This window comes from Aulonocara sp. 'chitande type north' Nkhata Bay, linkage group LG22 (genome assembly GCF_057382095.1).
Source record: "Aulonocara sp. 'chitande type north' Nkhata Bay isolate Kocher_YH1m ecotype deep benthic linkage group LG22, A_spYH_male_GT1.1, whole genome shotgun sequence".
NCBI classification, from domain to species: Eukaryota; Metazoa; Chordata; class Actinopteri; order Cichliformes; family Cichlidae; genus Aulonocara; species Aulonocara sp. 'chitande type north' Nkhata Bay.
Genome location: NC_141364.1, coordinates 19324502 through 19396590, shown reverse-complemented (window position 1 = coordinate 19396590; position 72089 = coordinate 19324502). Strand labels below are relative to the sequence as shown.

The 72089-nt window shown below is 40.4% G+C and overlaps 1 protein-coding gene across 1 annotated transcript; it reads right to left on the bottom strand.

Annotated features, from left to right (window-relative positions):
* Positions 1-31962: 31962 nt before the first annotated feature.
* triqk (triple QxxK/R motif containing) lies at positions 31963-58863 on the bottom strand. Its single transcript, XM_086280374.1, has 4 exons — positions 58697-58863; positions 53176-53250; positions 43497-43582; positions 31963-33769 (listed from the first exon to the last, which is right to left on the bottom strand). Exons 2-4 carry the CDS (start codon positions 53234-53236, stop codon positions 33662-33664), a joined length of 255 nt encoding a protein of 84 aa, XP_086136500.1. The 5' UTR covers positions 53237-53250; positions 58697-58863; the 3' UTR covers positions 31963-33661.
* Positions 58864-72089: the final 13226 nt, after the last annotated feature.

Sequence of the window (72089 nt, the reverse complement as noted above, 5' to 3'; positions counted from 1 at the left end):
GTGTAATACCAGAAAAGAATGGCATGACTGCTATCTTAAGTTTTGTCAGAGCGTCTCTACCTAGCAAATTTACTGGACACGACGGGTCATATATGCATTTAATAAAGCACCTGCAGCCACTTGCTGTATGTACTAGTTCTAAAGGGGCAGTTAATTGTTGTACAGTTGTGTGGCCTGAAGCTGACTTTACAACTAATTTGTCCTTTGAAAACTGTAAGTTTAAGTGGCTGCCTCAAAACTGTTTTGCATTATTTCTCTGTGGCCTACTCCTACAATCTCGTGTGAAGTGACCTTCCTCTCCACGGTTCTAGCAGGCGTTGTCTCCATGTTATCTGCTGTTTCTGCGTGGCTGTCTGCAGCCTTGGTGTTTGTGACTTTGCTCGCCTCTCTGTTCCTGATAGCCACCTGCGAATTAGTGTTTTAGTCTGTTGTCAACACGTCAGCCTTATTTCTAAGTTACAGAATGCTTCTTCTCCTTTTTTTTTTTTTTTTTGGTTTGGGAGAATAGATGCAACTCTACATTTTCACTTAAGGCATTTTTAGATAATTTCTAGTTCTTCAAACAATTCATGGATCTCACACATTTCAAACTTTCAAGTTAGGGTTGTTTCCCATTTATACAAATATATATATATTTAACTTTGCATTGCTCACAGCTCATAGCTCACAGCTCTAAACCTAGGCATTTTTCAATCATATGCCTAATCACTATGTGTCACTGTGATTCTCAAGTATTGTCACAAGTTCGTTTAAATTCGTTTCCAAAACCAACAAAATAATCAAACAAAAACAAAAAACATAAACGTGTCAGGACACAAAAGAAAAATGCTGCCACCCGAACAAGGCAGAAGTCTGCATATGTTGGCTTGTAATAGCATGCAGCTTGTAACATGGTAGACTAATGTGCCTGTGTTAATTCAGCTCCATATTATTGTGTGAAGTTGCACTGGGTTGGGAGTGGTTTAAGGGAGCTGTAAGACCAGTAATAGCTTTAGTGAGGGAACCATCAGGAGCTGTGTTATTGGGGATATAGGTACAGCACTCCTGACCAAAAAGGCTGCAGACTCCGCCTTTTTCTGCGAGAAGAAAATCCGTTGCGACCCTGTTTTGGAAAGCCATTAGGGAAGTGGCAGATAACTGTGCATGCACAGCTTCAAAACCATCTCGAGTGTAATTAGCCAACAGTTGCACATTAAAGTGAATGTAGTTAATTCTGTCTACATTCGCATTTATTTCAACCATCCAAAGTATCGAGGCCCATCCTGCTTTAACCTGGTCTCGCAGTTTATATTCATCGGGGACCCCACGGGGTATACCTACAGCATCAATATAGGTTGGATTATGAGCTGAACCTGGGATTAGAGAACGTTTAGAGCGGCGTTCAGAGGAGGATGGGAGGCCAACTTCGTGTACTTCTATAGAGAGATCCACTGGAGTGACTAAAACAGGTAAAATAAGAGTTATGAGAGCGCAAAGACCTGACGCATCCCGAGGGAAACCATCATATAACTTGTTTTTGCCACACCACCACCACAAATCAGCCCTAGCCGTAGGTCGGAATTTTCTCGCCGACGTGTAATGCTTGTAATTTCCGATGTGCAGATCTGCTTAAAGAAAAGATTCACAAACAAAAATCAGTAAATATAAAACAAAATAAAATGAAAAATAACAAAAACAAATTTGGGGACAGTTTGACCTAGAGCCCACTAACTGGCCATTAGGGGCTCTCTCTCTCTCTCTCTCTCTCTCTCTCTCTCTCTCTCTCTCTCTCTCTCTCTCTCTCTCTCTCTCTCTCTCTCTTGGAATAACATTGCCCAAAGGGTGAATAAAGCAAATTGTGGCAATAATAGTGATTTAATGATTGGAGAAACCTGAACATGATACTTGTCTGTTGAGCTGAATCGTTTATTACTCTTATGATTTTCCGGTGGGACTATGAAGATTTTTTGGTACAGATTGCAGGTTGTTGCTCTTTAACTCCTAGAACACGCCCTTGGCGAGGTGGGGGGAACTGGACCACCTTTCTGTGCCCCATCATCCTCTATTAGACGACATCCAAGCTAAGTAAACATGTCTTGGCCCTTTCCCCCTGAAATGACAGGCAGGCAAAGATGTTGCGTCTTTGTTTGCTTCCTGGCCCTGGGTCTCATTCCCATTGGCATAATCCTGTTCGTGACGCCAATTGAAGGATATAAAAAAAAACAACAGCAATAGAATAATATTAAACACAAAGTGAACCCGTCTTCCTTCATTAAATAGGTTCTTTTAGATGTTAAGGAGGAATTGACTTAACCAGGCTGGCGGAGAATGAAGACAACCGGACACCTGCTGCAGATGGGGAATCAGTGAACTTTTATTGAGACAGAGACAACCTCTCAAAAACAGCTCACATCAAGAGATTCCTAATATTTGCTGTGAGGATGGGTATATATTCTCTAAAACTTACAGGAGGGGGTTGTGAGGAAAGTGCTGCATTAGCAGAAAAACAACTCCATAAAAGGAAAGCGGCCTTGGGTGTTCTAGTCTCTTCGCTTGCAGATATCTGGCACCTGCAGAATGAGGCGATCGCTTCTTATCGCTCTCAAGGCCAAAGTCGTGAGCACATTTTTATTACACAGTTGCACAGTAACTTTAAAGCTGAACAATATTTAAAGCTGAATAATGTTTGATCAGATTATATTTTCTTCAACTCCTTAAGCTGAAAGAAAGATGCTTTAATCACAGGAGTCACACATGTGTCCACTGTACCATCTGGGAACTCTTCTTGTTTAGCACTCGTAATGACACAAACACTAAATCCTCCTTCTCTGGTGCTGTTTTGTAGCAGTGTGTACACCTGAGACTGTCACCTGTCTGTCTGTCCTGCACTCTCTCTCTGTTTCTTTCTCTCTGATTGTGGAATAAAAGTATGAACATGTATTTATAAGTCACACTTGTGTTTGAATCCTGCAGCTTATCACACATTTGATTTCTATGTGTGACACCTGCAAGTGTCCAGAGTGAGGACAGACTGAGGGACCCACTGCATTACATCATCTGTGAGGCTTTGCACCCCTGATGATCCACCAGGACAATCTCAGCAGTATGTGAGGAAGAGGAGGAGGAAGAGCCAGCAGCAGCTGACAGATGGAGAGAATAGACAGACTGTTCCCTGTTTGTGAAGGACTGCTAGAAAAGTTTAAAATAACTAATTGTCTGTCCTGAATCAGTCTTATTAGGTAATGTTCAAATAATTTTATCATTCCAGTGTTTCCAGTGTGGGAGAAAGTACTCAGGGCATTCAGGTTACACACTATGAAAGGCAGCAACAAGTTTGATGTTCAGAAACCTAAAGTCTGTATCAGCAGCAGAATGGAACTAAAAATAAATGTTTGTTTCAGTTCTATGAAGCTTTGAGTATTTTGGATCAGTAGCACTGCTGTGTTTGTTGCATCATATTGCTGTAATTGTTTATATGCTTTATATATTCTGAGGTAAGTTGATCTATAGTGTTACATCATATTCTATAAGGATGTTATGTGTTTGTATACTTTCTGCCCAGTTTGACCCATTTAGCAGACGTCAGCCTGTTTAAAGCTCTGATATCTATTCTGTATGACTTAAAGCAGTTATGACATGGTCTGATTTTCTCACCCAATAAAGGAATATTTAATACATCAGTCTACTCTTCATTTTATCAGAAACATATATATACTATTATATATTGTACATATATTTATTAGTTTCAGATGTAGCCATTCTTGTATTTTGCTTGTTTACATTATTGTATTTTGCACAACTCTGTTGCTTGTGAAGCTCGCACACAAGAATTTCACTCACATGTGCTGTACCAATGTACCTGCACATGTGATGTGACAATAAAAGTGATTTGATTTGAAACAGCTCACAGCTTGTACATTTTCTTTTTACACATGTATGTAAGCATTTGAGCCAAATTTAGTAATGCCAACATACTGAAGGAACAACATTTGTCTCTTATATATGATACACCTATATATGCACTGTCAATATACATTTTGAACCAGCTGCAGATGTCAGAGTAACAACTGACTGACCGCCACATAAAGTGCGTTACAGTAGTCCACAGGGGAAGAAATAAAAGCATGGATCACGGTTTCAAAGTGCTGCCTAGAAAGAAACGATTTCACTCTTGCCAGTCGCCTTAAATGATAAAAATGGACTGGTCCAACTTAAAACCAAGGGCAGTAACAACAGGTTTAAAATAAACCTCCAGGGGTTCCAAATGAAAAGAAGAGGACTCACAGGGGCCACTGGGTCCAAACACCAACAAATCTGTTTTCTTTTCATTCAAATTTAAAAAGTTTAGAGCCAACCAAGCTTTAATGTCATCTAGGCATGTCAAGAGAGGTTTTATTCAGATGCCATCCTTCGGCTTCAGTGGCAAATAAATTTGGCAGTCATTCCTATATACTTGTCTTTGAGTGAAGATTTAAGGTGGTAAGACATGTAAATAACTGCAACTTGAATCTGTACTGAAGCTCAGTATTTGACAAAGAGTTCATGTTCACTGCTGTAATACCTAATAATGACTAATATAATAACCATAATATTGGCCATATTATATTTACATTACCAAAGTGATATGACTTTAGTCTCATGAACAACATTAGCTAATTGTTATTTACTAGCTAATCTTAAATGACTGTTCAGTACAGAAATGAAGCCCAAAAATCATGTTTTACTGTCCTGTGGTCTCAGCCTCAGATACTTATCAAATCACACAAAGCTCTTGTAGAAACAAACAAACAAATGAAAAAAAAAATGTTCTCCTTCATTTCTGTCAAAAAAAGTTGTATGACACGTTTCCAGCTGTTAGTATCATAGTTGCTAGGCAACCTGGGAAGCGCAACGGAGACTAGAGCCCATGTGTTTGCAACAAACTTGCCGTTTATTTTACAAATCGAGCTCAACACTGCCCCTAGCGTCCTGGAGCACTTCCGTTGTGATTTGGAGTTTGCATGTGTTTTGAATTTTGTACGTGTTTTGTATTTTGCACGTGTTTTGTATTTTGTACGTGTTTTGTATTTTGCATGTGTTTTGAATTTTGTACGTGTTTTGGATTTTGCACGTGTTTTGGAGTTTGCACGTGTTTTGAATTTTGTACGTGTTTTGGATTTTGCACGTGTTTTGGATTTTGCATGTGTTTTGGATTTTGCATGTGTTTTGGATTTTGTATGTGTTTTGGAGTTTGCATGTGTTTTGAATTTTGTACATGTTTTGGATTTTGCATGTGTTTTGGATTTTGTATGTGTTTTGGAGTTTGCATGTGTTTTGGATTTTGTACGTGTTTTGGATTTTGCATGTGTTTTGGATTTTGTACGTGTTTTGAATTTTGTACGTGTTTTGTATTTTGCACGTGTTTTGGAGTTTGCACGTGTTTTGTATTTTGCACGTGTTTTGTATTTTGTACGTGTTTTGGATTTTGTATGTGTTTTGGAGCTTGTACGTGTCTTGGATTTTGTACGTGTTTTGGATTTTGCATGTGTTTTGGAGTTTGCATGTGTTTTGGATTTTGTATGTGTTGAGGAGTTTGTGCGTGCTATTAGGAATTTGTAAGTGTTTTGGAGTTTATACATGCTTTGTCTCTAGGGGCCACCGTACTATTAACCCTTTAAAAACGAACTATTTTAGTTAGCACTGTAACCACGTAAACTAGCGCAATTATTGTTTTTGCATACGAAACCGGAGGAGTTGTACTTACATCTTATGCCATCAGCTTGTCCTCGGTCACGGTTTCCTTCCACATATAGCTTTGCAAAAACTGCATAAAAAGCACTTGCAGCAACAAAAAAAATAATATTCCAGAAACACGCTTTGCCGATCCGATCAGCTGTTCGTAACACTTCCTATGTTGGAATAGACATCAGCGCGAACTATCGCATGTCCGCCATGACCTGCCCGAAACCGGAAGTGACATAATTTTCGCGGAAATGTAGGTTTTTTGTTTTTTTTTTTTACCATCAAGGCCTTATAAGCCTATACTGGTGTTTTTAAAAATTATGTTTTACTTTATGACTTTCTGTGTCATTTCTGGGATGCTTAGAAGTCATATTGCACTGCTGGAAATAGTTTATTTTGATGCAAATGCTGTTTTCTTTGCAGATTTGCATTATACGATTGTTTTTCATTTTTTCTGCAGTATATAAAAATTACTGTATTTCAAAAATAAAACTATGAAGACACTCAAAATAAATTTCCTGTGGTGGGAAACTATTTTGTGCAACTTTTTGTACTTACAGTTTTGAGGGATAAGCCTTTTAAATTTCTCTAACTAGAAATATATGTTAAAAAAACAAAAACGATTTTCTATTTTTTTGTAGGTTATTGCACGTTTTTGCAATTTATGTAATTACTATGCACTTAATGCATACATATTATTAAAATTTGGGCTATAATGGTTGTATTGATGTATAGCAACTTGAAATGCTCCCAAAAATGGCACTACAGCATGTAAAAATATAATATAAGCTCTGACGGACTTGGTTCTAGGTCTTAAAGGGTTAAAAAGCTTTGCAAGTCATTCATTTAATACTTGAGCACTTTTAAACACAGCAGAGAAAAGTTGAACTTAAAGAATGAACTAAAGACATGCAAATGCCTTTTATGGTGTTAACAACTGTTTGTGAATCCCTGTGAAATAATAGCTATTGTTTTGTGATAATCTTATTGATGTTATTTTAATTGATTTCGATATTTCAGCGAAATATCAGAATATTAAAATTGCGTTATCACTGAGTCTCTTTCTCTCATCAATGCCTCGAGACTCGAGACTCTGGTCCTACTTACATTCCTGTATTCTGTAAACCTCACATAGGTTGTGTTTGCGTCTTGCAATAAATATTTGTATGTTTGTGTCACGTTGTTCTTTGTGTGTTTCCCTTTTCTGCTGTAAGGATAGAGGAGACTTTAATTTTTGAGTCTTGAGGTGCTTCCAGTTTCAATTATAATTGCTTCATACGCCACAACTTGGCCACATTTTAGATGTGGTCACAATAATTAACAACAAGTCCTGAGTTCCCTCCTGGTACTCCAGCTTCCTCCCACAGTCCAAAGACATGCAGTTAGTGGGGTTAGTTTAACTGGTGATTCTAAATCACCCATAGATGTGGATGTGATTGTGAGTTTTCTGCCATCCCATGCCCTGCAACCCTGAACTGGATTCTCAGAAAAAAATGGATGGATGGAGCAAGTATTTATAAAACCAACAGTAATCACTACAAAAATACACAACTGATAATTAGTGCATACCTAATGTGCATAAGTCATTATACTACATATAAATGTGCATCTATATATTTTAGAGAGAATTTACCTAGTTGAACCATTAGCAGCTCCTAAATAATGATGTAATACTTTATTCAGAAATGGTTAAAGTCTCATTTATTAAGTATGAAAACTTATTAATTGAGAACAAAGCATTTACAACTCTGTTTATAAGTCAAATACTAATGTATACTAATGTAGGCGCAGTGCTTTATAAATGATGTATGACGTATTCCCTAATACCTCAGTAATGCCTGAAAGCATATAGTTATTATAAAATATAACCAAAATGAATATCTAAAATATTACTGGGTAAAATAAAATGACATAAAATGTAACTTAGAGATTCGATTTTACAAATTCTCGACATTAACATTACTTACACATGCCTCTTCATACTACTCTCTTTATTACGTGCAGCACATATTGTTAGCCAATATTATATGGTGACTGATACTTGTTTTAATCTGAAACCACTTGAATTCAGTTGTGTGCCATTCCCACTTTTCACAACTAAAGAGGGAACGGGAGATAAAAAATTTTTTAAAAAAGTGATTGTGCCAGAGTAGCAGAGAGTGGAAAAGAGAGAAAAACAGAGTGAATGTCTTCATTTAATTCCTTTGAGTTAAATGAAGTGAAAGAATGATAAAGGCAAAGTGAGAGAGGGGGAGTCAGAGTCGGACGGAGGGAGCAGAAGATGGATGATAAGCAGCGTGCGGCGCATGTGAAAGATAATGAATAGAAAGAAAATTTCCAGAAATAGAAGAAGAGGAAGAAGTAGAGAAAATGGAACGAAGAGTGAGAAAGAGAGAGAGGGGTGCTGCAGAGAGGCAGCCACAGGCCTGCTGTGTGGTGCATGGTGGAGACTCATCATTCAGCTAATTATGATCAGGCTTTTCCCTGCAGGCACAGCAGTGCTGGAAATGGAAAGTCTTTGTTCTCGCACACCCCAATGGAAGCGATGGGGCATGGCGCCATGCAGATGAGATGTGTGTACACACACGTATACACGTATACAGACACACACATACAAACACAAGCAAGCATGCAGCCTCATTAACACTACATGCACGCACTGTGCTTACTCCCACACACACATTCTTGTGTACATACACACACACACACACAATCACTATTCACACCACGCTTCTCTCTTAATGCATGTTGCCAGCCATTTATACATTCCCCCCTCACACAAACACACACCTCATGATCATGCAGTGCCTCACAAAAAAGCACACACACAAACACACACAGCGTACACGTAAACAAACAGTATCCGAATCACAGAGAACGCATTGGAACATTATGATGATACCATCAATTAAGTTTGCACCTACTGAGCCAAGTTATCCATCTCTATTATAGAATACGAGCCTCCTTTAGAAAGACCAGTGGGGTATTCAATTAGAAAAGTGAAGAAAACAATGGAGTTACATCCAACAAGGATTAAAGAGACTCTAAAAAAGTAAATTTGAGCTTTTCATTAATTACTGGGGCTTTTGTGCCAAGTAAGAGCAATTAGGACAAACGCAAGCACACAATATTGCCGAGCAGATTTGTGGGGTCAGATATCAAACCAAATTATCCATAATGACAACAACTACCTGTCAGAACCACGCTGTGACGTTCATGGCTACTGAGCAGCACTTTTTAATTAAAATTCATGGGTATTTCAAACACTTCATTACAAGAAGGGAAATGATTGCTTTATTAATAAAGAAAGCAAAATTGAAACCCTGCCAAGAAATTGGCATTGGACCTAATGCATAAGCACCCTGCTTAATCCAAATATTTTATGAGGATTTCAAAGGCCTAATCAAATCTGCAGCAACTTCCATTCATAGAATTTTCTTCAGAGCATGGATATTATTTTAAATATGATGCAAATCTAAACACAGGTATGAAATGTGATCAAATATTTGTCATTTGAGGAAGGCATATATTTCACATTGGCAGTTAAACGCATGCTCAGGTGTTCATAGTGAACACGACTGCACACCCTCGTAGAACAAGCAGATGAAAACCGTGCTGACTGTTGCACAAAACAATTATCTGACTTGACACATGTAGAAAATATAAAGACTGTGCACAGAAGATTTAAGTTTCAGTCTAGACAGAGAAACAGGTGTGTGTGTGTGTGTGTGTGTGTGTGTGTGTGTGTGTGTGTGTGTGTATAAATACACACATATACATATACACATACATATACAGTATATTCTAAAAAGGTTTTGGCACTCCTGTATTTCAAAATAAATCCCTGGGTTATGTCATGACAACAAGCAGATAATTTACAATAGATAGACTTGAGCTTCTTTGATTGTTTTAGCTTCATGATTGGTATTTAAAAGTACTATTTGAGGTTCACTTTTAATCTGACAATTACAGTAAAACTACAACATCTGATTCCTTCCTTCCTACTTTGCTAAATTGACTTCCAAACTTAAGTTCACTTGGAAATTCTTTGGTTCTGGTATATTTTGTCTAAGAATGAGCCAGAAGATCTCATGAAGCACAGCTGCTTTCTTGCTCCTGAATAATTGGTCCATTGAGTCCTCTCCTTATCTGAAATATTTCGGAGACTGACTTTTCTCTCTATGAGTGTGTGAAACAAAGAGCAGGCAATAATTATGGTTCATGTTCCTTGTGGAGTTACTCTCAGGTGATTCGCCCACTTTGTAAGCAGCACTTTGTCTCCTCTTTGCAGCCATCAGGTGCTTCAGCGCTGTCCAGCAAAAACACTACAGAGCCTACGCTTATACTGAAATCCTTTCAAGTAGCAACTACAGAAGTAACTGCGGGAATATTCTGCATTAAAGAAAATTATTGGGTAGTGTAGCTGATACTCATTTCTAAAGAAAAAGATGTCAGGGGGAAAAAAAGGATAGACTCACTCACCAGATGCATGCTGAAGAAGCAAAGTGCTTAACAAATTATCCAAAAGGAAAATGATGGATCTGGAAATACTTGGAATAATATAGGCCAAGCCAGAGGGAAAGAGCTACAGAAGCGTAGTGATTAACTACATTTTGAAGTGTGGAAAGCAATAACTAGGTCTACACTATTTAGAGAGTCTGATAAACAGCATATCACCAAAATAACCATACAATGAGGAAGAGGACAAAGGTCATGTGTCAGACAGAAATATCTCTGCAGTGATCTCACAGGAACATGGATCCTTTAAAATGATTTATGATTGAAATGATTTGTTTTGTGCGCAATGGTGTGAATACTTTGCGTGGATGTTGAGTTCCTTCAGAAAACTGAATGACATTTATCCAACATTAAATAAATAAAAAATAAATAAAAACATCTGTTTGCCTCTTTCAAATCATTTGCGACTAGACAAAGTGTGGAACATACTCAGATAATGATTTCATGCTTTTTCCAAGAGGAAACGTGCCGATATCTTACAGTTTCAGTGTCTCTAAACCCCCCCAAAATGCATGTATTGTTGTGATTTCATGCCGGGTATTGTTACTGGACATATTTTTTCATGAAGTCTAGCATTACAGCCCCCTGGCAGCCAGGGAAGATCTCTTGGCATGGCTCTTCAGCACTCTCCGACTCCCCTCTCTTGTTTACTGCACAAACACATCTGCCTTTCACGCATAAGTGGCTCCTCAGAGCTGTGCAGCGGTAAATGATATCCCCCTGCTCCCAGATAGAGGTGTGTATCTCAGAATAATGTCCCCAAAGCTGAGAAGACTTGGGAAAAAAAAAACAATAAAACGAAATAAAAAACCCAGGTTGTTTTAATGAGCTGCTTATTATTGTTTGGGTGCCTTGTGTGTGCGTGTTTGTGCCTAGTTAATACAGGCACATGCATGTACAGTATATAGCTCTTTTTTTAAGTATATTTGAGGAATTAGTACTTTTCATTAATTGGTTGTTTTTGGTGTTTTTGTTGTGTTGGTGAGTGTCCGCAGTGAATAGAAAAGGATAAATGGATTGAGTTTATTCCAAACAAGCCCTGTACTTTCTTTTTGTGTAGATTTTAGATTGGGAAAAATGGTGTCACCTTCTGTTGTATGGAATGTAAATAAAAAAAAATATCTCCAAACTAACAAATCAAAACAAAACAAAACAAAACAACACAAAGCAAAACAAACAAGAACTAAAATAATGTCAAGATGAATATTATCGAGAATGGTTAATAGGACTGTAAGCAACCAGGTTTATCTTCTCTTTGACAAACTAGGAGAGCTTCACATTTTCACTTTAGTAATTGTGCTAATGTGTTTTATTTTCTGTGAATGAGATTTCATGAGCGCTTTTTGATGTTTGATGTGGGCTGATGTTGTAGGGTTTATGTTTTTGTTTTACTGCTTAAATGCTATTATTTCTTGCCTAAGTGTAGATGTCTCTGCATCTTTGGTTTTCCATTATTGTCTATAAATGCCATCAACCTGCGAGGGACCACAGATGAAAAGTGCTCATGTTGATTAATGTGCTTTGGCCCTTTTAAAGGAAATAAACATTCAGTTTGGTCTCCATCTAGCTTTTGCTGTACACATCAGCCGGACTCTGTAAAACTGTCACTGGATAAGGTTGCCTTTACAAAATCATTATTAAATCAAAATATGGAAATATGCCAATTCTTATGTCTTCACACTTGTTACGCCCCACTTAATGAACGGAGTGTCGACTGGAGTGAGGGGTAACACAAAGTGAAAGGGAACACATGAACTACTGGAGAAAGATGTCAGTATACAAGATTTATTGCCTAAAACTACTACAATACAAAAACACAGGGAAGCTCTTTTCTTCAGGGTCTCCAAGGCCAAAACAATAAACAAAACACCCCCTTTTAGCTAGAAATCAAAACCAAGTACTCACTAACCAAAAACAAAATACAATGGCTGAGCTCCCTGTCTAACCAAACCAGGAGAAAACAGTTGAAACAAAAATGGCAGAGAACCCCTACCTGCTTCCACAATGACAAACTAATTATCACAATAAGGGCACACCTTCGCTCACAATAAAAGAAAGAAAAACCAAAGTTCACAGAGGGTAAGTTCTCACACACATACACACAAAGGCCCGCTGCCCAAAACTCTACAGCTCACAGCTCTGGCAACATGGGGAAAATGGCAGGGGGTGTGGCAGTTTAGGATGGCAGCCTATATGCCGTGGCTGACGAGCTGGAACACACCTCAGCTGCGGCTCATGAGGCAGACCTGCAACACAAGAAAAGGAGAAAAACAACTCTTCTACAGAGGGAGAGCCACTAGAGGTCAGCGACCGTAACACCCCCCCACATAAAATATCACATACAGTAAACAGACACCTTTAACAACTGCCACCAGGTCCGTTACTGGGGTTAAGGGGTTAATACTGGGTCCTGGACAGTGCGTCAGCCACCACGTTGTCCACACCTCTCTGATGTCGGATGTCTATGTTATACTCCTGAGCAAGCACCGCCCATCTCATCAGTCTTTGGTTATGATTGTACATGTGCTTTAGGAATACCAGAGGGTTATGGTCAGTATAAACCATGACAGGGGTGGTGGTTGACCCCACGTACACGTCGAAATGCTGCAGAGCAAGCAACATGGCGAGGGTTTCCTTCTCAATGGTGGAATAGTTGAGTTGATGAGGCTTGAACTTAGCTGAGAAGTAGGAAACCGGGTGACTGATGCCATCAACTCCATCCTGCAACAGTACTGCTCCAGCGCCCATAGCGCTTGCATCCACTTCTAGCTTGAAGGCCTTGCTGAAGTCGGGAGCAGCCAGTACAGGGGCACTGCAAAGGAGAGACTTGGCACAGTCAAATGCATGTTGGCACTCAGCAGTCCATACGAAGGGTTCCTTTGGACTGCACAGACGAGTTAGGGGAGCCACCACTGTTGAAAAGTTCCGGCAGAAACATCTGTAGTAGCCCACCAGACCCAAGAAGCGTCTGAGCTCCCGTCTGGTGGTGGGCACCGGGTAGCTCAGTACGGCCTCCACCTTTGCATTCACGGGGCGCACCTGGCCATGTCCCACTTGTTTTCCGAGGTATGTCACTACCGCCTTGGCAAATTCACACTTTGCCAGGTTCAGAGTTAGGGAAGCCTGGGTTAAACGAGCAAAAACATCCCTCAGAGTACTCACGTGATCAGTCCAGCAAGAAGAATATACCACAATGTCATCCAAATACACATTACAACTGTGAATGTCTGCTAACACAAGGTTCATAAGTCGTTGGAAAGTGGCTGGTGCATTCCGCATGCCAAACGCCATCACTGTGTACTGCAAGAAATAGTCTGGAGTAACAAATGCTGAAATATCAGAGGCTCTGCTAGTTAGAGGAACCTGCCAGTACCCTTTTAACAGATCTAGCTTTGTTATGTAGGTGGCGGCTCCAATACTGTCTATGCAGTCTTCCATGCGAGGCAATGGGTATGAGTCAGGGACTGTGACTGCATTTACTCTCCTAAAATCAGTACAAAAACGAGGAGAACCATCTGACTTTGGTGTCAGCAGACATGGAGAGCTCCAAGAGCTATGGCTAGGTATCGCCAAACCATTTCCAAGCAGGTACTGTACCTCGTTTTTCATTAATTCCCTCTTGAGTGGGGGGCACCGGTATGCGTGTTGCTTAATAGGGCACGCATCACCCACGTCAATGTCGTGCTTTAACACTGGGGTTTTAGACGGTACATCCCCAAACAGACTAGGGTGCGCTTGGATCAGATCTTTCACATCGTCTCTCTCGTCATGAGGAAGATAGGAGAGGTACGTGTCTAAGGCACCAAGAACCTCTGAGTTTGCAAGCCTGCCGCTCTGCTGACCTTCACTACCCTTCACCAAACCATCATCATGGTTTATGGGCACAGAAATGAGTGAGATGGAGCCCTCGCGGTCGTCTTCCCTAGAGTGAAACAGTTTCAGCATGTTTATATGGCAGAGCCGTGTTTTACGCCTCCTATCCGGAGTGCGAACGATGTAGTCTGTGTCATTGACTTTGCTCTCTACCACATATGGTCCCGCAAATTGGGCTGACAGAGACGGACCAGATGTGGGCACCAACACGAGTACCTGATCACCAGGTTTAAAAGAACGCTGCACTGCCTTCCGGTCATACTGCCGCTTCATTTTCCCTTGGGCTGCTGACAGAGACTTCTTAGCTATTGCACAAGCATGGTACAAACGTTCCCGACACTGCGTGACAAACTCAAGCACATTTGATTGCGGCTGCACATCAGACAAAAACTGTTCTTTCAGAGCTTTTAGAGGCCCTCTCACACTGTGCCCAAAAACTAATTCAGCAGGGCTGAAACCAAGGGACTCCTGTTTTGCTTCACGAGCTGCAAACAGCAGGAATGGCAGTCCCTCATCCCAGTTCTTGTCAGTCACCAGACAATATTTTCGCATCATCAACTTGATGGTCTGGTGCCATCTTTCTAGTGCACCTTGTGACTGGGGATGGTAAGGGCTGGAAGGGATGTGTCTGATACCAAGTGATTGTAATGTCTGCTTGAACAGTTTTGACTGGAAATTGCTGCCTTGGTCGGTCTGAACAATTCTAGGCAGACCGAATGTTGAAAAGAATTTAAGTAGAGCCTTAATCACAGTGGGAGCGGTGATTTTTCGAAGTGGTATGGCTTCAGGAAAACGGGTTGTGGCACACATGATTGTCAAGAGGAACTGATTACCCGTTTTTGTTCTGGGTAGAGGACCCACACAGTCCACTAAAACACGCTCAAAAGGCTCCCCAACTACCGGGATGGGTTTAAGAGGAGCAGGTGGCACTGTCTGATTAGGTTTACCCACAATTTGGCAAACCTGGCATGTTTTGCAGAACTTGGCAACGTCTTTCTTCAGACCTGGCCAGAAAAAGTGCTGAAGAACGCGGTCATAGGTTTTAGTAATACCTAAATGACCTGACCATGGGTGTTCATGCGCAAGCTGCAATATGCCACCCCGGTAATCCCTAGGAATGACTATTTGGCGTACCACCCCCCAACCCTCATCACCTCCTTCCTGCTGTAATGCAGGTCTTGAGACCCATTTTCTTAGCAGTAACCCATCCTCAAGATAAAACCTGTGTGCCTTTTTATTGTTTGCTAACTCGCTTACCTCTTTAAAACAGTTAGCGAGTGACTCATCCTTTTCCTGAGCCTGGCTCAAACACTCACGTGAGACCGGCAAAGGAAGAACCTCAGACAGAGTAGCCAGACCCTGTTCATCGAGCGCTGGTTTAGAAGGGCTAGCAGCTGGCTCTCTGTCCCCAGTTAGAACCGATCCAAGAACAGTCTCACTTAGGTTCACTTCCTCCAGCTTCCGAGCTTGCGACCTGGTAAGAACACTGACAGAAAACACATCAGGGTGGGATTTCAACAGCTCGTCCTCTTCCGGGATACAGCTGGGTTTATCCACCACCTCAGGAACAGGGAGTACTTTGTCCCCAGCAATATCATTTCCCATTATAAACTCAACACCCTGAATAGGAAATGAGTTTCTTACTGCAACCTTGAACAAACCAGAGGCTAACCTCGACTGCACATGAACACAATGTAATGGTGCAGGTATGTAGGCCATCCCAATACCTTGCACTATTGTACTAGCGTTACAGGATGACTCATCACTGACTGGCAAAACGTCGGCCAATAGAAATGACTGCGAGCCCCCCGTGTCCCTCAGCATTCTCACGGGCTTTTGATCCCCAGGAAACCCTGTTAAGGAGACAAAACCATCGAAAATGAAGGGTTTAAAACACTTATCAGGTTCACTCATGGTCACATGGGGGGGGGAGCTCAGCGACTTGACTAGGCCAACCCCTTTGGCTTGTTTTAATTGCTGGGGCACTTGTTTACGTTTAAGAGCCAAACACTCAGAAACTATATGCCCCACTTTGTGACAGTAGAAACATTGTCTATCAGACTTTGAACCCAAGGAACCCCTATGTTGTTGAGGCTTTGTGTCCTTTTCCAGTCGTTCACGATAGTGTGATTCGGATTTACCCACAAACACGTTTTTGTGCGTTAAAGCAAATTCTTCTGCCAGGACAGCTGCCTCCTGCAAAGTGGCCACTTTTTGTTCATTCAGGTACAGCACTGTACGATCAGGAACACAGTTTTTGAATTCCTCCAACAACACCAGTTCACGCAATGCGTTGAACTCTGACACTTTGCTTGCTTGACACCACCTATCAAATAGTGTCCCTTTTTCCCTTGCGAACTCAAGGAATGTTTGAGCAGCGGATTTCCTCAGGGTCCTGAAACGCTGCCTGTAGGCTTCAGGCACCAACTCATAGGCTCTGAGTATAGCGCTTTTGACATTGTCATACACAAGACTGTCCTCGATAGTGAGAGCTGCGCATACTTCCTGTGCTTTACCAATTAATTTGCACTGAAGCAAAAGGGACCAAACCTCCTTGGGCCAATGTAAAGCCATAGCAATGCGCTCAAACGCATTAAAATAGGCCTCCACCTCAGTCTCCCTGAATGGTGGAACTAGGGCAATGTTTTTGCCCACATCAAATGCCGGAGGTGCAGGAGCAGGGAGAGAATTATCTGAAGGATTGCTATTGTTGTCTTCATCCTTCACTGTAGGTGGAGCAGAAGGCTCAGGAGACAATTTGTTAGCTTGCAACTCCAGTTGACGCAACCTAATAGATGTCTCAGCTTCTAGCTCCCGACACTTCAACTTGAACTCAAGCTCATCCTTACGTTCCCTTTCTTTGGCCTCAAGTTCAAGACGAACTAAACGTACCTTTACGCGTGCACTAACACTGGGATTACTAGATTCGACAGAGAAGGGCTCAAACCGTGGAAGAGAGGTTGGTGGCTTTCCCTCACCTGGTCTGACCACCGTAGGTGTCCCCGCCCCCTCCTCAGCACAAACCTGAGGATGACCAGAGGTTTCGAGGAGTGACGCGGCATCCCCCGAGTCCACCTCTAAGGGGAACACGCCTTGCCCAATCAACCCACTGACAACAAGAGTCTTTAACTCGCTCTTCTTCATGGACTTGGCCACAAGGATTTCATAATGCGCGGCAACAGCACACAAATCCTCCTTCCGACATGCATCAAGCTGGTCCAATGCAGGCCTAGCTATAAAATCACCCAGGCTAAACTGTGCCATAACCCAAATAATCCCGGACGAGCCCCCACTTATGTTACGCCCCACTTAATGAACGGAGTGTCGACTGGAGTGAGGGGTAACACAAAGTGAAAGGGAACACATGAACTACTGGAGAAAGATGTCAGTATACAAGATTTATTGCCTAAAACTACTACAATACAAAAACACAGGGAAGCTCTTTTCTTCAGGGTCTCCAAGGCCAAAACAATAAACAAAACACCCCCTTTTAGCTAGAAATCAAAACCAAGTACTCACTAACCAAAAACAAAATACAATGGCTGAGCTCCCTGTCTAACCAAACCAGGAGAAAACAGTTGAAACAAAAATGGCAGAGAACCCCTACCTGCTTCCACAATGACAAACTAATTATCACAATAAGGGCACACCTTCGCTCACAATAAAAGAAAGAAAAACCAAAGTTCACAGAGGGTAAGTTCTCACACACATACACACAAAGGCCCGCTGCCCAAAACTCTACAGCTCACAGCTCTGGCAACATGGGGAAAATGGCAGGGGGTGTGGCAGTTTAGGATGGCAGCCTATATGCCGTGGCTGACGAGCTGGAACACACCTCAGCTGCGGCTCATGAGGCAGACCTGCAACACAAGAAAAGGAGAAAAACAACTCTTCTACAGAGGGAGAGCCACTAGAGGTCAGCGACCGTAACAACACTCAAAGCCTTATTTTTAAAATACGTTTTTGCAAAATACAGTAAATGGAGCAGTATGTACTTAGCCAAAATGGCCATTAAAATAGAGTCAGAGACAAGAACTTGAATTAAATTATGTAATTTCTTCTTCTTCTTTTTTTTTTTTTTTTTAAATCTTATGGAAAATAATTGATCCGTCTGGCAGCTATCCATTTCCTTTGACTGAGTATCTCATTTAGCTCTCCTTTCATATTTGTAATCACCATATATGCCCATGGTAAAGTCTTAGTGCCAAGCTTTTGCACACTTTGCACTTCCTATTTGACAGACTTGCTTCCACTCAGATGAGTCTCCTTGATTGTTGACTTACTTGCTTACAGTATGCATTAACATATCTTCCATGTCTAAATGTCAAATACAGTTTCATACCTACTTCTTTAGCTCATTGTTTCTTTAACAATGTCTTACACTCATCAACAAACAATAACAACTGCTTAAGGACTAATCACAAGAGTAAACTTGTGTATACTGAATAAACTATTCAAACAAATGCTGCAAACATGTTGTGCAGCAACCTTATAAGTCTGAAAAGAACAAAAACAACTAGAAATGAGCCTCGCTCTGAGATTATCAGTCACTTCAGTATGTCAGAGAACTGGCATGCTGGGAAAAGCTGTCACTGCGGTGAACTAGTGGGTTTGAGGTTACGATGGCCTGATCAGACCGCACTCTTATTCCTGGTGGAGACAGCCAGAAACAAGCAGAGAGTTGTGGCGTGCCAAAATGTAAGTCAACAACCTTACTAACCAGATAGTCAGTTAAGTAACCGACCTCAGCCAGTCAGCCAGTCAGTGCAGCCGAGCGTTTCCTTCATGCTGCCAGCTGTCTGTTTTTTTCCCAGTAGCTACAATGTGGGATTGTTTACAGCTCTTTTTATAGTCCAGTGAATAAGCCCTTATTTTCTCCCAATCTACCCCTGCTGGGAGAGCCAGCCCAGACAGTGGGAAGTAGCCCTGGGAAGTCATAATTATATTTGGCAATGTGTGCAGAACCACACGCGCTCACACGCGCTCACAAATACACACACACTAAGAAGACAGAAAAGTGTTTAAACGTCATCGCTCACGCTTATATAAAAATCCCTGTAAAAAAACAAAAAAAAACAAGGCGGTGTGTGCTTGTCTACAGATACACATCAACACATATGGGACACAGCAAACGCAGCGCCATTCCTGCCCTCACAGAAAAGCCAGCATGCGCATCCATAAAAGACCTGAGACACCTCCGCAGAGTTAGAGCGGCGCTTGAACTCACCTCCCTCTCTGCCTGAAACATATGTTTAACAAGTACTCTGGCTCATTTGGCTGACTCTCTCAGACATGAGGGGACAGTGAACGATCATTTAGTGTATGATGACTGCATATGTATTGCCTGATTTGGCTTGTTTCCTATGTATAAACCAATATGCTTCACATAGCACAAGAAAAGCAATTACAGAGAGTTAGTTTGTCAATGTTAAATTTAAGTGAAATACATATTTGATTACATTTGTTGTATGTGAAACAGTGATTATGAATTACATACCAAAGTACAATGAATTTGGCTTTCATTCAGTTAAAGTCATCTTACCCGCAGAACAACCCTAAGTTTTTTGTCCCAGCTGCTATTGAAACCCACACTCACCAGCCACTTTTAGTCATTTGCTGAAGTTCAACCTGAGCATCAGAATGGATGAAGATTGGTGATTTAAGTGATTCTGAACATGCAGTATAGGTTTCTGAGTATTTCAGAAAATGCTGACCCAATCATCCCTGGAGTTGACAGAGAATGGTCCAAAAACGGAGAAAATATCCAGCGAGAGACAGTTTGCTGGGTGAAAATGCCTTGCTGATGCCAAGGGTCAAAGGTGGCCCTACCACAAGCTGATAGGATGGCAACAGAAACCATTTATTGCAATCAAGGTATGCAGAAGGGCATTTCTGTGCATGCAACATATCAATCTTTAAAGCAAATGGACTACAGCAGCAGAAGACCACACGCACTGTCACTTCTATCAGCTACGAATAAGAAACTGTGGCTACAGTTCTCATTAGTCTTAATTTCTGCTGAGACATTTGGATGTCAGGGTCAGAATTTGGTGCAAACAACATGAAAGAATGGACCCATCCTGCCTTGTATCAATGGTTCAAGCTCCTGGTGGTCTAATGATGTGAGGGATATTTTCTTCAGACACTTTGGGTCACTTAGTACCAGCAAGGCATTGTTTTAACATCAGTCTGTCAGAATATTGTTGCTCACCACGTCCATCCCTTTTTGACCACAGTGTAACAATTTCTAATGGCTCCTTCAAGCAGGAAAGCAAGCCATGCCACAAAGTTAAAATCACAAACTGGTTTCTTGAACTTAACAATGAGTTCTCTGCACACTATAAACTTCACAGTCACCAGATAGATCTTCTTTGGGCAGTGGAGCATGATTGGAGGAATATGTCCGTGACCTTGTTGAATCTGTGGCACGAAGAATTAAAAAAGCTCTGAAAGTAAAATGGGTCCAACCCACCATCAGCAAGGTGTACCTAATAAAGCTGCTGATTGCATTTTAAAATAGGCAATATTTAGTGTCTGCATGAAAAACTATAGATTGGATTTGTTCCTTTTTCATGGAAGGGAAATTGGTAACTGGCATCCAGGAAAACAGAGCGTCATGTTTTAATTTATAAAAAATGATTATTCCAGCCCACACTATGATTTTGCCTTAGTTAACCCAAACAAGTGCAACTCTAAATAAATAGCATGTTAAGACTTGCACCCGTGCCTCCCGGTCCACAGTCAGCTGTAAATTCCTGTCCACTTCTATCGTATCTCTAGCCCACATGTTGCAGCTGTTGTGCAGTGTAACACTACTTCAGCACAGGGAAGAAAGTTTTACTCGGAGTAATTTCAAGATGCTCTTTCCATACTACGCCTAAAAGTTGATCATTTTTGGGTGGTAACAATGTATAAGTAAGTACAGTTATTACAACCAATAATGTGGCTATTGACGGCTGGGCCTGTGTGTTCCCACTGAATCCATGTTACTGCGGCTGCAGATTAAACTGATTTGTAAGAAGAAGTACTTTGGGTGTCAGATTCTTAAATGAGGGTCACGGCAAAATGGGAACAGTGGGTGAAATCATTTTGCCTGTTCCTCCAGCAGCAGTTCCAGGGGTCCTTTTAAGTGCTTTTTGTGTCTGTGCAACATGTGTGAATACGCCATAATCCATTACTCTCACAACTGCAATTCAGCCTTTCAGAGTAGCAACGTTAAATGAGATGAATAGGCCATCACTTGCGCCTCAGAACATTTGTAACAGAGTGCCGTACACAGCCCCTGCTGAAAATTGTACTCAACTGCACATGGGAAGAACTACTTTATATTCTCTCTTTATATCTTTCTTTCCTTCATTTGCACTTGTATTTTTTAACAAAGGCGCTATGGTTAATGTTAAACCATGGTAGGTAAAATAGTAGAGGCAACAAATGCAGAGAATCCTTTCATATTCAGCTGATGTTTTCACGACACAATACCTATGGGTGGAGGATGAATTGGATCATAGCTCTGCCAAGAAACTATTGGAGCACCGCAGGAAACCCTTTTATCTGTGAGTGATTCTCAGATTTTGTTATCATAGCAACATCTTCCTCTAAAGTCTGAGTTAACATGAACAAGCCAGCTTAATTTATTTGTTTCTTGCACTTTCTACATTTCTGTAGCAGGTCATGGCAAAGGGAAAAAAAGCAAGTATAAGTGGCCATCATTACCACAGTGTGCTTTATGGATTAAAATGGAAACTGTTATGAATTGTATAACCAGCACTGTCTTATATAGAGAGTATTAGACTGAGATATAAATAACAATGAAAATGTTCAGATTTCAGTAATGATTGGTTGAATTCCCTGAGCCAGCCAGCCAACTATTTGCCTGATTCTCCTTCATCACTTGCCATGTTTGTCAGTTTGCATTATTCAGCCAAAAAAGGGTAAAGCTAATTGATATCCAGTGTTGATCAGATTTGTATTGCCTGGGTACATGAAAAAGTATTTTCCTGATTTATTTATTTTTGCACATTTGTCTCATTTTCATGTTTGAGATCATCAAATGAATTTTAATATTAGAGAATACAGAATGCATTTTTTCAATTGATTATTTCATATTAAAATCAATCTGACTCAGTGGAAAAAGTAATTTTCCTCCTTAATATCATGAAACTCAGAATTTTTGGAAAGTTGGCTTTAGTTTCACGAGCCACACCCAGGCCTGATTACTATCGGATCTGTTGAATCAAGAAATCACCTAAATAGAACCCCTCTGACAAAGTAAAGTGAAGACACCAACAGCTGTGAAACAAAGTCACTGACATTTGTCAGTCTGGAAAGGGTTACAAAGCCATTTCTAAGACTTTTAGACTCCAGTGAACCACATTATGAGCCATTATCCACAAATGGAGAATACTTGGAGCAGTGGTGAATCTTCCCATGAGTGTCCAGCCTACCAAAATTACTAGAAGAGTGACGACTGATCCAGGGCCAAGATTCCTTCACAGCCATGTGAAAGACTAATTACCAGTCATCACATACACTAGATTGCAGTTCTTGCTACCAAGGGTGGCACAACCAGTTATTAGGTTCAGGGATATACTTTTTCACTCAGTACGTTTAGATAACTTTTTCCTTTAATAAATGTGTTTAGTCGGGTTATCTTTTTCTAATACTAGAATTTGTTTGATGATCTGAAAAATGATCTGAAATATGCAAAGACATAAGAAATTGTTTTAACAGCATTGTGTCTGTAAGGGAAAAACAAAAATTGCTTTTTTATGTGCAGCTTGTCTTTTTTTTAAAAATTATTTTAAATGCACTAGTGCCTTTAATTATTTAAAAATCACAGTTCAGAATAACTGTAAATATCTTACATTGTGTTTAAGTAAGCCTGCAAAACCTGCAAATCAGCAGTGCATGCTCAGTACACAATTCCTCAGTTTTTTCAGGTATTTGTAGGTGTTTGGAGCTTCCTGTGTCATTATCATGACACTGCAACAACAAAATATCTTTAATAGAGATTTTATTGCCACTAAAACAAATAAAAGTTGTATCAAATCTGCTTATTAAAACTGTTAAACAAAGAGATTGTAGTTATAAACTGACAAACTGACAAAAAGAGTCAAAATGAAAGCCAAATAAAATATGAGGTGTATGAGTGAGTGAGGAGGGACATGGTGCGTGGGAGATGGGAGAGCTGTATGCACTCACCCCAGGCTTGTGGGTGAGTCAGGGGGCAAGTATGCCGAGGATGCTCCCTGATTCACCCTGGTACTGTCTTGTGTCGAGGTCTGGGATCCGTCTGGCTCACCCCCCATGTTACACTATCTGCTGTTGAAGGAGGAGAGGTTGGGTCAGGGTTAGCTGTGTGTGGTTGGAGGTATGGCATATCTTTGTGTATGTTAGGGCAGTTTTAGTATCAGACATAAAAAGGGTGGGGGTAGGTTAAAGTGAATTTTTTTTTAAAGGCAGTAAACTCTAGTTTATGCTTTCTGTGCACATTAAGGTTAAAGGGACAGGAAAGGGATAGCAACAGACATCCAGAAAGAAAAGCACCACGAGTGTCTTGATTATTAAGTCACATTAGGCAGAAACATATAAGTGCACACACAGAGGAGTAGCTACATGTACTACAACTATTTGAAACTAACCTTTGGGTGGTTGAAGGGAAACATGAATTCTCAGCTCCAGCCTGCAAACCCACAATGAAAACTTTTATCACATTAATTTGAAAAAGAATGCCAATCCACGGTTATTTCGCTGCAGTCTGTGGATAAGTAATTTACTTTGTACTTTTAAGTGAAAACAAGAGATTAGTGGAGAAAATGCATATATATTCATGACTGCAAAATGTTCTTTGATTTAAAGAAGCATGTCATGAGAGGGTTAAGCACTATCAGGTTCTCTTTTGAAATAAACGGCCTGCACACAAGAGACAAGAAACTGTGTACATCTTTTCATTTCTTTAAAATTTGAAGAGTTATTCCCTTTTGTGATTGCCCTTCTTCTTGATCTTATTCAGTATCACCTAATGCAATAATAAGAATAACCAACAATTATAGTCAAACAGAAATCTCTTTTTCTATTAGGGAGCTGTCAAAACCACATTTTTCTCTTATTGAAATTCGGTGTTTATCGTTTGCCATCTGGAATTGATTTTCTTGTTTAGGGATTTGGCATGAACAAAAAAAAAAGACTTTTTATATTTATTATTTTGTTCAAGGTAGTTTAGTGTCTTCTCCCAGAGGATTTTCATATATACGAGAAATCACTGGCTGTCACAAAACTATGGGTTATGTCTGCCAAATATAATTTGCAGTGAACTGTATAGACTTTCCCTGAGGCTTTAAGGAACAAGTAATTATTGGAAAGAACTAATATTTACAGCACATTATGTTTTTTGGCTTCTTACTGCACAGCAAAATCTCCAGTGTTAAATTAACACTAGAGAGTGTCTATATGGGTCCACACCTCTGAGTGTTAAATACAACACTGGTGAGTGTTAAATTAACACTTTTGACAGTGTTATATGTTTAAAAGTAACCTAGTCAATTTAGAAGATTAACAATGGCTAACACCGAGCAGTGCTGATTTTCTAACACTGGAAAATAACTCAAAATGTTAGAAATATTCCAGTGTTAGAAAATCAGCACTGCTCAGTGTTAGCCATTGTTAATCTTCTAAATTGACTAGGTTACTTTTAAACATATAACACTGTCAAAAGTGTTAATTTAACACTCAACAGTGTTGTATTTAACACTCAGAGGAGTGGACCCATATAGACACTCTCTAGTGTTAATTTAACACTGGAGATTTTGCTGTGTGGCAACATTCTTCTTTTGTCAGCTTGTTACGGAATCCAGTTGCCTTATTCTTGATACAAATATGACACAAAGTTTCGGGGAGCAGATTGAACTGAGTAAGAAGGTAGTTTGTGAAATTGTACTTGATGAAAGGGAAACACCTAAACATAGAGAAAAACTGAAGCGATACACTACTGTGCAAAAGACTCAACTCACCCTTCACTCAGTCCAGTCCTTCTACCTGACCACTTTCAGATTCATTATTTGGTTCATTAAATAATTTAAACAAAAAGGGGCCTAATTAAAGGGATGAACCTGCGTTGTGTCGACACATAACAGAGGACTTATAGAAGAACCAGTTTTGAATTGGATCTTGAGGTGCCTTATTAATAACAACCTGCTACAAAACATATAATTTTCCCCTTTTATTTAGTTTAATGTGCTAAAAATGCTGAAGATAACACAGTTTGACAGGAACAAGATTGGTGATTCCCAAGCAACTATTAGCTGAAATTCTGGCATATCTCAGCATGATGCACAGTGTTTCCCTAAAAGCTCAGAGGAAACTGGAAAAGTGGTGGACAAGTGTGAGGCCTGAAATACCAAATCAACAGCAGATGAACCTAATCTGAAAGGTGCGTCCTTAAGGGGTCGGGGAAAAATCCAGCAAGGACCTGAGAGATCCTGTAGGATCAACTAAAGGGCCAGAGATGCACTGCAGCCAGTGGTGTTGGGGATCTTGTCAAAATTCATGAAATTATTAACACAGAAAAGTGTCATCAGATTTCACACAATGCAATACCTTCTAGAAAGCATTAGAATGGCAACAGTGTCACTTTTCATCATGGCATACACACTGCCGATGCAATGAGAGGATACAAGGATAGAAAAACAAACAAAGTTACACTCTCAGTCCTGGATTGGCTTCCTCAGAGCCAGTGAAGCAATGACGGATGATCTTGAGAGAGATGGGCAGCCAACAACATCCGAAAAACAATCCTTGAATTTCCTTCAACAAGTCTCGTGAACTATTGCTGAAGACTACTGAAAGAAATGATAATAAAGGTGGCCTAAGAGAGTTCAGCCATTGATGAAGAATAAACGTGGTGAATTTCAAGCTCATTTGTATTTTTGCATCATGTACTCTACTTTCATGTTTGCACATATTGCAATAAAATGCTGTACCTATTTCCCATTTTGCCAGTAAAATATGAAGAAATGAGGGGTTGCTCAAGGCTTTGGCCAGTACTCTACAGGGTGCAATCTTGAAACAAGAAGACTGACAGAGTGGAGACAAACACACAATCAACTCAACAGCCTGCCATAGTGTTGTGTTAAAAATGAGAGGGCCACAGGTGTGCACTCTCTAATCTCATCATTAAAAACAGGTCTGGTACAGATAGGTGTCATCCACATAGACCCTCACAGGTCCCTCTGATGTGTATTAAACTTATGACAGAATGCCTCTGTCGTGTAAAAATTGTCCTTCAGCAAAGTATTGATATTAGTAGTGTCTGTGTAAATGCCACTTTAGCCCCAAGGCCTGTTAGTTCGCAGCCTCTCATTCCCTCTCATTCACCCACAGTGTGTGTGTTTTACAAGAGGATATTTAGAAGTCAAATGCAAATATCAGATAAAGTTTTTCCCACTTTGTAGCATAGACTCCTGTGTACACTGCCATGTCACTCAACCTGCCACTAAGTGTGCAGACAGCCCAGACAGCTACCTGTCAGGTGATGCTGATTCTGTGATAACTTTAAGCTTTTTATACACAAGGACTTCAAGACAAATCTTCATGATAAAAGCAGTTTTGTATGATGTAACCAAACTATGGGCCTGAGTTTATCATCAATAGGCCTTTCCTCTGCAGGGCATGCCATTTTTAAAAAAAGTCAATTTAAAACGTGTCCATGGAACCTTTTTTGTTTTCATTGTAGATTGAATCCTTTTGCATGTTTTGTCTGATCCCATGTAAGTTTTGGGAATCTTTAAAGAGGGTGAAGATGATCAGCAAACACTCGCTGGTTAGCAAGCTGTATCTTGGGGAACATATTTTGCAATCTGAACATCATACTTTATTGTAACATCCACTGTCATTTCTATCATGTCTATACCTGCTTAGTGTGATGGTGTGCTAACATGATCTAATCAGCATTACACATGAAATACATGACGATAAAGCACAAAGTTTTACCTGATGACGGCTTAAAGAGGTAAAGTAAAGAAAATCATTTCTAATGTTTCTATTAAATTGCCAGGGAAGCCATTAATTTTAGTAGGTGTTGAGTCATTTTAGTTAAATCCACAAATGTTCAGGTCAGTGGGAGAAGGTGAAGACCACTAAAGTCATTAGAAGATATTCCAAAAGGAAAGGAAAATTCTTTGGAAATCTTGTGATCCTCCAGTTGTGCACATGTTTTAATTAGGATTAACTAACTGCTTTAATCCCCAAAGCCACGATCTACTATGATAAAAACATGATGTAACTCCAACATCTACAGTATATAATCAGTCTAACTTATTTAAAAGAAAATAGAAGTGAATAAATATTCAGCTCATGGAGAGAACAAAGACCCCAGTTCTTTTTTATACACTGTTTTATACACAGCATTTGGTTTTCATGACATATTTAACCCTGGCCTTTGCGCAGCTACTCTTAGTGAAAGAATTTTCTAGTATAAAACATCTAGCTGAGCTGAGATGCAGCGATAAAAAAAAAAAAAATGAAACAACATAAAAGTTTTTGCTGAATGGTGGTCTTTGTTCCTCTAAGTTTTCTATGACTGAATGATATCTCCCCTAACCTCCTATGACCCCCTGGCTCAAGGGGACAAGAAATAGAGAGACTGGTCACTGGTGGGCAAATAGAGAAAGCAGTGTATGTATTTGTGGGACAAAGTGAGAAAAGAGGGGAAAAGCGGGAAAGAAGGAATACGAGTGTGAGTGCCTTCTTGCCTTTTGCCCCAGGGTTAGGAGACCTGTGACTCTGTGTCTTCTAAATCAAAGACAAGGCATAGCCATAACCTTCTTAAGAGAATGAGGATCCTTTCACTACCTTGCAATCGCTCTATCTTCTCAGTGCTCAATGCTTACAAGTGTAAATATTCCCTAAGTAACTCACAAAACTACAGATGTAACATGAAAAGGATGTATTGAGCAGGTGGACTTTCCAAAGCACTGAGAAAACAGAAAAGACCATTACATAAAGACAGCAAGACAATTGGTACACACAGCTAATGGGCATATGGTCCCTGATCCTGTGATTTGACCTTTTACCCTTGTGTAATATGATATCTGTTTAGATTTGCTTGGGAGGCTAACAGAAAGATTGATAGCCACTTTTTTATTGGCGCATCGATCATGTTCACTTGTTTCACCTGCCAAAACATAGTGATGATGCTTCTGCCTATTAAAATACTAATCGTGCTGGTTATGCTGCTAAACTGTGGTCGTCTTAGTTCTGTGAATTTTTCTAGTGCATTTAGGTGATCTAGACTTCATCTTTGTCTATCAGTCTATCAGTAAAACAAATAAATTGCTGAATGTTTTGTAAACTAGGAAGTGACTGGAGAGCCTCGTAGTGCAGAAACAATCACGTTAGCCACTTTACTCCTTAAACGCGCCCATCGCTGCTGTCTACTTTCTGGAACAGTGATTCGCAGAGAGCGGAGGAGGGAGCTGAGATCGCCTTACTTATTCCAGTAAACAACACAGCGATCTAAAAGACAACATGTAGATATTATTCCCTCGGGTAATTCAACGCTCACTAGTGCATAGCCAACAGCACAAATGTGAGAAACATAGTAACTTTGCTCTGGCTAAAAGATAAAAAAAATAAATAAAAATGAAAACAACAGATTTTAAGAAACAGGTTGCTCATGTTCTTTGCTCATTTAAAATATATATATGCATGTGATCTGAACAGACAAATCACAGCAAAAAGTGGCACTTGGCTGTGAATTTTTATTCACTGAAAGCTCAGGCAGCTGTGATGCATACTGCAGCTTTTGTTGGAAAGATAAACGACACTTGAAATGCAAAACAAATAGATGCCCAAAGCAATCAGCTGTAGAGAATTCAGTAGAAGTACCCACTAGTTATTAGCTTAATGTGCTAACAGAGTCCTCAGTGTGCTCCTTTCCCATTTTAACTGGTGTGTACAAGAGGCCTGATTCTCAGGTAAATCAGTCTCAAGTGGGTCCGAGTTGGATGGTTTACTCAGGGTGTTGAGTCTCTTAGGAACTGAAGGATAGGATGTCAGCTGCTGCTTCCTGCTTAAGCCAGTAACAGGAACTGGCTGTGTTCCAGTGTGTGTGTGTGTGTGTGTGTGCTGTCAGACAGAGGACTGGGCAACAAGCCCAGGTGCAGCAGAGCCCAGGTGTTCCTCTACGAACAACACAATGAGTGCGTGCAAACATGGAGGGACCGACAAGCAAATGGAGAGGGATTGGTATCAGAGAGCACACCTGTTGAGCACCTGTCCTATCCGCTTATGACACACTGATTATAGATGGAGCAGTTGTAAACACATGCGCGTCAAAAGCCAAAACTTGTACACACACATATCAGTCAGTAAGAATCAACCACAGCGCTCTGTGCACAGCCTCACTCAGACATCAAACTACTTTTGAGTCTTTGCAACTTTTCACTTTCTCCCTGCCCTCCCTGCCTTTCTCTGATCTCCCGCTGAGTTCTTCAGTCTCTGTGTCATTAGGCAGCGAATCAGGGATTAAGAAAAGATGGGAGGATGTGATTTGCAGCAGAATCCACTAAGTCTGGCATTACCACACACCTCACAAAGCGCGGGGGAGGTTCTAATCCACCGCACAGCACAATCCTGCTAATGCATTCATATCAGACACGCAGACAATTGAGGTCGACTGAGAATTAAACACCAAAAGTATTACTGTCAAGTTCAGCATGGGCATGTTTGTTTTTACATTAAAGTCTGAACTGAGGAAGACACCTACATTTTAGCTGGGTGTTAGCGATGTAGGATGATGATTTATAGGACAAATACTTGCATGAAGAACAATATATATCTCTGAATAACAAACTTACATATAATATGTATTGCATCATACCATTTCTCAAGGACTAATGCAGAAAAGCTACTAAATGAGTCAAAAATGAAAAGATTCACTGCATACACTTTTATATATTCTGTCACAGTGACCTTGGATGCACACAGTAAAGTTTCTGTCATTGCATGACCTACAAATATTTGTCTTTTTAGCAGAAGTGCAGAAGCAGAGGGACATGTGAAGTATTAAAGCAAAACAATGACAGGGGGAGGGAAGGGGGAAAAGTGGGAAGAGAGAAAGAAGGGAAAGATTAGCAGTAGTACTTTGTGACATGCATCATCAGTCCTGTCTTCTCACTACATCTCCCTAATGGGAGCGCAGCAGTGTGTGTGTGTGTTTGCACGCAAACGCATGTGTGAGAGAGAGAGTGAGAGTGATGAGCCTCTCTGTCAGAGTGACTTGTAGAGACCGTGTCTGTGTGTGAAAGAGATAGGGACTAAATGAGCTTCTGGTGGGACTGACCCTTCTCACTTCTCACTGGTCCGTCAGAGAAACTGAGCGCTCCACTGGAGCATGGCCACAGGCAGGGTGCTGAATACTGAAAATGTTACACACACATACACAAACTCTGGGGAAAGGCAGCTGCAGAAGCTCTCTGTATGACCATATTCACATACACACAAAACGCATTAAAACAGAGGTATTTTAGAGACTAAACAGAAAATACATGGAGGTCAAGGTGCATTTATGTTCACACGACGTCAGAAAATGTGACAAAATGCACGTGTTTGTTTATGTCAAAAGCAAATACCGTGCACGCCAAATCTAGCGTGTTGCGAATGCGGGGTGTCTGGTTCACCAGTAGTCATAATTATGATTCATGTCTCAGTAAACAGCCATGCATGTATGATAAGGTTTGTATTGCCTCAAGTGTGGGAAAGCACAGCAAATTACATGTGCAAGTACGCATGTGTGTGTTGGTGCAAATGTGAGTTTCAGGCTAAGTATAATTACTCTTGGTGACATACCGTACATGACTAATGAGCAGAGTTTGGGCACGAAGCGTCGAGCTCATTTGTCACAGGATGGTAGGTAAAAATTTCAGTGCTTTCAACTCCCGTGGAAAGCTGGAAAGGTCATGTTAAATGCTCATAAAGCCCTAATGCCTGATTAATTTCCTGTGCAAGCACAACTCAGTGAACACCCTCGATTAGGAGTGACACGTCACATGACACGGATGTCACAGTCATGTCCTTTTGCCGCTGTTCTCTCGCCATTATACTGTAGCATCTCTGACTGCCTCCGCGGTTCAATCCAGTGGCATGCAAATAGCCTTGACATGACCAGAAGAGCACTCCACACATAGTCAATACAATTTAATAACCCATTACGGAGAGAACACTGTTGTTTATAGCTGGGAATTAAACCAATCTAAAAAGAAATAATGGCAGCTTTTACTCCATAAAAGTAAATCGACGCTAGGATTTTTTTATTCATTAACTTTTAAGACTCAAAGTAATGACTACACATACATTTAACAGCTGAATATAAACCTCTGGAGATAAGAAATATAAAACATCACTGGTTCTAATGCATATGATTCATCTAAAGTACACACTGTCTGATCAGCTGTTATTTTGATTGTGTTTAAATGGAAACATTTCTCTTATTTAAATTAATAAATGCAATTACAATCACCTTCTTACAGCAATAAAAGCCTCTGGGGTGGTCTGTACTTAACCTTATATGCCACCGCTTTTTGTTGTGTAGGTAGGAGGTGACATTGATGGTAGGTAGAAATGTGAAATTTTATTTATCAAATAGTCTGTAACCGTAAATGTACAAATGCATACAATAAGATAACAAAGGATAGTGATCATTCATGCTATGGTAATATCTCTTGTATTTCCACATGATATCATTTGTTTTTTAAAGATTGTGGTTAATATATCACGGATATCGTCGATAAACATATATTACACCCTAAAATTACATACGAAAAACTCCAACAAAAGCAGAAAGATAATTCATGTCACAAAGAATCACACGATTGATTCATTTAAAAAAAGCACACTTTAAGATGTTTATTTAACAGATGTACTCGACAACAGAACAAACCACCGTACTGTTATGAAAAAAGATCTTTCCAAACACAGGTCTGAATACACGGGTTGGGCAGCGAGATCCTTTCTATTGTGCTGATGTCAAGGCTCTTGTAGTTGGTAATGGTGACCTTTCAGATAACAGGTGTCATGTATGAAGGTCTATTAGACCCGGCTATCTATTGTTACACATGTGGGAGGCTCATGGTGTTGGGGGAGGGAGCTCGGACGTATCAAGGCGAGATAAAAGCCTCCGAGTGAGGGCGCGGGTGCATGCTCATCATAATGGTTTCTTTGACATGTGGTCTTTTACTAGAGGTCAGAAGGTCATGGGAGAAAAGGGGAGAAAAGGCAAAAACTGAAAGCTCAAAATCTATCTCACATTTCAGGAATCATATCAGCAGCAGACATGACTCGTCCCTCCCCAGAGCGTTTCTGAAATACAAACATGCTGGAATAAACTTAAAGCACTGATATGTATTTGGTATTGGTCTTGTATGCACTATGCAAAACTTCATTTTCTATAAAAACCTTATAGATGACAGTATTGCCCTTTCTGCGCAAAAAAAATCTGAAAAATACAATTTTAAACCAAAAGAATTACATTAAATTTATATGAAGATAATAAAAAGCTACTGACTCTGTGCTTCTGCTAACAAATGATCTCTCAAACAGTGGAAGCACTTGAACTGAAATGATTGCAGCGTGCAGGCCTCAGGCACAGAGGGAAGCAGTAGAAAAAAGAAGCACTGACAGTCCTTCATATCCCTTTCTATACAGACATATCACATTTTACAGAATACAATGCACACAAGATGGAATGAAAATAGTGTTGTTGTTTTCTATAAGGAAAAAAGACGCAGGCTTGTGTCACGTCAGCCATCAATTATCTCCACAATTTACATTCAATCTGATGAACCCAATCATATTTGTGTGCTTACCCTGAGGATGTCTGCCTCCACAACGTAAGTCGGGCAACGTGTTATTCTGTATTCTGCACACATGTTCAATCAGGACAAGGGCTTTGTGGATTCTAATCTCACACTTTGTGATCTCCAGATATCCAGGAGGAGAGGTTTGTGCACTGGAATGTGAGGCGAGTGTTTGTCTCGATGTGACGAGAGCTTCGGCGGGAGATTTACATTTTTCTATTAGCGGTGAAAACAGTGGGACGTGACTCTGCTGAATAGGACTAACGAAGCTTAGTCTCCACTGTGGCTCGGATCAGTTGTGTAAAAGGATGCTAACTTTCTTTACAGAAGGTAGATGTCAAGCAGGAGGTCACCGTCGTTTAAATGCTTTACTCTAGTTGGCTTAAATTCACATTAAAAAAAAAAAAAGAAAGAAGGTTTTACATTGGAGAGTCATTAGATTGAAAAAATTCATTGCAGAAAGAAATATCAAAATATTTCTGTTTGATCAATTCCAAAACCTTTGTCTTAAAAAAAACCCTGAAACTTGACTGTGTGATATGCAGTAATGTGTCTTTTCATAGTGTGTTCACAGTCTGCACGTCACCAACGAAATGTGGGGAAAAAACCCGAACAAAAGCCCCAAAAAACTGCGAAACTAAACGGCAGTTTGCGTTAACCAATTCGCCCATGTGCATAAAACAGAGAAGCCAAGTATTTGGTCCACTGTCCACCTCCTATTAATCCACGTCCACGTCCAGGTTAATCTCGGTGCTCAGGTTAAGGTAGAAGAAGGCGTACACGCAGAGCACGAAGAACAGGATTGCCGCGATGACCAGGAACGCATCCTGAGGAGAAAGCAAAGGTTTAAAAATATATTCAAAATGTTCTTGTGAGCATTTTTTTATTTTTCTGCCCAAATCCCGAGTCTGTCTTTACACTCATGAATGTCTGCTTTGTTTGAATGTCATTGCAGTGTTTCATAATTGTTGTGCTTATTTATTTGTGTTACGTCTGTATTTGCCAAGTCTCTAATGCCTTTCTTTTCATCTGAATTCACCGCATGTGAATAAAGATCTGTTGTTTTCTTTGCTTGTTTTGAAAACCACAAATATTTAAACTCTCGCTCACAGTTCTACTGATGTGCATAAAAGGGCAAATCTAACTACAGCAATTACATTTTAGTTTCAGATATTAAACTGGGAGGGAAAAAAATTACTACAGAGGAGCAAACAAAGCTATTATCATCATCATCTGTGGATGTCATAATAATATATGAATTTGTATCTGTTTTCATATTTAAACCAGAAACGTAAACTGGAAGCAGTTGAAAATCCTCCACAGCTTCACATTGACAGTGTCAAACAGCTTCTTCTTTTATTTTTTAATTTGAATTTTGTGTTGTTATATACACGACGCGTACACGCTAGCCCTGCAGAAAATATGCTAACAAAATATTTCTATAAAAACATTTGAAATCGTAAAAGAACTGTACCAATAGAAATCACTTCTCATAATTAGGTAATACCACTAATGTGAAACACTACTTACTTTATAAAAAAAAAAAATAAAAATCCAATCCACTATGTATTTTTATTACAATGTACATTTTACTCCAGTATTTAAGCAATCGAGCTAGAAAAACTTAAGAATACATAATAACTCGAAAATAATAAATAACTATTTTATATATGATCACAACTTAAAACAAAATTTGGTTTAGGGGACTGATGATTAGGGCTGGACAATATGGAAAAAAAAACAAATTTTTTTAGGACAAACTCTGGCTGCCGTTCATCTGTAGTGAGCGCAGACTGTCAGGCCACCGTTTACCTCAACTAATCAAACTATTAGCTTGAAATCAGTTGTTGTCGTCGTTGACAGCTCGTCAGCTGTCCTGTGACGGGAGGGTCTCATGTCTAATCTGCTGACAGTAACTGTCACTGTCAATATCAGGACTAAATACGCATGTTTATTCACTTTTGCATGGGTTAAAGACCTGACTTCAATTCAGGAGAGGAGTTAGAAATGAGGAAGGAGAGAAAGGACTGATGGAGGAGGAGAAAGAGATAATGAGAAAGAGTTGAATGGTCATATACAGTTAAAAAATAAAAATAAAAAATAAAAAAGCTTATATGTGATTTTAAAGTACCATATAAAGTGTACTATGCTTGTGGCCAGTTTCTAGCCACATACATAAAACACGATTAGGCAGAACTGCGGTGTCCATCCATCTCAGCCACAGTATTCAAGATAACTGGGCAACACTGTGCCACTCACTCCTATGAATTTTCAATGGATTAACTGTAAGTTTATGAGACTGCATCAATTGATGAAAGACCCAATAACATACCAATGGGATATATACTCATAAGTACAACATTTTTTTCTGTTAAACAAACTCAAACTAAATTACTTATCGCCCTACTGGGGCGACCGTGGTTCAAGAGTTGGCAGTTCGTTTTGTAATCAGAAGGTTGCCGGTTCGAGCCCCGGCTCCGACAGTCTCGGTCGTTGTGTCCTTGGGCAAGACATTTCACCCGTTGCCTACTGGTGGTGGTCAGAGGGCCCGGTGGCGCCAGTGTCCGGCAGCCTCGCCTCTGTCAGTGCGCCCCAGGGCAGCTGTGGCTACAATGTAGCTTGCCATCACCTGTGTGTGAATGGGTGGATGACTGAATGCGTAAAGCTCTCTCTCTCTCTCTCTCTCTCTCTCTCTCACATGGAGGTGCAAAGAGTACCAGGCACAATATGTAATAATTAGGTGCTGGTAGGTAAAATTGAAGCAACATCTATGAAAAAAAAAAAAAAAAAAAAAAAACACATTGCAGCATCACATTTCAGAAGCCGGGTACCAAGTGGCTGCAGCATTTAAAAAAATAAAATAAAAATCTATTTGCAGTCAGGCTCCACTTTCACTTTTTTCGTCTCTCCATTTTTACTGAAAAGTTAAACTTTCTTCTACAAAATGGCCTATTTTTTTATTTTTTTAGATTTTCTATTGGTTAATTGTCAAACAAATTGAGGCTTTCCAAAGGAGTGGTATTCAACTTGAAAATGGGAATTAGGAGCGCTTGTTCATTATGTGGTGCTCACACGATTACAATCTTCATCAGCTGGAGTTTCATTAGGGGCACTCAGAGTATTGAACAATGCCAGTTATTCTTTATCAAGAGAACTCATTAGCAGCAAACTTTCTAATCAACACTGGAGAGCTTGGAGAGCTTTAAAAGAGCACAGAGTACAGTCTGATTGGAGGTTATTCAAAAAGAAATATTTGAGTGTGGAAATGAGTTTTAAATTGCAAACTGGGCCAAAACAACAAAAGGTGACGTGGCAAGTGTTACAAAAAAAATCTCAAATCTTTGCAAATGTTAATAAATTCAGTTTTCCATTTATAGATTTATAAAAAGACTTCAGGGAAAAACTAAATTTAACAAAATCCACCTGTTCATGAAAGAGGCTGATGCAAGGTTAAAGACGGGCATAAAGCACTAAAAAAGAAAATAAGATAAGCTTAGTCATCCTAAAAGACACTTTTAAAAAATTGAAACAACAAAACTATAGGACAATCTGATAAAACATCAGTTCAACGATTCCCTTATACTGCACATACACACATGGCAGACTACAAAAACAATCAGTCAATGAGCCAAACTGCAGAGAGAAAATGATAGAAAAATAAATAAATAATAAAAAAAGGGAGTGAGAATGAAATAGAAAACAAGTGAGAGATAAAGCTCGGCACAAATGAGGGGTGGTGGGGGGCTAATAATAATTCCTCTCTGACGAAGGCGATGGGGGTGACAATTAAAAGGCGTCACAGCATCCACAGCTATCTGTGTACATGTTGTAGTGCCTAGTCATCAGCAGCATTGGTCTTCATTAGCCTCAGCCCACATTTATCTGAATCCCAGCAGCCTCCAAACAGCTTAAAGTCCTAGCTTAATTGGAAAACTTTTAAATTTCATGCACTTTAGTTTCATATATTAACCGCCAGGCTTCCACCGCTTGATTTACTTTTCTATTTTGCTTAGGCCTCGGAGAAAAGAGAACTGTTATCAAATCACCGAGGCTTGATTGTTTTCTGCTTTTTCGTGTGTTCTGTGGCAGCTTTGAGAAAAAAAAAAAAAGAAAAGAAAAAGAAGCACAACAAAGAGAAGCGTTTGTAATTCTGTCGAGAATATCACAAAGAAAACATTGTGTTTCTGACATAGGTAAGCATTTTATTGAATTGCTGGAGACACACAAAAAACAATTACATCTCAGGTTTCTCCCCCTTCTTTGCATCAGGTCTCAGAGATAAAGAGAACAGCTGGTTACAGTGACTTGTCTATAAAAACAAGCTGGAGGGGTTTCAGTGAAAACACTCGAATTGGAGAAAGCACCTGCATTTGATTGAGATCATTGTTTTCGAGAAGAGTAGCCCACTGCGTTGACTCTTGCCTTGTCTCACAAATACATTTATGTGCTTCCACACACACACACACACACACACACACACACACACACACACACACACACACACACACACACACACACACACCCTCTCTGCCCACATTTTGATGGAGACCTCTGGATGGGGCCCAAACACATCATCATCTTCATCGTGTGGTTCTCTCAGCACTGGCGGCAGCTGCAGCACACTCGGCATGCTGGGAGCCAAGTCCCCATCACCCTGGCGACAAGCCATAGCTCAGCAGACATCCCCTCATCTGGTCCGACTTTTATTCTCCTCCTGGGTTTGTTTGTGCACGCACACGTGTGTGTACGTCTGTGTGTATGTTCCCATGTGCTAAGCAGGTTAGAGTCGGTGTGTCTGGGGCTGTATGTGGGTGGCAGCTTGTGAGAGCCACACAACCGTCGGTGCATTTGGAGCACAGTTAGTAAGCAGGTCTCATCCATACCAGCCACAGCAACAAACAATCAACCATTAAAGTGTTACGTTTTCTGACCGATTACATTGAAATTTCTAGTTAATTTTTGTAGATATATTAGTTTCCTTTGTTGAGCAATCGATTCTCCATCACCACCAGAATAGATTCTCCTGCCTTCAGACCACATTCACTCTGTTGCAAAGCTGCAAATCTATTGATAATTTTGCTGAATTTAATCACGTCATCTATTAGAGTAAAAACAAAACAAAACAAACAAAAAAAACCCCCAAAAATGCTTACCACAGCGTCCAAGGGTCCAGAGGGGTGGAAAGCTACAGAGTTAAGGTTAGTGAAGGATGCTGAGCCTAAAGCCAGTTTTAAAGGTCACAAAGGTAGCTCTCTCTTCCAGATTGCCATGGTAACTCATGGTGTTGCACACATAAGCTGCTCTGGATGTAGTTCAGAGCTGTGGTTTAAAAAAGGGCTGCAAGCGTCACACTTTCACCCATCCTTTTTCTGACAATGTGCTCTGAGTGTGATGCAGATGTTCAGCAGAGGGAATATGTTTTATTTATGTAAAATGGTGAGCCACAAGTTGCTAACATGACTGAACGAAGCCGTGCAGTGACGTTGCAGCAGACTACATCACATGCATTCAATTCAGCGATGCAGGAAAATAATGACGTTTTATACTTGGTGCTTATTTGCTTTAAAAAAAAAAAAAAAAAAAAAAAAAAAGGCAGATATGGTAACTATGAATAAATTTCACTTTAATTTGGCCAAAGAGTAAATTGATTACAACATCTCTGCTGTTACATCCCCATGCTGAAATGGAAACAAGTTTAAAGTTTAAAAGCTCGAATGTGCCACTGTCATGTTAGAAATAAACAGCAGCACCATTAAATAGAACAAAAGGCCACAAAGCTCCCAACACAACCTTGAGCTTTTCTCTAACAGCACTGATTCGGGCATTTCACCAATTACTGCTTCAGTTACTCGAATCTGCCCCGTTAAAACAAAAGTTGGAGCTTCTTGACGTGAGTTATAGTTGTACAAACATAAGAAATGCCAAATACTGTATAGAAAAATAGGATGTAATTTCAAAAACACTAAAACAACTCAAGATATGAAGCTGTATCCATGGTTCAAATCCTCACCTGCGTCCTGACCCACCTGCTCCTGTCACAAAGAGGCAAAAATGTCCAAAAAACTAATACTTGTGGATCTATAGGATCTCGCTCGCCACACAGCACACATTCACAAATGACAGATGGAAGATACCCATCATTATCTGTCGTCTCCATCCTCTGCCAATTCCATAAGAAACCCCACCCCACCCACTCTACCACAACTTCCTAGGCTCAGCGGCTAAATAAGACTGAGGGAAAACAGTGCAGAACTGAACAGAAGGCTAGTGTGCCAATTAGACAAGGCAGCAGGCTCGTTTCCTCTGCTGCAAGATAATGTGCTGGAGCTACTTTGAAGGCGCTGCTTCTTCTCTAGGCAACCTGAGGAGAGGCTGCAGACTGCACTTCCTGCCAGTTTCTCCCTCTCTGCTGTCATTACCACATACCATTCACTCTTTGGAAGAGGCAAAGACTTGTGTTCTGGCAACAAGTTGTTACTTCCGTAAACACACTGTGACTCAACCTGTGTATAAGGACCTGCATGGATACAGCAGGTGGCTGGTTTTTGGGTTGTTTTTCCTTTCTTTCTTTCTTTCTTTTTTTTTTTTTAAAGCAACCCAGACAACTCAGCACTATGGTGGGAACAGAAGTTCTCCTTCTCTCACTTTCTCCACCACAGTGTCTCCATCCTTTCTCTCTGCCAACTCATCCAGACTGCCCCGTTACCAGGACAGCCCCGAGACAGCCTGCCCTGGCAGCTGTCAGATTCTCTGTGCCCGCATGTCTGTTGGCCCTTCTGAGGTGCCAGCTGCATCTGAGAGCAGCATCTCAACCAGGAATATGGAGAAGAGAAGAGAAGAGAAGAGAAGAGAAGAGAAGAGAAGAGAAGAGAAGAGAAGAGAAGAGAAGAGAAGAGAAGAGAAGAGAAGAGAAGCAGACAACATGCCCCAACATCCAAACCAGCCCTAAAAATTCCAGCCAAATCTTTGCTGTCAACCAAAGGTTCAGAGAGAGAGAGAGAGAGAGAGTGAGGGAGGCTTTCTACTGTCATCAGAGAGCTGTGTAAAAATCACTTCTTCAACTTCATATCACGCTAAAAGGACTTGATGGGAAAGCAAGCGTGACCAAATATCCATTACATTTGGGCTGAATTTCAATCGAACTCGGGGCCAAGAGGTCTAAGACAGTTTAATATCCTCGTCCCAGAGGTATTTTTAATCCAACCTCTGAAAATTCCACTCATCTTGGGCATGAAAAACATGAATTATTCATGACCAATATCAATATTTCAAGATATGGACTAATCTAATTGGATTAAAGACGTGTTTAATGAGGCCCTGCATGTCTAAGAGATGCATATTTTAAAACCTGACCATTTCACCCAGTGTTTAATCCTCATTGTGATTTGTTCATCTCTGCCCACTTCGTAGCAACTGAGGCTTAATCAGGAAGTGAAACATTTTGGCTTTTAATGTCCTGTAAGCAGAACTTGTCAGTGTAACAAAGGACAATAAGTGTTCAAGGACTAATACTGAATGTTACTGTAATGACGTCTTTCAATTGAGTTTCACTAAAAAAATAAAGTTATAAAAGTTCCTCTCATGGAATCTGTGATTTCAATCGTCTTCTTCTCTTGGCTGCTCCCTTTAGGAGGCGCCACAGCAGATCATCTGCCTCCATCTCGCCCTGATGCTAGCATCCTCTTCTGTCACACCAACCCTCTGCAGGGCCACTCATATCCCAAAATGTTCTTTTTGGTCTTCCTCTTTTCTTCTTGTTCCATCTTCAGCATCCTTTGGCCAATAGATCCATGTTCCCTCCTCTCTACACGTCTCAGCCTTGCCCGTCATTGGCTCCAAATCTCTTGACCTCCTTTTACTTTAGCATTACCTGCTCTATCCATTTCATCTTCTTTCATCTGCATACTGTATTTTCCTCTTTTCACCCACCTTCCTGTTGCCCCTCCTTTGCCATTGAAAGGATAAGACCACCTTTGTGTTTTATATCTCCTCTTTTTGTTAAAGAAAAGCACTATTTTACACACAATCTATGAAGGACACTAGCATACCTTCTTTAGCAAAGCAGCAGGGATCTTAAAAGAATAGAACAGCACATAATTATGTGAAGATCTACTATGGATTATTATATTCCCTGAAGACCTAGAGTAACTTCTTTCAATAAGACAGTGTGAAGAGTCTGGAATAAATAATATAAATATAAAAACTTAATACAAAAAGGAGCATGGGACGGGCGCTCCGTCTCTGGGCTGGGGCCCGGGCCGGGCCTCGGGGGCTTGGGTCCTGGTTGGTGTGTTGCCGGGGTTGTGGGCGGGTGGGTGCATGGGGGCCCGGCCCTGGAGCAGGGTGCCGCCGGTGCGTTGAGCCGCCTGGGGGGCTCTTCAACTGGTGGGGGGGATGGTCACATCTTGCAGGAGCTTTCTTCTCTTCAGGAACTCTCTGCAGGAGGGGGAGATACAGGAGAGGTGGAGGAAGATCTCAGCCTGGGCGTTTACCGTCTTATGTAGTCTGGAAGATGTGTGGATGGTGGGGTGGGTGCAGTTTTCTCTGTGGTGGGGTTGGGTGGACTGTCCAGGGCTCTGTGGAGCCGGAGGGCGCTACTGCACTGGGCCCCGGTCTGATGGGCCTGGGCCCCCCTTCCCTGGCGGGTCGCGAAGGATGGGAGTGCCTACTGGGGTCAGCGGGGGAGCTGGCCCCAGGGAGGGGTTACCTGCCCCTCCCTTCCTTCCCTCCCCATCTCCAGCTGCCTCCCTCTTCCCGCTCCTCCACAACCACCCACACATGCAGGGCCTTGGAGTGGGGGTATGTCACCAGGGTGCAGAGGAGGCTACCCCCCCCGTCCCCTTCTGGCTGCCTCTGCCTCAATTTTATCCCACAACTTAGACATTCACATTATTCACACTCTCATTACACATACATATAGGATCTTGGGGGTGGGCACAATCACGGAGTCCAAATTACCATCAGGGTGTATACCTCACCCCTGACGTCGTTGCCCACCTCTCAATTTTAAATACACTTAGTCATTGAGGGCTAGCAGGAGGGACTATGCGCTTACCTGGTGCTCCTTGGCAGGTAGCTCCATGCCCTCCTGGGTTTTAATTGCACCTTAGAACACATATGCATCAACACTACAATGAGCGGGTGGAGGGAGGTTTGGAGTCTTCTCCCACCCCCATTCTCTGCGGCCTGCTGGAGCGGGAGGGCTAGTAGGAGGAGTTGGCCGTCCGACTGCGGTCTGGGGTGTGGGGCCTCCCTGCTGCTGCGGAGTCGGGGCGGTCTGCCTCTCCCCACCGCAGGGAAAAGGGTAACACCACCTGGGTCTGGGTGCAATTCCCCCCTCCAGGGGCAAGGGTACCTAGACCCGGTTTGTAGAGTACGCTTGGGGAGTGTGATTGTGTGTACAGCGTCTCTTTATGTCTGTCTCCACGTTGGTTGAGTGTGGAGTGAGTGCATATGAGAGCATGAGGGTGGGAATGGATGTTTGTGTCTGTGTGTGCCTGTATGTCTGTGTCTATATGTCAGGTTGGGTATCAGACGCCACCTCTCTGGGGACACCTCAGGCCCTCCAAGGTTTGGAGGCCTATCTCCACCCACCACCACTTCCCCTGCCGGTGGCGGACTCCCTCAGGTGTCGGTGTGTTGGTGGTTCTTTGTGTCTGGGGGTGGGCGTCCGGGTACACACCGGCTCACTCCTTGGCGGCCGCTTGTCGGGGCCTGGGGCCTGGGGCTCGCTCGGGCCCCTTTGGAGGTGGGGTGCCCCCGGCCTCTCGGCCTGGGGCTCGGTCATTCAGGCACAGCTGGGGGCCGGCGGAGCTCACGGGCGCGTCACTGCAACTCCCCCTGACTTCTGCTCCGCGGCTGCTGGGCGAGCCCTCATCTGGGACTCTCCTCAGCTCTTACTGGAACAGTGGCGCGGCTGCCCCTCTGTTGGTCTTCCATGGTCTCTTGTGTTCTGGGGGCCTCTGGATGTCTGGAGTTTTGATCTCCTCCATACCCGCTTCACACCCTGGAGGACGGGGCTGTGGCCCCCCCACACTCCCTAGCAGATCATTACATGGAGAAACCTTTGGAATGCAAGCATGCTGATCCACACAGGTATGCACACATGGGTATTCACAGACGCGGACTAAAGCTTTCTTGGCTGCTGCCTCAAAGCACACTGTGCGCTGTCTATCTTGCGTGCTGCACAATATCGTTTATTATTTAGTAAATATTGATATCTATGACTAGCTAGTTTATTGTGATGGTGCTTTGTTTTCTCTATTATTATGTTGCTCTTTGTTGTTTGCTGTCTCCTCTGTTTTTTTTGTTTGTTTGTTTTTTTTTCTCCATACAGGTGACCCAGGAGTTCTTTTTTTTTTTTCTCTCTCTTCCCCCCCCCTTCTCACCGTCTCTTCTCCCCTTTGGTTTTCTTTCTTTCTCTCCCCCTCTTTCTCTCATTCATTCCCCCTGTCCTATTTATTAAAAAAAAAAAAAAAAAAATGACAAAGGATGAACTGAAGCTCAGTATATAGATAAAGGCTTCAGTAGTCCTAAACAGAAACCAAGTCTCACCCTGAATCCAGAGGAATTCTTCTTCGCTTCAGCTTTCAGCCGTGTTGCTTTCAAAACCGACTTTGTCTTTTTGTAGTCTTGCTTACCTAAAACACATGAAATAGATAAAAAGAAATTAAATGAAGTACACAAATAAATGACCAAGATTGACTGATATTGAGTGACAGGTTTCATTTACTGTTGCCAAACAACCAAAGAGACCAGAAAGTTTTTGTGTAGAAGTGTAGCACTCTGGGAACAAATGGTTTTTATATAATTCATAAATGCTGGTTGTACTCTGGTCTTTATTCTACAGAATAGGGAGGTTGCTGAATGGAAATATAACAGTTAAATGTGAGTTTCTCTCTATATATTCATGTGCTCAAAAATGGGTGGTGAGAAAGTGAGAAATAAATTGTGCACTACTGAAATTTCTCAAATAAACATATACACGCCTCACGCAGTCTACAAAACACACGGTTCACCTGTGCTTACTTGACTTCCCGTAGGCTAAATTCTCAAGGGTGAGTCCTGTGGGCAAACTGGCCACCCGGCAAAAAGTGTGTGTGTGTGTGAGACAGCTGGTTGTCTTGGTCTAATTAGAAACAACACACAGCAGGAAAAGGAACTTTGCTAACAATAGGGTGGAAAGGCAACAGCTTGCTGAACAGTGTGTGTGTGTGTGTGTGTGTGTGTGTTCAAGTTGTGCAATTTCCTATTTTTTTTTTAAACTATTCTTTCTTCAAACTTATGGTTAAATCTAGATTTGATTAAAGGTAAGATGAGTGTGGTGCTTGAAGTTAACTATGAAGTTTTCATGATTTAAACTTGATTGTACTTCATTAGAAAAACAGGGATGTTACATAGTACAGACTGAGACCTGGTGGTTTTTCCTCTTCCAATTAATCCTTGTTTACAATGGCGAATAGGAAGAGAGACTGGAAGATGTATTTTGGAGAGGGTTTGAGAGGGAAAAGCTGAAATAAGCTAGTGGGAAAACAGGTGTAGGTGTGTGCGTGTGTAGAGCTGATTTCCACTCAATAAGGTGTCACTCTTACGGCCCAGTCACAGAGGAAATGACCATTAGCCTTATGTTAAGCATTTCACCTGCTTTTCAATAATCTTGCTCCCCCTGCATCTTTTTTCCAAGATCTGATATTCACTTCCCATCTCTCCGCGCTCTCTTTTATCCCCCCCCCCCCCATTCCTCCTGGTCCTGAACCCTTCGTTCACCTCCCACTGACTCTGTGGAGGGCTAATAGAAATGGGGAGCGTGTTGCCAGGAGCAAACAGCGAGCTAGTGGGAATTCATTACGGGGGGCACTGAATGTCTCCTCCACTTGTCAGAAAGTGGAGAGGGGAAAATTTGATTGGAGGGCACCTCAGGTTGCTCACTATTCACATAACCGTTGCAAAGATTTTCACACTGTAAATGGCGTGATGTGAGCAAGGACGGGGTTTAAATTTCAATGCTAGATGTATATATTGGTTGAAGACATAACCATCTGGTAACAATTAGTACTTAACTGAGGCCAAATCAGAATACTTACACCAAGCAAGGTAATGTGTAGAGTAGTGTATATGCTAGAGAATTACCTCAGTGTGTGTATATGGTATTCTAATGCTGCTGTGTTACACTGGTGTACCTCCTGTAGCTACACAGCAGCTTTCTCTTGTGGTTTATTTGCGTGGGTTTGGAGCCTGCACAATCTACACGCGCGTGCCTGATGATATTGCACTAGGCTTATGAGTACTCCTATTTGTCATCACCGTTTCCACTGAGACATTTTCTGTCACCAATTATCTACCTGCATTGAGCTACAAGCAATCCTCCCATCCCTCCCTGCCTCAGCCTGCCACCCTGAAAAGCCATCACTGTTCTCCTGTACAGCAACAACAATGACACGTCTCAGAGGAACATTAACCCCTGTAAAACGGCCTAGGGCACCTGCTGGGATGGCTTCCCTGATCGTGCCTTTCACTGAAGTCATCGCCGAAGAGACAGAGAGGAAAAGTGAAAGTGGCCTTCTCCCCCCACCGCTTAAAGCAAAGTTCAGATTCTTCTTGCTTGTTTGTCATCAGGTTACCTATAAATGGAGTCTGATGAAGACGGCTGTGAAATTAGTTTTTATCTTGAGCCATTATTCTGTTTAGCATAATGAGAGAGGTAGGGGGTATTAGCTAAAATTAGTCACATGTGATTGTGCACTCAAGGGAAAGAGAGGGGAGGTATGTGATTTGTGTCATACAAATTGGCCATTAAAATGAAGATAGAAGAGTGGTGAGTGATGATAAGAAACTTTACCATTTATTTTAAGTTTCTAATGCATACAATGGAATCCAACAGCCTGAGCCTCCTAAATGCTTCTATTTTAGAAAACAAATACAGATCCAATTCGAACAACCTGTATTACAGCTGGCAAAATAAGCTTAACAATTTTGGTGAAATTTTTAGTTGTGATAAAAAAAAATTAATTTCATGAATATCTTATTCAGTAATCGCCGTTTGCATTAATGACAGCGCTCAAGCTGGACTCCATAAGTCTGCATAAAGATGAGACATGTTATCAAAAATGGAGACAATGCCCCAAATAGTTTACTGCGATATTCAGCACTCCTTGGTCTTCGAGCATCATCGCAAGGATGTAGCTCAAAGGATGTTACGTGCCTCTGAACAGTGGGTTGCTACTTGTTTTGGTGCAGGTGTTTAGTTCAAGCTATCTGCCATTACACTGTGTTGACACGCTGCACTGACATTCTCTAGGCTGATTATCGTCTCACACCTTTCTGTTACTGCTGTGAATCTTAAAGTCTAAGTCATCGTTAAATTCTTCAGTTGTCCACACAAACATTTTGATGTCTTAAGCCATGCCAAGTGTTTGCTCTCATTTCCTCCTTTCTGTGAAGCGGTTTGGAGACACTACCCATCCTCTGATGAGATCGTCTTCCTGCTACAGACTGAAATAACATGTTCTTTATTTAGAAAATGCAGCTGTTTCTAACAAAGCTCGATGCCCTGAACCTCATGATCATATGGTTTTTCTTTCAGTCTCCCTGGTAATGTTCGGAATAGGGCTGACTGAGTTTTCGCAAAGCATTTGAGAGCCATTTGAAACCTTTACTCCAGTCATGATGTGATGCTAATAATACCCCTCTTTGCTTAGAATAGCAATTTGATTGCTGACACTTTCTCTTTTGCAAGGAGATCATTTTTCCCCACTATCACAATGAAGGTAGTAACCAAATCGAAACTGCACAGCCACATTTGTAACAGGTGTGCAACGGCAGGATGTTCATTTACGTCAAGCCTCTAGTGAGTAGATTCAATTCATCCCTTTTTATATGCAACAAACCCTTAGACAACCATGTCTACTTTTAGATTTCTGGTTGCAAGTTCAAGAGTGAATTGTTCACAACTGGTGAGACCACCTTAAGCCTTTCATATAATTAACTAAGTACAGCTCTGTTAAACTTCCCCTTTCCTCCTTCTTTGTTATTTAAAAATGGAATAGAATGAGAAACATGGGGATCATTTTGTGAATAAATTATTTCCTACTTTTGAGGAACTGAGAAATGAAAGCCTATCATGAACTAGTATAGTTCGGCTTCTTTTATTCGAGTCATGCATCCTCCTATATATAAAAACAAAAAACAAAAACTAATTATATACTATTCTCAGTCACATCTTGGTAAATTTATTCCAGTGTCAGAAAGTATTAAAAATCAAGTAACTATACCATTGCAACGAGCTCCATTATGAACCCAGTATACCCCACAGTTCATCTAATGCCATGTCTTCATATAAACCATGAGCGAGAAGCACATTAGCAAAGCGGCAGCAGCTCCAAACTTCTGCCTGTGTCAGACAGAACACAGCAAAAAAGCCAACGCAAAGGAAAAAAATAGACTTAAAGTATAAGAACATGGTTCAGAGCACACATATGGACTTACAGTACCACTGTACTCATTTAGTAGACAGGCATGAGGATGACTACTGAAAAACTTGCAGCAATATTCAGTTTAATTGCAAGCACGACTAGGTACACCTGTTCACCTGCTTGTTAACACGAATTACTCATCAGTCAGTAGCATGGCAACAAGTTTAGACATGTAGACATGGTCAAAACAACCTGCTGAAGTTCAAACTGAGCATCAGAATGGGGAAGAAAGCTGATGTAAGTGACTTTGGCATGGTCATTAGTGCCAGATGGGCGGGTCAGAGTGTTTCAGAAACTGCTGATCTACTGGGGTTTTCCTAGTCAACCATCCCTAAGGATTACAAAGAATGGTCCAAAAAAAGAGAAAATATGCACTAAGCAGCAGCTCTCTGGGTAAAATTGCCCTGTAGATGCCAGAGGTGAGAGGAGAATGGAAAGAGTGCTTTAAGCTGATAGGAGGGCAATATTAATTTAAATTACCACTCACTAAAACAATGATTTGCAGAAGAGAATCTCTGACCGGACAACATGCCAAACCTTGAAGCAGATGGGCTATAGCAGCAGACTGCAATAGTCACTCTTGTCAGCTGAGAACAGGAAACTGAGCACAGTGGTACAGTGGTTAATGTTGCTGCTTCACAATAAGAAGGTCCTGGGTTTGAATGCACTGGCTGGGTGTTTTTCTGAGGATTTTGCATGTTCTCCCTGTGTTGTGTGGGTGTTCAGGTCTCAGCATATCCCAGCTTCATCTCACAGTCCAACTTTCAATCCTGAAACTGGCCACTGGTGTGAATGTGAGCATGAATTTAATGGATGTAGCTATATGACCCAAAACAAGGGCAGCTCTGAAGTAACCACCAATTCATTATTAAACTGATAGATGATATAACACCAGGTTGCTTTAAAGCCAATATATGTAAAACCATTTACTGCCTACAGCACACAGCTATCGCTAAGCCAAAATGACCACAAACAGGGACATGTGTATGTTCAGAGGAAAAATAAATAAACTAAAATGCCTGAAGATTTCTGTGGGTGACTGTTTGTGTTTATGGGGACTAACCGTCCCACATACTGCATCCAACACAGGCAGAGTAATTTGGACAGACAGCCCTGTCTAGTGGTTTCTGAGTGCCCTGGGACAATTCGGGAAACACACCGACAGCGTGTTTGACAGTTTTCATGCTTTGCTTCCACGTCTATCTGGCATTGCAGCCATATAGTCAGTGACCACATGGTGCGGATCGCTGACATCTGCCAGGATGAGTGGTAGAACCTGAGAACTGATGCCAGACTCTTGGGGTATACTGAGCCCTTTTTCGCTTACTGGAAGAGAAAGGAAGCGAAATAATAAATAATAAAGGGAGATTATCCATGATATAACGCCGAGAGATAACTGGTACACCTTGTCGATCTACTGCGCTGTCTTATCTACAGATAGGAGTGAAGTATTTCACCTGTAAGAAGCAGTATATCATGGGTGTTATCTTTTATTTGCATGTAAAATGGTAACTTGTAAAGCTATTGGCTTCCAGCTTGACATTTTGTATTTAAAATTGTGGGTGTCTTTATCTATGTGGACAATTTTCCCTAGTTTTCAACAAGCATTAAGGATCATTGTGACTGAACACTTGTACTTACATGTAAGAATGCTACAGCTTTATCTATCCTAAGGGCATTCAATTACAACAGGTTTAATAATGTTATTAAAAAAAAGAGAGTGTCAACAGTAGCTATTTGATGGCCATCTGCCATGACAAAAGCACTCCAGCAGAGATGATGGTACAGCTCAACAACCAGCCTGGACTACCGCCGATGTGCCATGAATAAGCTACCTATTACGATTTCAAATTACCATGTGTGGCCCATTCCAGCTCTGAGGAGAACAAGCCCCATGCTCCATTTGAAGACTTCATTTTTCTCCATCTTTTCCCCCCACGCTCTGTTTTTCACCTTTGCTGTTAAACAGTGGTTCAGTGAAATTGCCTGATGGCCGTCCTTTTCAAACAGAAGGAAAATGGTAGAAATTGAGGGGTTGGAGGAAGGCGGCGGGAGAGATGGGACCAAAGTGTGTTACACATTTCTGAAGTGATAAGATGTGCTCAGAAAGAAAACACTAAATGGGGGAAAGGAAAAGAAAAAATGGACTCATGGGAGAGGATGTGATGGCGGGAGATGAGCTTGTTATGTTTGTCTGTCTCTCATTTGTTGAACCTATCAGGTTTTGCATAATAGCAGACAGTTAAGGGATATCTTCAGGCTAAATAATTCTATTCTTCTGTCCCAGTATGAAAACATATACAACAGCAATCCCTCTCCTTTATAAGCTGGTGGTGTAAAAAGCTTTCACATGCCTGAGGAAAATAAAATAAAATAAAAAACACAATTGGACTTACAGTGCCATCTTTTTTTCTTTAACAATAATAACAAAAAGAAAGAAGGATAAACGTGACATAACTTTAGAAATGGAAATATGAACCGACCAAACATTTTGCTTTAAAACTCATGAGAGCACCACGAGTCCTGTTAACACAAAATTAACACCAGAAAATACAAAACCTGGAAAAAATGTGAGGATGTGAATCACCACAGGCAAAAGAAATAACATGTACTTAAAGCTGGAATGAAGGTGTTTAGAACAATGCCATTACTGTCACAGTAACGTCACCGTAGTTTACAGCTTTTTAAATAAATATATAGCATCTCCATGTACTCTGACTTCCTCCCACAGTCCAAAGACATGCAGTTAGTGGGGATAGGTCCACTGGAAACTCGAAATTGCCCATAAGTGTGAATGCGGGTATGAATGTGAGTGCGAATGGTTGTCTATGTCTATGCGTTAGCCTTGCTGACAGTCTGACGATCTGTCCAGGGTGTAACCTGTGTCTCGCCTTAAGACAGCTGGCATGGGATCCAGCATCCTCCCAGCTTAGAACAGGAAAGTGAGGGTATTATTCACACAGGCTCACAAACATTGGACAACAACAAAAACTGTAAAAACATTGCCTGGTCTGATGAGTCTGCTGCCACTTTGGTAGGATCAAAATTTGGTATAAACAACATAAAAGAGATTTATCCTGGCTTCTAGTAATGGTCCAGGCCATAGGTGTCAAACTCTGGCCAGCCTAAATACATTTGGCCCGCGAAGCCATACCGCGACTTTGTTCCAAATTTGAATTTTGGCCCACTGTGTATTTGAGTTTGACACCACTGGTCTAGGCTGAGGGTGGTGGTTTAATGGTGTGGGAATACTTCTGGCTCATTCTGGTTACTTTAGCACCAATTTGGCAGAATTTAAACACCACAGCCTGCCTACTGTTGGTTACCACATTTATCCCTTTGTGACCACAGTGCCCCCATCTTCTGGTGGCTACATCCAGCAGTATAACACTCAATGTGACAAAGCTCAGAACATAACAAAATGGTACTCAAACAGCCTCCATAGTCACCAGATCTCAAGCCAACAGAGCATCTTTGAGTTTGGGGGGGAAACCCAGAATACCATCTTGGATGTGCAGCTCTACAGCAACTGTGTAACAGATCCGCAGTAATTGTGTAATACAATTATGCCAAAATCTGAAGACAAAAGGGGGTCCAACCTGGTAGTATCAATGTGTATCTATTGAAGTAATCATATTTAACTACTAACTAAGCAAAAGAACGCAAGAAAAGGACATGCACATTTGTGTAGCCAGATGTTGTTGCCACATCTCTTGGACTGGGATTCAAGTCACCAAGTTAAATATTCTTTCCTTGAATGTACTGTAGCATCAGATTTTTAGATTCCCATAGTCATGGAGATCCAAATAAATCTCAGACATCATGTTAGTTTAGTAACTGCACTGTGCCATCACTCTACTACCTTGTAAAAGGACAAATCATCAGTCATTAGTTGTCAATTAATCAAGGCCAAAACCAGATCTTTCATGAAAAGTTCATTTGCATGACTTTTGTGTCTTATAAGACTACTGTGTCACATTTCATGTTAACAAAATGGGAGTCCCGGGATTTAAAGTAAAACCTTTAAGCCTGCAAAGCCAACAGAGCTTCCCTTTGTATCCAAGTCTGTCAGCTGCCCACAATTATCCAGCTTTGCCACTGGCGACCTTTTGGCTTTGCTCTACACGAGAAAAACAAAAACGAAAAGATATGATAGGTGCACTGATCTTTAAGAAACCACAGCTGGCACGCTAAAGTTGGCTGAGCCTTTGATTGATTCCAATCATATTGCCTTAGTTGGCCCTTTGTGAAGAAAGGGGAATGAAGGGGGAAGTAAATACTACATGATTAGAAAGCCAATAAACCTGACAAAACAGCTTCTGACAAGATGGTCTTTAAGCAACGTATTCACTGTCACCTGAGACGCTGCTTTTTCATGACCAAGTGGAATTATTTGCACAGTTTGCATAATGGCTGTGAATTTGGTTGAATTTTCTTTTTACTCTAGTGCAAACCAGAAACACTTCCAACGCTATGCAAAGAGATGATGCATAATCCTACACTGACAAATGTGAGAACGGCCACCAAATACTTCCCAGTAACATATAATTATAATTATTATTATTATTATTATTATTATTATTATTATTATTATTATATGTGATTTCTTAAATGTGGAATGTCAGCTTGATTTTTTATAATGCGGCATTAATTACGTGTGCATTCCTACACTGGCACAATCAACCAATCAGTGAGGATTATGTGTCAAATGGAATTCGACCACAAGTAGATAAATACAAACTACCAAAAAAGCATCACAAAATAATTACCAGTAGCCTTGTTTTAATTATTAGTTAATTTATTGGTAGAATTTTGCTGAAACTATCAGCCATATGTTATATACGCTGCTATAGAGAATTTATGACAATGGAGAAAAACAGTTTGTTGGATGAGTTTTCACCATAGACAGTATGAAGATAGATACAGCGATCATAACATCACCCATCGGTTAATGAAGTCTTATTATGAAGTTTTTTAGCTGCTATAGTCTTGGCATTTTAAAAACAAATGTGATGACCAAGGGGTGGATTGGGCTACAAAGCACTCTTGTCAATCACAACTGCATAAAATCACCTGTAAAATGTTTATGAGATCAGTTCTGAGAGCAGTTTTCCAATAGATTTCTATTGGATTAGAAGTCTTTTTGGCCCCCATTAGAAGTAGCGCATGTATAAAGCACTGTTGCATTTGCTTCTCTTTTTAAACCTAGATGCTAGATCTATGTTTTGCACTGTGTATGATTTCCACACAGTTCAAACATGTCAGGTCAACTAGCAATAACTAAAAGGTTTTCAGAACAGGTCCACAAAATTCAAAAACCACTCAAGTTCCTCTTCTTGTACAACTATGGATAGTTTTCAGTGATCAGTGGAATGCATTTCTCAAAGGGGCTAGATTTTAATTTTCAGGAAGCAGAAAAAGTTGCAGGTTGTGTTGATGCCAGTGGGTTCATGCCTAAAACTTATGGGCTTTAAGCTGTTTAAGATTGGTTCCTCTAAAATTTCTTTGTTATTATACAAGTCTGCTTTGACTATCTCACTAGGGGACCATTTCACAGCACGCAATCAGATGAATGTTGAAAAAACAAAAAATGACTGCCTGAGAACACTACCTTAAAATAAGAGATGAGACGAACTTCGAACATAAAGCTTTTTATGGACCAGTTTTTATTTTTTATTTTTTCCAAATACACCTTGTGCGTTATTTCATTTAATTACATTTGATTGATTTGCTGTTGCCGAGCAGCAGTACAGATGACTCACCAATCTGCTTTCTGTATTGATCAACCGGTAATTTGGTTGCACTGGCATCTTTCTTCCCCATCCTCCGTCCTCAACCTGACAGAAAATGAGAATAAAAAACATTGAGACAATTTCACAGTTAAGTCTCCACATTACTCACGATTGTTTGCAACTATACTGCAGCTCCACTCCTTCTGTAGCTCGGGATAATTTATGAAATCTGCAGGAAGGATTCAAGTTAATACACAATCACATATAGCGCACAAAGTAGTCAATTTTGATCAGGCAGATGGTTTATCTTTCACATACATCTGCTACACGTAATTAAATTAATTCTCACCACCTACCATGTGTGTTACGCTCTCGGCATGTGCACTTCCTACCCATCTCATTTAGCCTAGCACCATTTTCCTTCACACCATGAGTTCTCTTTGATTACATTGACAGCTCAGAGGTAAGATATAAAGACAGAGAGCTATGAATAATATAAATAATATCTTTAGGATGTAATTGTACAAGTGAGTGACTACACTTGGGGTATAGAATAAATATGAACATAAAAGCACTGCACAGCAGGAGTAACAAAGACGTGGTCAAAGGAAGAAGACTTATGAATAAGAAAACAAACGTGCTGCAGGGTTTGATTTGATATGGTTCTCTCTTCTATTTGGCTTGTGTTTCAATAAATGAACCTTCTTCAAGTTTAAATATAATAGAACAAGGGGCACTGGTAACAATAACATGCCAGATAATGATTAGACAATTGGCTGTTGTAGTCAGTAAATTGCACTTGCAGATTACACAGTAAAAGACATCCCTATAAACATATCAAGTCATAATAAGCAAGTCATTTTCCGTTTCACCTGTTTAAAGAGGCGTCCATACAGGAAGTGGCGTGGTGAACAAAAGGCTAAATATCACTCCCATCACTAGAGAATTCCTGAACTATCGTGCGACTCTTTTGGTTCTGTACATCACCTCAATGGACTAAAATAAAGCAAACAAGATGTGAGTGAAGAATAGCTGCCAATCAAGAAGTTTAATGAAGAAAAATCCTCATTAACCATTTAGGTATAATCAGCAATTTTAACAGTCCTTTTATTTCGCAGTGAAATGAAAAAAATCTAATCAATAAGCAGTTTCATGGTCAGGTGTGTTATGTTATTTCATGACAAATGAAAGTGTTGAATTGGCATTCTGTAGCTGTAGGTCTCAATATGACGTCCAAAAATATTGATCAGAAAACCAGATGTGTCAGCGGAACTAGAAACTTTAGGACAAGGCAAATCAACACAACAACAAAGCAACACTAAAGGGCCAGACATGATGATGTGATGATATGAGATTCCTTTCTTTGGTGGAAAAAGAACCACTTCACAACATCTAACCAAGTCAAGAGCACTCTCATAGAGGTAAGTGTATCATTGTCAGCATCTGCAATCAAGGGACTCATTCATGAATGTAAATGAACTCAAGACCACTGGTGCAACTCAGGAGGAAGAAAGTTCAGATAAACGTGAAAACAGAAAGAAAAATGGCTGTGGATGAGGAAACGTTGGCAGAAGTGATGATATCTGAGATCCACAGGCCAGACATGCAAAGGAAAACACTCAAAGTCGATCATATGAGATTTCTTGCCTTTCGCAATGCTCCAAACCTGGTGGGATAGCATTTTACAGTCCAGCTGGAGAATGTTTCTTTTGTGATGCGTTTGAAGTCAGAGCTTTAAACGGCAGAGTAAGTTACCTGACTTGAATTTTGTCGGCTTAGTCTGTGAAGCAGATTAAGGTACTTAATAAAGACAAAACTAAAAGGCAGAAAGACCCACAAAGAAGCAGAAACTAATGGTGGCTAGGGTAAAGGCTTGCCTCGCAAAGCTTCTCAAGACAGGTGACCCTCATGGGTACCACACAAAGGATTCTCTTTATAATTATGTTTGCTTGTCCCATAATGTTTAGGCCTGAAAAAAACTGAGTCTTGATTTTGATTAATTAATTTTAAACCCAATTTAGTTGATTATAGAAGCTAGTTTAAGTATATCGAGTATTTTAACCATAACCATTCACTGGTTATGGTATTTGGAGATGGCGAGGTTGTTTTTCTGTGTACCTATAATAAAAACAATACTTGAAAGATTTTATGATGTTTAACACAAATAACTAATAAATAAATAAATAAATAAATAAATAAATAATCAAATGAATACAAATGTGTGTCAATTACTAAAAGTACACCACTGGCATATAACTTTAAATGGTATACATTCAAGTGACAAGAACTACACTACAATCAAATTTAATTAATTTAATTGGCTATATAAAGTTGGAATATTACAGATGCCATTAGATGTGTTACTGGGGTTTTATCCTATATAAAAATACCATTATAATGTCTTTGATCTACTATAACTGTTGATTTTTTAAAAATGCCTTATGGCCAAAAGATAATCTAAATAAGAGAAATGAATATGAAGCATCTAAGCCCACGTAATGCTTTTCTTTACAAAACTTAGGACTGCCTGTTTGTTGCATCAATCCAAAACGCTTGTTTCTCCTGCTCTAAATTCCAGACAGACTCTCTCACAACACACTGCATCAATCAATATTGTAGCCCTTTGTTTAAAATAGTGGGAAAAGTAAGAGTGAATCTAGGGACGCGTACGTGTGGTTGCTGATGATACAGAAATGTCCGTCCTGTTCTCTGGGCAAAAGATTTGAGGTGAAAAGATTTACAATTACCCACATTAGACACATAATACCAGCTACTAAATCCTGCTACTCTAACAATAAATTATTATAATTTAAAAAAAAAAAAAAAAAAAAAAAAAAAAAAGAGAGAGAGAGAAAGAAAGAAAGAAAATGTTCAAGTGTGGTAAAAAGAAACATTTGTATGCAGGTGTGCACATAAGAGGAAGAGTTAGGTGAATAGGAAAAAGTATCTATGTGTATCCAAGAGGAACAAGAGTGGTGGAGAATCTAGAGCTGCAGCTGGGGAATAGAGGAGAGAGACTGAATTAGCATGTTCAAGGAGCGTGGCTGGCTGCCTGTGCTGACTGATACCTTCTCAGGGGAGACTGCAGCTGCCTTGGGTAACCAGAATTTTACCTTACATTAAAAACACTGTTTTCAGCTACATTTCAAACACTCTTAGTTTCAGCATAGAACAAGGATGTATGCACAGCTATTGTTCTCCAGCAGCTGGAAACCAGAGTCAGCAAATAAAAGCAAGTCAGAGAAAGACAAAAGGAGGAGAGGAACCTGTCCAAATGAAAATAAAATGTTAACAGTTGGAGGCTCTCAGAGCTGCTGCTATGCAGTATTATTCATTAGCATCACAATAATATACCTAAATTGGAGTCACTAACGTTTGAACAGATACATTTGAGTATATTTTGCATCTGCATCAGTGGAACATAGCAAAGCAGCATGCTGCTGCTAGTGACAGGTGCATTGTTGGAATTGATACTATAATACATCCCTGTCCATTTTTTCACCGTATAGTCATAGATGACAAGGCGAATAATACATTCCTGTCATTAACAGTGTTAACTGTAATCTCACTTTACTAGAAACCTGAAGTAAATCTGGATTTTAAAAAATTGCTTTATTTTTTAAAACTAAAGCATTTTACAACAGCCATTTCCCTGAAAGACACAGTCTTCAACCCCAGTAGAGTAAAAACTACAAGTCAAGGTTTTACTTGCCGTGCACAGGTTAGACGAGTGTCATTCAAGAAAATGCTTACAAATGAGTACATATGAACTGAACCAAAAGAAACAAACGGTTGTATTAAGTATCTGTACAAAAGATTTGTCTTTATCTTGCTCACATTGCCCTCATAATGTTTAAATAAGTATACCAGCCTGTCTGTAAATTTAGCATTTAAGACGATTCACAACCATCAGCTTTAGCAGGTGAAGGAATTTGTGAAAGAGCCAGAAAATCATTAATGTCAATGTGCTGTAGGATTCATTGAGTAATTATATGGTGATGTCAATCTGGAGAAATTGTTTCCAAGTGCAAACGTACAGCAAATGTGAAGAAAAAGGATTTCTTTAGGGTTTACAGATAAAGGTCTGAAAAAGGAAATATCCAGCTCTCTGGTGACAGGAGAATGGCTAGACTCCAGTGAGCTGATAGGAAGGCAACGTAATTCAAATAGCTACTTATTGCAAGCAATAGATGCAGAAGAGCGTCTCCAGAAGGGCAACAGCAGCAGAAGACAGATGATCTGATATCCTCGTGTTGGTGTTGTTCCCACATCATCATAATAAATGTTGTTCCAGGTTCAACATTGCAACAACGCCAACACGAGGATATCAGATCGTCCGCAGAGGACCACACCAGGTGCCCCTAGGTGTCAACTAAGAAAGTGAGGCTACAATTTGCTCAGGCTTTGATAGTGGTGGTGAAATGATGTGGAGGATATTTTCTTAGCACACTTTGGGTGCCTTAATACCAACTGAGCCTCAATTAAACACCACAAACTTTCCTAAGTTGTTGCTGCTGTCCGTTCCTTTATGACTACAGTGCACCAGTCTTCTGATGGCTGCTTCCAGCAGAATAACACACCATGTCACAAAGCTCACATCATCACAAACTGGTTCCTTAAATATGATAATGACTTCACTGTGCTCCAATTATCTCAATTCCAAAAAGTGCCTTTGCAATGTGGTGGAACAGGAAGATGACAAAACCTCTGAGGAATGTTTTCAGCAACTTGTTGAATCTATGCTTCAGATGATTTAGGCAACTCTGAAGGCAAAAGAAAAACCTCATACTAGCAAGGCATACCTGAGTATAGCATTGCATATTAAGCTCTAGTTGCTCCAGGTGACCCAGATTAGTCTGAAAAATTATGTATTCTCGGTAAACTTCAAAATAACATCTTTTCTTTGTACCATTCATGCTGGTGCCACAGTCTGACTCCCAAGCACATGAACGAAGCAAAGTCAGAAGAACAACTTCCCAATCTGGAAAATGTGACAATTATAAATGCACGTGAATGCACAAGTAGTGTTAGCAAAGGGTCATGCTAAATAGGGCCCCAGTGCCTCACAAAAACAAATAAATAAATGTTGATAAAATTCAGCACTTCAAAGTTAAATATTTTCACAGATCAGCAGCTATTTTCTAAGCTGTATGTGTTTGGAAAGAAATCGTTGAAAGTCTTTACCACCAGTATCCATTCAGACAAAGCAAAACCATGATTATTTAGTCTGAATGTTTTTATGTTTGCTGGAACTGATAGGTCAGCTTTGTTTCGTCAGTTTATTCTCCCCTCACTGACATCAACAACGTAAACAAAAGTAAGGTCAAATGTAAAAAGGCAGATTTATGATATGCTTGCGCAACAATGCTTGATGCTTGTCCTTCGATTTCTCAACAACGTCAAAATCACCAGTAAGTCTTGACTATTAACAGAACACCCATTTAATGTTTCTGAAAGCCCTTTAATGTGTGTGCAAAGACTCCAAAACACCGCAGTAAGTAGAGACGTGCAAGAAGCAATGTTGATTCATTGCACTGACGGCGATACTTACACTGTGAACGCGTCGACGAGAAGAAGTTTACGATATGCACGGCTGCTTTACGTGAACCCGCAGGACGACCGATTTCACCAATTTTATTTATTGGACTTTGATCTAAATTTCTCCGAAATGCCAACACATCACTTCTTCCGCGGACAGTTCCTGTTTTGCTCGGCAACGTCGATGGCAGGCAGCCTTTTCATCCAATGAAACAAGAGTATCTTTCGTTTTGACCAATAGCGGGGCGCCGGGTGGGACGCTAAGACAAAAACACTGGAGCAGCATGTGACGGGTTGATAGTCGGACACTCCCAAGCGGATCCTTTTCTCCTCAAAACTTTTTAACCAGGGTCACCAAAATGGTATTTATTTCTTCAGTGTTTCAGAAAAAAAAACAGTTTTAGATGTTGCTGCTATGCACAAAACACAAAAATAGCCCATCAGGCATATGACTTTATAACAGTGCTACATCATTACATCATACTAAACTGTCAATAATATCAGGTAGCAAAAACTAGCAAGAACTATTTGCTAATTAAAACATGAGTAATAATGTACAAATATAACGATTTTTTTAATGTTTTACATTAAATGAAGAAGGAGCAGAAGGAGCAGTTCTTTCCCCAGTTCTGTCCCAGAACTGGGGAGCTTTTGCCTGTTAGACAAGTGTGTAAGCCACTACACTATGGAGCCACTGAGTGTAAAATACTCAGATTATTACATACAAGAAATGCGGACAACTTCACAATATTGTTTCTTTGACTTTAAAACCAAAAAGGTCACTGATAATGCTCTAATCAGTTTTGATAGGACGTACACTGAGAAATGGGAGCCAGGGTTCAGAATCTTCCATCACTGCAAAATAAGATGATCACACAGACCTGTCTGCACATCACATGCAAGGATGTGTTCACCCTTGGTTCTCCCAAACAGTTAAATGTTATTTAAAGTAACAAAGACATGTGCTGTGTTAATTAAATAGTCATGTTCATTTAATTTGTTGTCCTTAAGTTATTCTTGCAGGATATTACCAATGCCATTGTGATCATTGTGGAAAACAATAGCTCTGTTCTGTCACAATTAAAGGAAGCAACAGCCAACCTCATCAAAGATGAGGCAATCTTACTCCACCATGTTCATTTCTCTTTTATCAGTCTTTTTTTTTAACAGTTTTTCCTTGTTTACTGTGTAGAGTTTTATTCCCCCCTAATTGCATTCAGCCTCATTGCTGCCTGGGGCTTAGTGCAGATTATGGGTAGACTTGCCACCGCTTGTAACTTATTGAAGTTTAAAATGATTTTCTGCTCTCCCATGGGCATGCCATTTGCATGCAGCACAGCAGTAACTAATAGATGTAATCTGTCTATAATGTGTCTGTATTATGCTTTACTTCACATGAAGCTGCCATTCATAGGGAGCACTTAAACACTGCCCCTTGATTGAGAAACAATCGTTTGAGTGGCATTTGTCAGTGATGGTATTTTCTTTTTATGAGGAGAAATATTGCTGAGGAAACAGGATATTTTCCATGTATGTTCATGGAAAATGCTTTTCTAAAAATAAAACTGAAGTTATGTGAACTATCTAAGGCAAGTACTTTGATTTCAGACCATATGCTGTAAATACATAACGTCACGCATATTTGCCAAAAATGTTAGACCTGTTAACAAATAGCCTCAATAAGAAGCCTGAAACTATTGTCTTAATATGGCCATCAAAAGCAGCATGAGTGCAGTTAATGCAGAGCTCAAATGTTCTCTTGTTATTCTAAATGTGTGTGATTAATTTCTCCCGTTGAGTGAAACAAACCAACGTGCTGTGCCTGTCAATCTGATAGATATGGAAAGCATTAGCATCTACTGCTGCTGAGAATGAAAACTAGGTAGGATGGATTTGCCTGATGAACAGCTTCAGCGTGTGGCCTGTACATGGAAATGTATGGATAACTCTTGAAAGGAGATGAGAGGATTTCCCTCAGGATCTGTTACAGAGAGGTGAAATATTTCACTCTGTCTCAGGGATGATGAGACAGAGTACCGGGCTGTGGTCGACTCCTTTGTCACGTGGTGTGAGCAGAATCATCTGCAGCTCAACGTGGCAAAGACCAAGGAACTGATCGTGGACTTCAGGAAGACCAGGAAACACTTGACCCCTGTTTCAATCCAGGGGGTCAGTGTTGACATTGTGGAGGACTATAAATACCTTGGAGTACACATTGACAATAAACTGGACTGGGCTAAAAACATCACAGCACTTTACAGGAAGGGCCAGAGTCGTCTCTATTTTTTGAGGCGACTGAGGTCCTTCAACATCTGCCAGAAAATGCTGAGGATTTTCTATGAGTCTGTGGTGGCCAGTGCGATCCTCTATGCTGTTGCATGCTGGGGGAGCAGGCTGAGGGTCGCAGATGCCAACAGACTTAATAAACTGATCCGTAAGGCCAGCAATGTTGTGGGGATGGAGCTGGACTCCCTCAAGGTGGTGTCGGAGAGGCGGATGCTGTCCAAGATAAAGACAATGTTGGATAACACCTCCCACCCACTCCATGACATGTTGGTCAGTCACAGGAGCTCGTTCAGTGAGAGACTGAGATTACCGAAAAGCACCACTGAACGACACAGGAAATCATTCCTGCCTGTGGCCATCTCCCTGTACAACGCATCCACTTAACACACTGTTTGCTGCTACAGCTACACATGTTTCTTTTCCAAATATTTATTTATAAGTGACTTATGTATGTATGTATGTATATATATGTATATATTGTACTATTCTTAGTTAGCGTATTGTCTGTCTTGTCTTAATGTTGGTTTAAAATGGAGCACTGTAACAAAAAATAATTTCCCCCAGGGATCAATAAAGTATTCTGATTCTGATTCTGATTCAGTGATTGAAGACTTGTTAAATGAAATTGAGTTTCAGCTGTACAAATGTCTGCAAAGTGACCGCGCTGCAGAGGCGGCATGAAATAGAGTTAAGCCTCGGCCGTTTTCCTAATATGATCATCTGCTTTGTAGTTTGTTTGTTTGCACTTAGATCTATTTATGTGCGCCTGCCTCTGTTTCTCGTTTCTCTTTTTTGCCTCTCGCTGCCTGTCTCTCTTTGAACCTCACTCTTTTACACCCCACCCTCGATTCCTCCCTCTTCATCTCTCCTCCTCTCCGGCAGTTATACGGCCTTTAATTGCCAGACATTAAAAAGAATGCAAGAGAAGAAGAATCCCCTGGGGCTACTGGCAGGCTAAATGGCAGATCTGCTGCCATCGCCTCTTTTACATGCAGCAATGAAGACGTGTCAACATAATCTTAGGCAATTTGCAGTCATCATCGGGGGGACTGATTAATTTCTGACTGTCAGTCGTAAACAGTAGAGTGGTCTGTCTATATTTTAAGGTCTTACTTTAAATGTTTTAAAGCAAATTTAATGGTTAGCAGTCAACAAAAAGGCATTCGTATTGACATGGAAAATAATCCACCTGTAAAATGCTGTTAATTGGAGATATTAGACCTCTTATCAAAAAGGGCTTAGGGCCCCTACACACTGTATAATAATAAAAATGTCACACCGTGTGAAGCAGATTCTTTGAATATTAGCCACAATCTCTTTCAGAATGTACACTATCAATTCTGAGGCATGTGAGATTAAGAAATTAATTCCTTGTGAATCTGCAGACACACCAACAATTCCTGTTATTTATCAGTGTCTCTCAGATGTTTAAAAAATGCATTTGGCAACATTTAATGCTGTAATGAGCTTTCTTAGTTTATAGATGTGGGTGGTGGCAGCAGCTACAGTCGTGCTGTCAGAATTTGGTCATATTTTCACTGCAACATGAAACCGATGTAATGCTCAGGGTTTTGTTTTATCAGATTAACTCAAGAGGATGCAAAATTGAACTGAAAGAGATTTCCACAAAACAGTGTTTTAATAATTCAATCCAGAAATATTCAGAAACACACGGTGCCCTCTAAAATATGTCACATGAATTCTTATAGATTGAAGTTTAGTGTTCGCCTTTCATTTCCATCTTCAGTCACGTTATTGGTTCGGAGAAGACAAAATTCTTTCCCCTGTTTAATATTCTTATCTCAGTTTTCCCGCAATGTCTGCAGTGTGCGGTGAATTCTCTCCCCTCTCTATCTCTCAGCCACAGAGTTCCCTCTCATTGACGGGAAAACTGTATCAGCACTGATACAGAGCAAAATGAATTTTGGGTTTATGAAATGCAAGGTCTGGTATAAGAAAAAAAAACGAACAGACCTAGAAAGATAAGTTATCGTGAGGTGGATTTAGCTCCGTTTTGCTCCAGTCATTATCCGGTATCGGAGTCTGATGACTGGGAGTTATCCACTTGTGTGAGGAGGGTCTGGGTATGTCGCGACTGGGCACACATGCATGCAAATGAATTCTCATTGTAAACTGTGTCAGTAACAATCAATATAAAATTAACATTTATGACACGTAGCTCATAGCTATGCTAACTAGATAACCCAGCCACATTGCTCTACGAGCCCTTGTTGTCCTTTTGCAACCAGGAAGGGCATTCAGCAAAATATCTTTGCCAAATTAACCTCATGGATCATCAGTAAGATTTCCATAAGGAACTGGATGAGGTACAGAACAGGTTACGCTAACTATATATGCTAAGAACGCTCTCCTTCCAGTTATCAGATGTTTTAGTACAAGCTAGAGTCAATGTTAATCCAATTACCAGTTCATTTTCTTCCTGAACCTGACCCTATCCTGTCACTGGGCCAGAGGCTGAATGAAACATGGAGGGGCTGCAAGTTCATCATAGGCCATTGTTTAAAAATTTCTTAACAAATAAATGAATCAAACAGCAGGCTAAATCCACTATGTACCATGCAAAGCGAGATAGTTGGGAAATTTAGATTGCTCATTAGTAGAAGGGATATGAGCTTTTCATTATACAAAGCAAAAATGGGACTTCCTTTTTCATGAAAGGAGTTTCTTCTTCAGCTTAGAAAGAGGGAAGGTGGTTCTGCATGGATCTGATGGTTGGTCTGGCAGGTGCTCTTTGGTGGTTTCTCCATGGTTTCTATGTATCAGTGTAATATCTGGATTTCAGTAAATCACTTTGACATTGATGTTAACAATTAGCTTTATTCATGAATTCAACAATTTTTTTGTTTTCAATTCAAGTGGTTGCCAAGGGCGACACATGTGACGTAGTGAATGTTATGGTAAACAAATGCTCTTTAGGGTATAGATGAGGCATCAAATATTCACAACAAATGCAGATTGGAGAGCGTTGTGTAATATACAATGCTTGTGTGTGTGTGGTAACTGCCTGCACTGAGTTTTAGCTCTGGTGTTTGTACAGGTGCTGCAGTTGGATCTCTGCGAGGTCTCCCAGTGGTCACACTGCAGACTGGCTGACTCGGCTTGTTTCTTTTCACTGTTTACTCTGGCAAGTCAAGTCAAGGTCCTACTGAGAGCTATTCTTGAGGTACATAATTTTTGTCACTTTGGGTTCACCACCAGCGAAGATGCATAAATACTCTGGTTTTTTCTTTCGTCTTTTTTTTTTTTTTTTAACAATTCGGTCCAAAAACACACACATCTGGAAACATGGAGTAAATGATTCGCTTAAGAAAATAACTGCAAAAAAAGGAAAAGAAAAACACTTACTCATCCATCCTCACAATCCTACACTGCCCTCTCAATAAAATGTGATAGACTCTAATACTACCTTGCCTAGTTGTCGTAAGACAGCTGCAGAGTTCTGACATGTTAATTTCAGCCGTGAGTTGACCTCCAGCTAATTATCCTTCAACTCTATAAACACTAGTAGCACCAGTTAACACCAATTAATGGTCACTAATCATTGCCAGATGCTGCACCTTGAGTAATTTGCCTACACTTGCACTTACAATTTCACACATTCATATGATTCTAACTGTCCCACGCACTGACAATTAACCACATTTTGTGCACCACTATTTCTTGCATGTTTAATATTATATATAGACAAATCTACACAGGGATAAAATCCCATTATGATAAAGCTTAAATGTCTTCAGTAACATCACAATAGTCATATTATATATATTCTGGAAGCTCATAAACATAAACCAGGTCCAACTTGCAATGTGCAACATCTATCCAAATACACCTAATGTTGAAATGCATGCATTGTTAAAATCCTACATGCAGAGAGGGACAAGGTTGATCTCAGAGCATGTGAACTGGGCGGACACTTTTAGCAAAATAGTGGATTGTGCTATTTCATGAAAAAGAAGACAGGGTACATTCCTGTTGGCACAGATGCGCTTGTACTCGCACTGCTTTGAGTCCTCAAAATGGAGAAGAAAGGCTCTTTATAGGAACCAGTCAATCTACCATTTACAACGAAGGCATATGTACAATGACACGCATAGACAGATGCTCAACAATTACATAAGTATACAAACAAAGCAGGAGAGAACAGTTATAGGACAGGTGGAGTCTTGGAGCTCAAAATAGCTTTTCACTTCTTTTTGTTTTTGCAATTTTTTTTTGCAAAGTTAGATTGGGCTAAAGAATTGCGGGGGTGGAGCCTGTGTGCTTCAAAAATTAGTGCCCTACACCCTCACTGACATCATAGTTGCCAGGATTGCAGCTTGACCTGCAGTAACTTACCGGTGTGTTGGTGTTGAGCTTGTATTATCAACAAACTGTATGACTTAATTTTAGTAGTAGTTGTGTATCAGTAGGATTCAGCTGAGAACAGCACAGTGAACTTTTTGAACTGGCCCCCAGGGCCTATCTTTAATGGCAATAATAACATGAAGGCATTACGCATTAGGAAAATAAATCTTAACAGATCCCAACACAAAATAATCTCTGAGCCTCAAATAATTAAAAGCTATATTCGCTCCCTCAGATCTGTCTGCTCCAACATCATTCTTGATTTGCTGCTTCATTGTTTGTATTGATTAGTCGAGTGCGTACTGTTTGCTCTCTTGCCTGCCAACTGTACTGTTGCCAAGGGAAAGCGTGAACAAACCTCTGCCAGCATCAGCCTCCTCCAGCAACAGCTGTGCCACATATGCTGCCGATCAATATAAACAAACATGGCCTCCCTGCACCAGGGATAAGGATTGACAGGTATGATTCATCTTCTGTGCCACTGGTGGGGGGTGCGAGTAATAATAAGGAGAGATAGATCTTTTCCCATTGCAGTACGGCCACTGGGGTTAGTAGGGGTAGGTCAGAGACATCATTCGCCCCCCAAGGTAACTGGCAGGGTTCCCCTCATAACCCCTCGCAGTTTTGCTGAGGATTAGAGCAGCGTGAATCCACCAGGGCTGTAATTTGCGGCGTTCTGTACACAGAGTGAGCAGCAAAGATGAATGTGGAACAGGCATGGATCATTGGTGCCGTGCCAGTCGCACTGCAACTGAGCATATTTAACAAAGACAGTGGGGAAGATCACAGTATCCGGGTGATTCATAACACTCTGCTATTTAATAAATACTTTGTAAGCTGCACCATTTCAGCATATGATCGCCTCATCAAGCGATTTGTGTTTGATGCATCTCACTCTCAAAAATAATGATGAAATTTCTATGCAAGCACCATTTAAGGATTTTGATCATTGCACTGTGGTCCTTTGTGACTACATGACAGGAGTTCAGCGGCTTGTACATCACGTATGCCATTGTCTCAGGGGCACAGCTGAAAACACAGGCCATGGAGGACAATAGCACCATAGAGTGGCTATGACGTCGCCTTGATGAAGAGTAATGGCTTGAAACAATATTTCCCCAAGGAGTAGAATTGAAATCTGAACAGTGTGATATGGTTTCATCGCCATGCAATTTGGAGATGTCAGATCAGTTTTGCTGGGGCCAGTGTTGTATGATGGAGCAAAGCACAACCACAGGAGGAATGGGTGATTATACAGACAGCAATGCTTTTATATGGGCTGCACAAAGCCTGCAATATCTCACGGTGAAGGGTAAATAAATATTGTATCTGAGAAAGGCATCCAGTGGTAAGTCAGTCATTTTAATGTAAGTGTTCTCTAGTTGATGTCGTTTGAAAGAATTCATTGACATGTGGTGTGTTTGGTCAAAATAGTGATAGCGTCCTGGAGAACAACAGGTTGGGGTTAAGTTTAACGTCATAAATTTTTCAATATATACATTTCTGTTCATAAGTCTTGAGCTGCCCTTTACATCTTTATAGTTTTCTAGGAAAATGGGAAATAGGTGCTGCAACGTAGTAAAATATGCAACCATAAATTGAAATACAACATATAATTTAAATTTCATAATTCAAATAAGCTTGAAAGTCAATATTTGGTATGACCACCTTTATTCTTCAACACACCCTGAACTCTCCTAGGAAAGAGTAATCTAATCTCCAGACAACTTCTTTAGATGTTGTCTTTTGTTCTGTTTTCTGTCAATATGATCCCACACTTCTTCAATAATGTTGAGGTCCAGGCTCTGGGGAGGCAAGTCCATGACTGATGACTGATACTTGCCTGATACTTTTACTGCACTGACAGTGTGTCCAGAGTTCATGGTCAAGCTGAAAAATTACGCTGTTGCTAATCAAACAATTTGCAGATGGTTTTGATCAAAACACATATTTTTTATTTTTGTGTCATAACCCACGGACAAAGTTATATGTGTTATCTTTGACGTTTTCTTAGGTTCAGCTAAAATAAGGCGAGCAAATAACATGTTTTGTGACAGGCTGCTAGCCACAAAGTGCCTAAAGATCTAATTTAAATATGTTTTTTCGCTTAGTTTCACTGGTCCTTTAAACCTTTTTATATACTCAAGTAACTCATAGGTCACAGTATAGGTCAAAATATATACACTTAAGAGGTGGCTCAAAAACTTTGCACAATACTGGAGAAGCATAAAATATTCTAGCTGATAAAGTGACCATATTCCAGCTTTTTGGTAACTTTTTTCAGTACATCTAAATTGTTTATTTTTATTCAAGTTCTCACAGTTCTCCTAATTTGTCAAAGTAAATATTTTAACAATTATAAAAGAGCCGTCTCCGCTGGAGCTCATTCACAACCACAAAAATAAACCATTTACATTTAATATCCAACAATGGCAATGAACCAAACTTCCAACCAAGAAGGCAATGAAAAAAGTTGACATTTTGAAACACAGTGTCTCCTTAAGCCAAAGCTACTGGAAAAAAAATAAAATAAAATGTCTTCAATCAGTGTTACTGATACGGAGCTACTTAATAATCAGGTTTGATATTTAGATAAGGGTTGATTGGTGCATTTAAATCAGGCCCATTGTGTGGTGTAGTCATTAACAAGACCACGGCTCTGTTGGACGCCTCCATCACGCAGGCTGTCAAAAGTCACTGCTGACAGTTTCCTCTGGCAGCCTCTATACTTCACACATCGACGTCACCGCGAGTTACAGCGGCAGGGGATGAAGCCAGGTCGAGGCGATGCGCAGGGTTAAATTAACCGATGGGCTCAAACACTCATCTTACTGGCAGACTGAAAATATTTAAGTCAGGCGAAGTACCAATCATTGCTTTAATAACTAGAAATCTCAGAAGAAACATGCTTAAATGGTAAACCACCGACTTCAAAACAAGCATCAAAACTGAATGCTGCAGAGTCTGGAGTCAAGACCATGGCAACAGCCTTTTTCTTGCTTTTTCTATGACTAAAGTTGCACAGCTGTGCAGATAGTTTATTTGTTTACTTTATTTACCAGTCAATTACATTTTAATGCGACTTGCCTAATGTCCACATTCTGTCTTCAGATGTGTTATATGTAATGACTGTGATAGATAAAAGATAGTTTAATTATACTAGACCCTAATTGTGTGCATGCAAAGCCTCTATTACAGCAGCCTTGAATCTATACCATCATTGAGTGGGAATGAGCATAATTGGAAGTCTTTGTCTGGTTGCAGATATCAGAGCTTCTTAGAAATGTGATGGCAAATGTTGCCTGTGAGGCCGCTAACAGTGACAACATTGGTAGAAATTTAAAATAGCAAAAGTGCCAAAGCTTGACGACTGGTGTTGGGCAGAAGGATGGGGCAAAACATTGATGAAGACGATACAACATAAATTTTTACTACAGCAACAGCTGCTCTCCTTTATTTATCTAATGGCATACACAGCATCCGGCCACACAGTTATCTTTCTGTCCTGTGCACAATCAATATAGTAAAAAGTTGTTAAGGGGCACCACAATATTCTAGTCGCTCCTTTCAGTTGCTGTGGTGTTGTTTTAGTCCCAGTGTGATGCCATTCAATACTGCCCTGTCAGAGCTCTCACGACTCAAGGCTCAACAACTAATTGCGATGACATTTTCAAATACGCTCAGTGCTATGAGCCACGAGCAGTAACAGCCACACACGGAGCCCTATATACTCCAACGGTGATATAAAACCTTTATTAGAGGTTATGTCAACAAAAGTCACCTCCTGGTGCAGAGGCAACATTATTTTCCACTATTTTCTCTTCATTATTTTTGGAATTTGGGTGGTGTAGTGGAGGTTGAGGGCTCTTTATTTTAGGTGCCCTTTTGATCCTGCGCTGAGAAAAAATCAGACCTTATTTGAAATGAAGGTTAAAAAGTAGAAAATGAGGAAATAGGAGTGAAACACGGAGAAGATTAATTTGTTTTTCACCAATAATTGCACCATTATTACGAGTTTTCGTGAGAAATCCCTGGACTGAGCCAGAACTGTGTTTTCTTTAGTGATGCAACAGCTCGAGCTATACCTTCAAAGTTTAAAACAAGGAATTTGTATCATTTATTTTAGTTTTTTTATTTACTCTGTGAGACTGTGAATTATACGCCACAAATGAAAATGTAACAATGTATTTTGTACTCCTAGAAATCTGGATCTATTCAGACTATTGCACTTTATTAGTTGTCTGCCTGCTCATAACTTTTACATATGTCTTTAATTTCTCGTTTGAATTCTAATATCTGTTGATAGTTAGCATATATTCCTGTTGTGTATATTTATTTGGTGCTTTCTTAGATGTCTAATTTTATCCTAATTCTATCAATAGCAAATTAAATGCTCATTTATACTGGAAAAAATTACTGACCCAAAAAGTAAAGCTTTAGTGTTTTTCTTATAAATCAATATTTTTTTAAACATAATTATTTTGAACAGAATTTTGTTGGTAAAACGTTTGATGTTCCCTGCACTGCTGCTAACATTTACAATTCACACAGTGTATCTACTGAGTAGTGTATCCATACGCCTGCTCCACAATGTAACAGTTGCAAGGTGACGCAATACAATCTGTGTTCTTAGCTTGTGTGGTCAGAAAGAGAAAAGACAACGGGGCGCGAAACATGCCTGGTTTTTATTGTAATATTTTTAAATTAAAAGTAAAAACGAAAAACCCAAAACATATTACCTCAGTCCTGAAGAATGACTAAAATTACATCAGTATAACGTGGCTTTACATTTTGGATAATCATTTTTCTTTCCTTTCTTAGACATTGATTTGTTGATGCAGAATGTCATTAACAACAAACTCTGCTTTCTATTGTCGGTGGAATTTGGATTCACTTATTTTGTGAAGAAAATACATGATTAGAAAATGGATCTGTCTGTTTATGCTTTTTATGACTAAGAATATCCAGCCATCCAATTCAGCTTCACTGGACTAAGACTACCAATCAATACAATTATTTTAACTCAATGAAATTAGCTGAAGCTCGTATATTCATTTTACCATTCTGTGCACTTGTGATGGTGACGTTTTTCTGCAGCATTATTTTCAGAACCCGTGTTGCATTTCACTGTTGTGACTTTTTAAATTATCTTCAGAGAATTTTATGACCTTTCCCCTTGTTAGCATGTCTGACTGGACTAGAGACTGCTCAGTCGGTCCACTTTTCACAGAAGCATCAAATGACACGTCAAAATACAATTTCTAATATGAACATGCTCAGAGCTTGAAGCAGAAATTCTGGGTTATCTGTTATCTGAGTATCTTAGTTCATTTTTCGCATTTTATGCAGGTTCAACAGTTTGGAAAAAAGTGCGATTAGCCACTAGAGAAAGAGTTTCACTGTGAACACACTGCTCGAATTAGCAGCACAACAATCTCAAGTTTAAATCAATTTTAAACAAATGTTAGCAACAGAATCACCAGCAGTACCAAACATCTTGGGTGAAATATTGTGCGCATACCTGAACACTCGAACACACACACACACACACACACACACACACACACACACACACACACACACACACACACACACACACACACACACACACACACACAGATGGTGAATTATTAATATATACACCCTGAATCGCATACGTTGTTGGATTCATCAGTGATGTGAAGACCCAGTAGACTTCCATCTGTGCTGCAGCCTGATGCTTTTACATGTTGCAGGAAAGTCTAAACTCTGGATCTGGAAAAGTCCTCACTCCTTCTTCACTGGGACGCTGATGATCACAGTGCTATGGCAGTCCATGCCCTGGAACACTCACCGAGATATAATTTTGTCCTCATGAGAAAATGTTATCACACATTATCATATACTGTCAATTAACTTTAAATTAGGCTTATCATCAATTAATTTAGCTGCTAACTAACACAAACAATTCACAACCACAGTCATTTACTTTGTAAAATAAGGTTTCCAGAGCTGCACCAGACTGACTTGTAGCATCCTCCTTCAAGCTTTTGTCCTCTTGATCGTTCTTAATAGGAGTGTCGTTGTCCTTTGCTTTCAAGTTTTCCCCTAGCATAAAGCCCGCAATTACGTGTATGACTGCTGTGTCGATAAGATTACTGTCTTTATCTAGGAGGAACAAAAATATACCAGCAGTTAGTTTTGCGGGGAAATTATTTTATTTATTAGTGGATTGTGCACGGCTCACCGTAAAACTAGAACAAACCAGTTTTCAGATTATTTAATAAGAGAAACCTAGAGTCACATCTTTTACTTTGTTGTTTGTATTTTCTCTCAGCCAGAAACAATGGGAAAACATTAATGACTGAGGGTGCTGAATAATGATTTGATTAAAACAGAGACATGTGCGCGCACACACATAAATGCACCGCCACTGTGTCCTCAAAACCTGAGAGACATCGCACATGAAAGGTGCTCGACATCAGAGGGAGTCAAATTGGCCTTGGCTGGGAGGATTGGTCCAATCAACCTCCAACCGTATAATTAGTAATTAGATTGGGATTAGAGTCAACTCTGAGTGGTGGAGCGTGGCCAATTCAAATCAGCATATGAAATGTGATTAAATTAATAAGAGAAAAATTGAAATATTAATGTCCTCTTTTTCCTCTGGGTCTCAGTTTGATTGGTTTGAACTTTGGTTAATTATGGACTCACGTAGAGTAAAAACATTGTGGACTATTTCTTATTAAAGTTTGTTTTAGTGCTGCAAATGAACA

Bases quoted from the DNA above. Each gene is read 5' to 3' on its own strand.
- triqk (XM_086280374.1), bottom strand. From the start codon at position 53,236: ATGGGGAAGAAAGATGCCAGTGCAACCAAATTACCGGTTGATCAATAC. The intron at 43,583-53,175 runs GTGAGTCATCTG...CATGTGTTTTAG, and splicing joins TCAATACAGAAAGCAGATTG to GTAAGCAAGACTACAAAAAG. The intron at 33,770-43,496 runs GTGAGACTTGGT...CTTTCTCCTCAG, and splicing joins AGAATTCCTCTGGATTCAGG to GATGCGTTCCTGGTCATCGC.